Below are 70,179 nucleotides of genomic sequence, written 5' to 3' on the forward strand. Positions count from 1 at the left end.
GGAAGGGGGGAGGATTCTCCCAGACCAGGGACATCCCAGGAATCATTTCTGTCATATCCTAATAGGATAATGACACGCGACACACCCATTCCGTCCTAATCAGTATTTTCGACCCCAATCAGGCCTAACACCCATAGTGAGAGGCCTGGTATCTGGGAGTTGAGGAGGAAATACCTGGGAGTCATTTCCCTCACCCTTCCTCCTCCAGACCCCAGGAGTCCCAGGCCCCAAACCCCCACCCCCACCCCCTGGGAGTCCCACTCTCAGTCCCTCTTCTTTCTTCACTGTGTACTTTTCCCTCTTTCTCTGGGCCTGTCTGTCATTACCTGTCTCCATCTGTGTTTTGTGTCTCTTTACATCTGGATCTTGATTCTCTCTCACTGGGCCTCAATTTTTCACCTGTCAAGTGGGAATAATAATAATCTGATCACTTAGAGCTGTTAAGAGGAAGACATGAGATAATTATGTAAAATGCTTAGCACAGAACCTAGGCCACAGTAAATTCCGTACAAGTGAGCTCTATTGCGGTTATTGTTTTCAGTATTTTACTCTCTCAGTTGGTATCTGTGTTTTTCTCTTGGTTTCCACATGAGTCTCAAGTCTTCTCCTGTTCTGGATTCTTTCTGCACACAGCACCTGCCCCTGGCTTCCCTTTCAGGGATGAAGTAAAGGGCAGTATCAAGGTCAAAGCTTCCCCTAAGCCTTTTTCCTATTCATCTTTAGTCTAAGCCCCACCTCAGGAACTCAGAACTCTGGCTCCAATACAATACGTAGCCACAAAAACCCCTGACCCCCAAATCTGTGATCCTTGGGCAGGCCAGGGACCTTTGGGATTCAGGAGTCCCCGAATCTGGAGCACGATTCTTCAGGGTCCCAGCTCCCCTCTTCCTCAAGATCAGGAATCTGGACGCTCAGCCTCTTCCTCCCTCAGACTCAGAAGTCTAGGCCCCTCAGTTTGTCCTCCTCAGGACCAAGGAGTTCGGACTCTCATCCTCTCTCAAGACAGGATCAGGCGGTCGAACGGTCCAGCTCTACCTGCAGCCGGAAACCTCACTCAAGATCCTTCTGCAGTCGCCCACGCGCTCAGCGAGCTCCCAAGTCTGTCTTTTTTAGAGGCGTGTCTGACACCGGAGCACGCCTCCGAAATCGAGCTGTGATAAGCTACCCGTGACGTCAGTCACCAGCTTCCAGCCAATAGACACTCCGACACTCCGTCTCCTAACTCCTTGGGCCACGCAGGGCAAGGAGCATTCCCTAGTAGGCGGGGTCCACAGCCCAAGGAGGACCGCGATAGAGCGGTCTCCGCAGGTCCAGCCAGGCAGCCAAAATGCTAGGTGTTTGCCGGTTGGTGTGTGTGTGGGGGGAGGTCTGCTTCGTAGACGCTGGAGCGGCTCTTGAGCGGACAGGTTCTGCGAGTCTGGCCTGGTAAGCCCTTCACAGCACACCCAGTATTGGGATTCTGGACACAGCTCTGACGGAAACGGTGAGATTTTGTTGAGGCTGGAGGCGCAGAGGGGAGCTGGATGCACAATCTCAGAAATTCCTCCATCCCTTCCCTTCTCCAGCTACTAAACTCACCCGTGCGTTCAGTCCTTCCTGCCCTCATTAAGTACCTCACTCACTGATTTCCTCATATGGCGACTCACTCGCACTCGCTCATTCACACACTCATCCACCCAGCCTCCTGCTGGGCAATGGTGATGATCAAGATGAGTCAGGCCTGGGCCGTGCCCTTAAGGAGCCCAGGTCAGATGGGAGGACAGACCCATATATTGACGTGCAGGGGTTTGCAGAGGCTGGGGAGTCCAAGAGTCGTTTTTGAGTTTAGTGGGACAGGAAAGGATTTCCAGAGGAGGGAACCTCCCTCTTCTGACTCCTCCCACCTCTTGGATTGTCTCATGAAGGCTTTTTTAACTGACGAATAGTTGATTTACAATGTTGTGATAATTTCTGCTGTACAGCAAAGTGATTCGGTTATATATATATATATATATATATATATATATATATATAAATTTTCCATTTTGGCTTAGCATACTGAATATAGCTGTGTTATACAACAGCAGTCCCCAACATTTTTGGCACCAGAGATTGGTTTCATGGGAGACACTTTCTGCACGGAACGGGGGACGGGGGATGATTTCAGGGTGAGTCAAGCCCATTACATTTCTTGTGCACTTTATTTCACTTACTGTTACATCAGCTTCACCTCAGATCATCAGGCATTAGCTCCCAGAGGTTGGGGACCCCTGCTGTACAGAGGACCTTGTTGTTTATCCATTCCATATATAATAGCTTACATCTGCTGACCCCAACCACCCACTCCATTCCTCCCCCAAACTCCTCTCGATTGGCAACCCCAAGTCTATTCTGTATGTCCGTGAGTCTGTCTCTGTTGAAGACGACCTTTTGATCTGTGTGCAAAACCACCCTCAGTACCTCACCTACTTCACACACCCCTGAGCCTCCTCCCAGTAGAGTCTCCCTGTCCACCTGCTCCCCTGTGCAGACCTGAGTGTCCTCTTCATCCCCTTGCTCACCTGTAACCTCTGCTCCACCCTCAATAAGTCCTCTTTATCCAAGCTCAGTAATGGCTCTGGGAGCTGCTCCACCCCGACTTCTGCTCCCCACCTTCATTGTTTCTGCCCCAGCTCAGGGCTTGTCATCCCTGTCCCCAGCCTCCTCTCTTGCCCCCAGGGCTCTAGTCTTGCCCTTTTCAGTCCACCCCTGATTCCCACTAGACTCTTTCAGTGCCTGAGCTGATCCTGTCCCTCCCTTGCTCAAAGCCCTTCTATGGCTCCTGCTGCCATTTATAGTCCAAATTGCATTCCAGCTCCTTCAGGATCTCTTGCTGACCAGTCTAGGCCCCTCAGACCACTCCCCACTTTGCATCTGAACTTCTGGTCAGGCAGAAGCCTTGACCACTGACCGCTGGCTCTCACAACCTTGTCTATTTCTTCTTAGTAAACTTTTGCTCTTTCCTGGATCACCTCCTCTGTGAAAGACTTGCTGGCTACCACAGATAGAACCTGTGGGGACTGACAGTCTGTGCCTGGGTCTCTCCTCACCTGAGTGTGGAAATTTGAAGGCTAGCCCTGGAAGGAAATCTCTGCTTCAAACCCAGGGCTTACAGAGGGTGAGGGCTTGAGTGGCTGTCACAGCTGGGCAGAGCTTGGGTCCCAGTTTTTGAGTGATCAGTTTGTTTCTGATTTCCTGTTAGCTTTGCTCCGGTTCTCAAGGGACTTCCTGTTTTCTTTTCCCGGTGGGTGCGGGGTCTAGGTTTGTAAAGAGGAGTAGCTGAGAAGCCAGCTTCTGGCACTGTACCTGGATTAGGTCTGAGGAGGAGGTGGGTCTGTGTTAGCAGGGGGGCTCCTGCCCTTCCACTCTCAAGAATGCAGGCCTGCACACCCCTTCTTTCTCAGGACCCAGGTGTTGGGCCCCCAGCCTTCCGTCAGCTCGCCAGTGCCAAGTTCTCGGGCTTCTGATGCTGCCCCCTGGTGGGCAACCCCCGTCCCCACTCTATTTGCCCGTTGTTTAACTGCTAGGTCCTGACTCCTTTGCCACCCTATGGACTGCAGCCCGCCAAGCTCCTCTGTCCGGGGGATTCTCCAGGCAAGAATACTGGAGTGGGTTGCCATTTCCTTCTTCAGGGGATCTTCCCAACCCAGGGATCGAACCCGAGCCCCTTGTGTCTCTTGCATTGGCAGTAGGATTCTTTACCACTGAGCCACCAGGGAAGCCTGTCTATTTGCCAGAGGCCAAACTAATTAAATACTTTTATTTACAAAAAACAAACAAAGCAAATCGATCTGCAAGGTCGGGCCAGGCCCGCCCCTGCAGTGGTCACAGCAGCAATAGAAGGCAGTGATCCCGTGCAAGTCCGGCTGTCTCTGAGACTGGTCTGTGTGCGCCCTCCTCCCGGAGGCCAGGGTCTTAGCTCTGGGGAGGGGGCCCCCGCCCGACTCTCCCCATGCCGTTCCCCCAACTTAAGGCACAGCCCACCCCCTTCCACCCAGCCCTAGAGAGGTCCTGGATGGGCCGGGGAGCCCCGGGCCCGGGGTTTCCCCCGCCCTTCCCGAGGCGCATTCACCAGGGAGCCCTGCGCAGATGGGTACAAGCGGCCTTTAGTGTCGCCCCCCGCGACCCCCCTCTCCCCGCGGGGCCTGGCACGCCCCGGCTCAGACCGGCGGCCCGGGAAGATTGAGGATGAGACGGATGCGCTCCACGCACAGCGCGGCTGCCTGCCGCGTCTCCCGGCACAAAGCCGCCAGGCTCAGGAAGCCGTGCGGCAGGTCCTCCACCACGCGCAGCGTCACGGGCTGGCCCAGGCCGCGGAGCCGCCGCGCGAACATGACCGAGTCGTCCAGCATGGGATCCAGCGCGCAGGCCTGCGGGGGCGGGGCAGGGAAATGCGCAGACGGCGGGGGAGGACAGAGGCAGGAGACACGAGGATGGGGGCGGGGAGAATCGGAGAATGAGTCTGACTGGGTTCTGCCTGGCTTCTCCCTCCCCCGAGAGACCCACTCTGTCTTTGCCCCTTCCCCGACTCTCCAAGCCCAGCGCCTGACCAGTGATCTCAGCAGGATTGCAAAAGCAAACTGGCAACTTTGACCCCCTCAGTCCACCCGTTGCCAGGCCTTCCCTCCTGCTGGCACCCCTCTCCCTGCGGCCGCGCTTTCTCCCTTTCCCCCCACTTGGCTCCCCGGGAGCTCCTTTCTCCAGGAGCTCCAGGCCCCTGCCAGCCCCACTCCTCGCCTGCTCCACCTTCCTGGCCTGGCGCTCACCACGATGTGCACAGGTGGCAGAGTCTGCAGCATGCTGTCGGGTGCCAGCAGCGGTGACATGAAGGGATTCTTGACGATGGGGGCCGAGTAGAGGGGCATCCACATGGCACCCTGGCTGCAGCGCCGTGGGTGGAAACCCTCGGGGAAGGCGGCGCCCACACCTCGAACTCGGTCCTTGTTGTTCAGCTCCTCTGGGGCCTCAGACATTTCAGATCCATCCTCAGATCCAAGTAAGAAGTTGATGGTTGAGGGTGCGGAGGGGCCGAGTGTCTCCGCGGACAGTGACAGCTCTGGCGTGTCTGTTGTGTCACTGCTGTTCCTGAGGCCCAGGTCATGCAGCTTCAGGCTTTTGAGGGAGTCGGTTCCCAGTGGGCCCTCCGGCTGGGTCAGGGCTGCTTCAGACACACTGCGCCGCATTGGCTCTGTGAGAGGTGCAAGGTCAGGGGACCGGTCAGGCCTGCAGCTAAGCCTGGCTCTGTGGGTTGAGTGTGTGGGTGGCTGGCAGGGAAGGCCGCCTTGGGAGCAGAGGCCGGTGGGGGATTGTACCCTAGGGCTGTAGAGGCCCAGACTCCAGGGTGCCCCAGGCTGCAGTTCCAAGGGGGCGGTGGAAGGAGTCCCTTGTCTTGGAGGTGGGGCTCTGTCCTAATGGAGGGTGTGTGTGACTGGGAACATGAAATGCCAGTCAGTGTACCTCTGGGAGCCTGTTTCCTCTTCTGAACAAAGGGGATAAAAATAGTCCTTACCTCATAGGAAGTGGTGGGAACTCAGTGGGATTAATAAAATTCGGGATTAGATACTGCTACCCCTGGGGAGGCTTCCCAGGTGGTGCTAGTAAAGAATCTGCTTGTCAATGCAGGAATCGTGGTGTCCATCACTGGGTTGGAAATATCTCCTGTAGTAGGAAATGGCAGCCCACTCCAGTATTCTTGCATGGAAAATTCCATGGACAGAGAAGCCTGGAGGGCTGTGGTCCATGGGGCCACAGAGAGTCAGACATGACTGAGCAATTGAGCACAGAAAACATCCCTGGGAGGTCATAATATATCTATATCTATCTATATATTTTTTTAATTTTAAACATTTTTAATTGAAGGATAATTGCTTTACAGAATTGTGTTGGTTTCTGCCAAACACCTGGTAATGTTTTATTACCAGGTGCCTTGTTTTAGCTGCCTCCTTAGCCCCCAACATGGGGCTGTAGGCTTTTCCTGGTCACTTGAGAGAGTATGAATGGATCAAAGTGGAATGGTGAGCAGGCCCACATGGCTTGAAAGGAGGCTGTGTTCACAGGGCACTAAAAAGAATCTTGAGGACATATCAAGACTTTCAGAGACCCCCACAGCTTTAACTATGTAGATCTGCTCCCTGAAATTCCTCCCTGTTCTTCACCTCATCCCTTCCCTTTTTGTTTTTTGGCTGATCTGTGACGCACGTGGGATCTTAGTTCCCTGACCAAGGATCAAACTCAGGTCCCCTGCACTGGGAGCATGGAGTCTTAGCCACTGGACCACCAGGGAAGTCCCCATCCCTTCCCTTTGAATGACAGACAAGCCAGTGCCCAGCTGATGCTAAAGGTGCACTTCAGGCCTGCCTGGTGTGCTCACTGCAGCCTCAGCTCCACTGATTTGATCAGGACCATTCTGCTTACCACTACTGTCAGGACCTTACATTTTTCAATTTTTCTTTTTTTTCTTTCACTTGCCTTTATAAATCCATGAAGCCAAAATGCAGGATGATACGAGAATAACTGCTTAGGTGCCCTGTAGCCCAGAGGGTCAATGGAACCAAGCTGTTGACTAGAGTCACAGACACGGCCAATCAGGGTGCTGGCATCTTCTAAGAGCACCTACTGTGTTCTAGGTACAAGGCACAAAACAGCACCTACTGTGTGCCAGGTGCCTGACACAGATAGGTAGGCAGTCCTTACAGCAACGTAATGAGGCAGGTATTCTTACTGTATTTCCCCCAGAGGGGCAAAGCTAGGCGCACAGATACTGCAACTTGCCTGTTATAGTACCTGGTACTGTAGGGAGCTCGACTGGCGTGTGTGCCTCTAGGGTCTGCTCTTGTCACCTTTCTGCTACAAGGAAAGCCCCAGTGCCAAATGGTCCATGTGTCTAAAATTCAAATCCTTTTTCATTGCTTTTGCATGTATGTGCTTAGTTGAGTCGGAGAAGGCAATGGCACCCCACTCCAGTACTTTTGCCTGGAGAATCCCATGGACGGAGGAGCCTGGTAGGCTGCAGTCCATGAGGTCGCTAGAGTCGGACACGACTGAGTGACTTCACTTTCACTTTTCACTTTCATGCATTGGAAAAGGAAATGGCAACCCACTCCAGTGTTCTTGCCTGGAGAATCCCAGGGACGGGAAAGCCTGGTGGGCTGCCATCTGTGGGGTTGCACAGAGTCGGACACGACTGAAGTGACTTAGCAGCAGCAGCTTAGTTGAGTCCAGCTTTTGCTACCCCATGGACTGTAGCCCATCAGGCTCCTCTGTCCATGGCATTTCTCAGACAAGAATACTGGGATGTGTTGCCATTTCCTTCTGCAGGGGATTTTCCCCACCCAGGGATCAAAACTGAGTCTCTTGAGTCTCCTGCATATGCAGGCAGAATCTTTAGCTACTGTGCCACCTGTTTTTGGGTGTATTTATTTGTGTTGGTTGGAATATCCTGATATTAAAAACTGAATTTAAAATAAAGCATATTCAATTGGAATAATTTTCTGAATAACAGGAACTGTATCTACTTTTTTTCTTGGCCCATGGCTTGTGGGATCCTAGTTCCCTGACCAGGGTTTGAACCTGTGTTCTCGGCTGTGAAAGCGCTGAGTCCTAACCACTGGACTTCCAGCGAAGTCCCTGGGAATGGTATCTACTTTTGAACATGCAATTTCTATTACCCAGAAAATACTGTTGATTTATTAGAGATAGAAAGTAATTTGAGGTGGGTGTGCTTTAAAATCCTTAAAATGTTAGGAAATGGGAAAAAATGGATCCCTGGATGGAAGTGATTTTTGGCAGCCTGAGGGTCTTCCCACCTACCTGGGGTGGGGATTTCCTCCACTTACTGATGTCTCTCCCACTTTCTGATCTCCCTGCGTGCCTCTGTTAAAAGTCAGTAAAGAATCTAGGAGAGCTGGACTTCCACCTGAGGGCCCAGGGAATTTCGGTGGACTGGATTCTTGGGACTGAAAATCAGGACACACAGCTGGCCTTCTGAGTCATTCCCTAGGTTGCCTTTCTGGGAGGGGGTATTTGGAAAGCTAAATCTTACAGTTCTTGGGATCCTGAGCTGACCCATGTGATCAGAAGTTCTGGAATTTCTAGAATGTGGACTAAGGCTTTATGGCAGGAGCCAGGAAGGTGATCTCTGCTTCTCTGAGTGCCCAGGGCCCAGCCCCTTGCCTCACCCAGGACCTTCTGGTGCTAGGCTGTCCCTCCTGGCCAGGCTGGATGGGTGTGTGAGGGAAGGGTGCCACTCACCTGTCTTGGACACTGATTTCAGGTGGGACTTTTGCCCACCCAACTCCAAGAAGGAGTTGAGCCACGAGGAGGCGCCCAGCCGGAGGTCTCGCAAGAGCAGGGCCGTGTCCCGCTGTACGAGCCCCATCACACCCAGCGCCTTCTGGTCTGAGTCGGGGTGGTCCTCAGTCTCCGCACCTGTGAGTGGATGCGTGTGTTGGGTGGGTGAGTTGGTCTCCTCTCTTTCTGGGTCCAGTCTCAACACACACAACCTCAGGCACCTCTGCCCTCAGGGACCTAGACTATCTGATGGCCTCAGCAGGAACAGGGAGTCTCAGATTCCTCCCCTTTGTACCCAATGAGACAGGGCTCTAGTCTCTGTCCCTGAAGGAGCCAGGGCCCCAGTTGTATGCAGATGGGACTAACCGGCATAGGCGCTGACGCACTTGGAGAGCACGCTGAGAGGCAGCAGGGGGTCCATGAGGCTCAGCAGGCGGGAAGGAGAGGCGGTGGACTGCAGCATGGTGGCCGGGTAGGCTGCCATGATGCCATCTGGCACCCGCACCCCGTAGGCCGCTGCCCGAAGGGACACGGTGAAGCAGAGGTTCCCGCCGGCGCTGTCTCCAGCGAGGCATATCCGCTCACCTGTTGAGCCTGGCGTGGAGGGGGCTTGGTCAAGCCTGGCAGGGAGGAGCTGGAGCTCTGGGCTCTCGGAGGTCGGGCTTGGGGTTCTGGCCCACTGCCATTTTAGAGACTGGGAAACTAAGGCAGGGATCTGGACCTATTTGGGGGATAGTGGGCAGAGGATCAGGCAGGCTGAGGATGTGGAGAGGTCTGGAAATCAGGATGCTGTGGGGAAGCTTGCGGGGCTGGGGGTCAGGAGCAAGGAGGAAGGGTGCTGAGAAAGGGGAGACCCAGCGCCCATGTCAGGAGGGAGGGGTGGCAAGGCCAGAAGGTGGCAGCTAGGGTTCGGGCTGGCTATCCTGTGCCCTGAGCCCTGCGGCATGGCCTCACCCTGGTCTGTGCCTCCCGGGCTGTGTGGGGAGCAGGAGGGCGGAGGAGCTGTTGGGCTGGAGCCCAGCTGGGTAGCCGCCAGCAAGGGGCAGCCGTGGGTAAAGAAACAGGAGGAGAGAAGAAAGGGCCAGAGTTGGGGACAGAGTGTCAGGGCTAGAGTCGGGGGAAGCAGGAAGAGGAAGTGGGTGAGTGGAAGGTGGGAGCCCGGGGCAACAGAGGCAGAGCTGCAGGAGGGGGCAGGGGACACAGTGGGGTGAGCAGGTGGCAGAGGTGGGTGGTGGGAGGTGGACGGGCAGGCAGGGTGTCAAGACTGAGGCTCCAGTGCCTTGTGGCTCTTTGCCCCTGCTGTGCTGGGGGCTGAGGCAGGCTGGGAGGGGGCTCACCGAGCAGGGCGCAGTGCTTGACGGCCCAGCAGTAGGCATAGAAGCACTCTTCGAGCGCCCGGGGGAAGGGGGCCTCTGGGGCCAGGGAGTAGTCGATGGAGAGGATGGGGGCGCCCAGCTCCTGGGCCCAGCTCTTGAGGTAAGGCTCGTGCGACTTGGAGGTCTGGGCCACGAAGCCGCCGCCGTGGATGTGCACCACCAGGGCCCTGGAGCGGGGTGCCTGCTGGGGGCGCAGCCGCAGCTCCAGGCTCCTGGGGCCCTCGGACCTCACGAAGCTGCTGAGCTCCTTGCTGTCCTGGGGGAGAGGAAGGAAGGGGTGGTGGGTCACGGGGCGGGGGCGGCCTGCCTGGGCCTCACTCCTCCCAGACGGAGAGGGGGCAGGTGTGAGCTGTGAGGCGGGAGGTGGGGAAGGCGCTCCCACCGTGCTCCTCAGCTCTGCGTCTGTTCTGGCAGAGCCAGGGCCCTACCTGTCCTTCCCGCAGGTCATAGGAGATGAGCCTGACGAGGACAGGCCCAGGGCCTGTGTGGGCCAGCGGGGGCGAGATGGTGACTGTGAGCTCGGGGTCCGAGGTCAGAGGCATTTCAAAGGCGACGGGTGGCAGGCTGAGCAGGCGGCTCACCCTCACGGTGGTTGAGGCCATGTTTGCTAGAGACTGGGCCGGAGGTAAGAGGAGGAACTGCTGGCAGGGGTCCCCCTCACGTCTCCCCTCCAACCTCCCCGCCCGTCTCTTCCCTCCTGTGCCCGCCCTGGGCCCCGTCACGTCCCCATCGCTGGACCCCAGGCTCACCGATAGCACCTGGATCTCGGTGATATTCCAGAAAGCTTTCCAGAAGTGCACGTCTAGGTTCTGAATGATCCGCTCAAACTCGGCCCCACGCAGCTCGGGGTCGATGGCAAAGCGGCCGCCAGTGAAGAGGGAGCTGGCGGTCACACCTGGAGGTCGGGAGGGGTGTAAGGAGCCCCTGGTGGCCTTGCTGGGGCCCTGGTGTGGGGGAGGGACAGGAAGGGTGGGGGTGGCTGTGGGCAGGGCCCTGCGGGGACTTACTGATGCCAGTCTCGTTTCGTTTGTAGTGCTCCCCGAAGGACACCAGTCCGATGGAGATGGTCTGCAGGAACGGCCGGATGGCAGGTGTGAACTGTGGGGAGAGGCCTCCAAGTCAGGGAGCAGGGGCGGGCAGGGGAGTGGGGGGCAGAGAAAAGGCGGGTAGAGGCGGTCACTCAGCAAATGTCTAGCGAGCTCAACTGTGTGCTAGGCACTGCGCTAGGCACCTCATGGAGCTGATGTTGAGAAGACAGACAGTACTCAAATGAAGACATGCCATACAATTTCAAGAAATGACCAGTGTCTGAAAGGACGGTCGGTGGAGGGACAGAATGTGGACGAAGGGTCTGACTCTGTTTATGGGTCTCCCCGAGGGACCCAAGGAGGGATCGGAATGAAGCGAGGGATGACTGTACCCCGAGGAGAATAGGACACAAGCAGAGGCCTTGAGGGGCATCCTTGCTTGGCGTGGATGGTGAGTGTGGGGGGAACAGAGAGGCCAGGAGACGGGGGTGGGCGTGGGGTGAGAGCCAAGGGGCAGCGAGGGGCTTATGTGGAGCCTGAGGACTTGGGTTTGTTCTAGACATGATGGAGCCGCAGAGGGTTGTAAGCTGGGAGAAGGATGGTGCAGGGGTCCCTGAAACTCAGCGAGGACCAAGATGAGGGGATATAGGCCGTGGGGACCAGTTAAGGGGCAGTGGGGAGAGAGAAACAGGAGAGCTCAGAGATCCTGAGGCAGAGAGAGTCAAACAGGGAGACAGAGACCCAGCATCTCAGAGAGGAGCCAGGCAACTGAGAAGACAATAGAGAACCAGATCAGGGGGAAAAAATCCAAGCCACAGGAGGCTGGGCAAGGGGCCAGCAGGGTTCTTCTGTTCATTCAGCAAGTCCTGGCCCGGGTCCTCCGGCGTGCCAGGCACTGGGCTGGAGCAGAGGCTGAGCGAGACCTGGAGATCAGGGACGTCTGCCCCCAGGGGCTGACATTTTATACGGGGAGGCTGTCCTGCAATGTGGCCCAGCTGGGCCCGCAGAGAGTAACCGTCAGGCGTGGCCCTGCCCCTGGCCGGGGGCCCAGTGGGCCAGAGAGCACAGTGGTGCCTGACCTTCAGGACTGGAATGCAGCTTGGGTGTCCCCAGGCTCTTACTCCCGAGCTTTGGGGGCATGGCTGGGACCCAGGGAGAGCTGGCTGGCCCAGCTGGGCTGATCAATATTTGTGGGTTCAGTTTAGATGAGGGCAAGTTCCCAGGAACACCTGGGCTGGGCTGGTGAGGACAGGCTGCCCCTCATGGAAGCAGAGATGGGATGGAGGCCGAGACAGTTTCCACGCTCCACTACCCGGGGAATACCCAGAAAGGGTCTGAAGGGGTGCAGGCTCACATGGCTCCAGATACTCCTGCTGGGGTTCCCAGATGTGGCTGGGGACGGGTGGGCCCAGCACGGACCCTGGACGGGGACAGACTGTGCCTCAGCTCTGAGCTCGGTGCCCTACAGACTTCCTAATTCTCCAAATCCCCAGACCAGTCTTCCTGTGAGTCTGAAGGCCTCAGGGCTGCCTCCCTTCCAGCGCTGAGATGAGCTGTGTTCCTGTGATCGTGATTTTGGGGTGGGGGCACAGGATAGGAAAAGGCCTGCAGCTGGGGTTCAGAGGGCCCTGGTTCAGGGAGGAGAGGCGCCACGACCAGGTCTTCCTTGTGGTCACCAACGTGGATGTGCTTGCTGGTTCTCTCTGCAGCCTGAAAATCTGGATTCTACTGCACCTTAGGGGAGTCTATATGTCCCAGCTGATCTGGGTCCAGCTGAGCAGCTGGGGGCCCCTTTGAACCCCTGTAAAATGGGGCCGGCACCTGTCCTCCCTACCTGCCAAGCCTCTGGTGGGGATGACTAAGTGAGGCGTGCTCTTACAAACAGGCCTTGATGCTCTTACAAACCACACTGGCTACCGTCCTAGGGGCTGTCGAATGAATTCAGGGGCCAGACAGGTCACATAAGAGAGTAAATGAAGCTCCTGAGTGCAGGGTGATGGGGAGCAGTGGGGATCCTGATGTAGGAAGCTATGCCCAGTTGAAGATTCCTTCCTCCATGGTGGAGTTGGCCAAGGGACCACAAGTATGAGACCCTCGCTCTGTGCAGTATGAGCCCCGACCAGCTTCCCCTTCCTGCATCTGCTGTTTGCTCAGTCAAGCACCACACCACACCACCGTGCTTTCTCTGTATGCTACTAGGGCTTCCCTGGTGGCCTAGTGGTAAAGAATCCTCCTGCCAATGCAGGCGACACGGGTTCAATCCCTGAATCTGGAAGATCCCCTGGAGAAGGGAGTAGCAACCCACTCCAGTATTCTTGCCTGGGGAAATCCTATGGACAGAGGAGCCTGGCAGGCTACAGCCCATGCGGTCACAAAAGAATCGGACACGACTGAGTGACTGAGCACGCATATGTGACTGAGCCTGGTTGGGCCCACCGTGTGCCTTTGCCATGGGCCCAGGGGACAGGCAGGGGGCAGGGGGCTCACCTGGAAACCCAGGCAGCGGCCGTAGAAGCAGCCTTTGTGCAGCGTGACGTACTCTCGTAGGAAGTCGGCAATTACCCTCTCATCACCCTCAAAGAAGAGCCTCCCGGGCTGGTTGGTGGTCAGCAGGCGCTGGGCGTAGTAAGCCAGAGCGCGGAGCTGGGTGAGGGCGGCCAGGTAGGCCTCGAGTTCGGCCAGGTTGTGGCTGGTGCGAAAGAAGATGCTGCGGCGGTTGGAGGCCACGTAGCGCGATTTGTGCAGCAGGTGTGCCAGGCAGCAGCGGGCCGTGTGCACCAGGCTGCGGTACCCATTGGCCGGCGTCTCTGTGTCCAGGTCAAAGAGGTGCGCCACGCTCAGCAGGCGGCCCAGGGCCGGCTCCAGCCCCAGGGCCTGCTCCCGAATGCCCGCAAAGACGCCCGTCAGCCGCCGGGCCGTCTCCCCGGGGCCCTGGCTGGAGAAGAAGGCCATGTTGTCCTCTGCCAGGGTCACCAGCGACTGTGTCATGGTGCGCAGGTCCATCCTCTGCAAGAGCCGTGAGGCTGCGGGCAGGTCGGGAGGCATGTTAAGGTAGGGCTGGGTCACCCCTGGCTCCACTGGGCCCCGGGGTCCCAGAGTCCAGGCTGTACCCTCTCCTCCCCCTGACTCACAGCAGACCATAGTCTACTCCTTCAGACGGGAGGATAGAGTCCAGGCCTCCAGTTCCTTGCTTCCTTGGGACCCATGAGTCCAGTACCCAGACCCTTTCTCCCTCCTCAGGAGCTGAGTTTGATCCCTCAGCCCCCACCTTCCCAAGACCCAGGAGTCCAGGCCCCCGCACCCTCTTCTTCAGGCTGCAGGTCCCTATTCCCTCTTCCTTGGGATGCTGACACTCCTTAGCTCCAGCATCTGTCCTACAGCCCAGGAGTCTACGTAACCCTCTTTCTCCTTTCTTGGGGCCCACGTTCAGGCATCTGTCTCCATTCTCTCTCCCGAAGCCTGGGACTCCTTCCAGGTTCTGAGCAGCCTGGCCCCCTAGTTGGTCCCCTCTCCCAAGACCAGGAGTTTCGGCCCCCATCTTACCTCCTTCTCAGGCCCCAAGTGTCACCTACAGGCCCTTGCCCTCTGCAGTATTTGGGAGGCTTCTGCCCTCAATCTACCAATTCCCATCCACCTGGTGGTGTCCCAGGATCCTGGTCCCAAGTCCAATTCTTTTCCTGAACCCAGGAGTTCATAATTCTAGCCTTCCCTGCAACTGAGGGGTCACTCCTGCCCCCTCCAGGTTGCTCCAGTCTGGCTGTGGAATCCCCTCCAGTCCCCTCTCTCTTCTCAACCTTGGTCCCACTCCTCCCCCAGCTGGGTCCCTGGCCTTCAGGCCTGTCCACTTAGCTTGGCTTTGCACCGGTCGGCCTTGCTGCCTGCCTGCAGTGGTATTCATCCCTGTTGTTAACCTTGAACTCACTTCGCCAAACCCAGTGCTAAGAGCTTTCTCAATTTGCTCCTTTAGGTTCTCTGACTAACCCTCTGAGGTCCAGACTGCCCGGTTCCTGTCTCAGCTGTTATTCGGAGCATTCCCATTTTACAGGAGAGGAAACACAGGCTCAGAGGTGTTAAGACAGTTGCATTGAAAAGTGGCAGAGCAGAAATCAGATCCAGATCTCTGGGTCCAGAGCTGTTACTTTTGCTGGTCTCCGTCCCAGGGCCCTGGAGACTGGGCCTCTAGCCCTGGCCCCACAAAAACTTGCCCTGGACTTGGCCTGACTCCCTACACTTCAGGGTCCCCGGTTAATCTTCCCTTCCAGACCGCTGTCCTGTCACCCAGGTCCTGGACAAACTGTTCTTGTCCCCCCTTGGTGGGGACGCTGCCCTCTGCTTCAGAGACGTTTCCCTCCTGAAGCCCACCCAGCACCTTGCCTGCCTCCCAAGTCGATGGTTCCCTGATCCTCCAGAAAAAGGTGTCTCTTTTCCCTTCCGGGCCCGGGGATTTGGCAGCGGCCATTCCTGTCTGTCAGCTGGCTGTGAACTCACCCCTCCCAGGCCTCTTCAGAGATCCCCAGGGCTGCTGACTGACTGCTGACTGTGGCTGCTGCCAGTTGCAGCCGGGGGTGACAATCCTGGGGAGGGGCCCAGCCTGCCCAGGGTGTGGTCACCGGCTCCACCTCCTACCCTGATAGGACGGTGAGAATCCAGCGCGGTAAACAGAGCCTGGGGCTCAACTCACTGCTCCCAGTCCCTGTGCCAGCCTCCTGTGCTTTGAACCCTGGAGTTTGGGTCCCCAAGGCCCTCCTCATTCAGTTCCAGGAGTCCGGACTCCTAGTGCCCTCAACAATTAGAAACGGAGGCATCCAGGTCTCCTCTCCCCTCCTCCCTTAGGCCCAGGAGGCTCACCCTGGTCCTGAACAAAGTGTTCCCTCCGACTCAGCCTGGCTGCCCTCCTCCTTCCCTGGGGGGATTCAGGGAGTGGAAAAACACCGGGGTTGATGGCAACTCCTGCCCCACCGCAGGCTGGCCATGGCACAGCTGGCCCCAGCTGGTGGGGAAGAGAGAGGAGAACCAGCCTTGCTTGTCCCTCGCAGAAGGATAAAAGCTGATCAAGGGCAGTGCCAAGCCCAGCCAGGGGCCCACGCCACAGGTCCTACTCTGTGGTGTTCCCATAGTGGGCACCCTGCAACCTGCCACTCGGCCTTCCAGGCCATCGTCCTGCGGTGACTGTCACTTGCATCTCACAGACGGAGCAATGGAAGCTCAGGGACCCTTCACCTGTTATTCCACGTGCTCCTGGCCTGGCCAGCTCACCCTCGCCCTAAGCTTCCCCCCTCCTCCAGGAGGTGGTCCCTAAGGGTGCCTCCCCATCTAAGATGCACCCCCTCCCACTGCTTTCTGTCATCATATTTAAGTTCTTCTTCCTAGGATTTTCCACCTTGGCACTTTTCCATTTATCTGTTTACATGTTTTTTGTTTGTCTCCCCCAGGGGCAGAACCAGGCTTCATGGAGCTTCGAAGCTTTTCCAAGTGGAGATGGGGTTCTTTAGGAAAAAGGAGAGACAATCCCAAGTGCTGAATTAGGTATAGGGCTTGGGAAGGGGCCTGTGCAAATGAGGGTGTTCTTTGCTTGGCTGTAGGTGAGTCCGCCTCTGGCCCTCTGCCTGGAATGACATCCCCTGGGGGCATGGGGTGGCACCTAGCAGGGGCTCAGCAAAGATTTGAAGAAGGAAGGAAAGGGAAGAGTCAGAGTGGAGGCCGGCAGGATTGGGTGGGAGTCTGGGAGAGGACCACCCCTCCCCAGGGCAAACAAACAGATGGACAGACAGAGGCCTCTGGAGACAGCTCTCAGCTTTGTGGCTGGCCTAAGCCACTGGCCAGGTTGATTTCTTCGTCTTGGAAAGTGCACTTGGCCATCCTGCCCAGGGGGCTGGAAATGATCTTTGTATGGGTCCCCATGGCAGCATTTCTTCTCGTGGTTTGCTGTGTGGTTCTCACTTGGCCTCACTGAGGTTGGGTCCTTCTCCACCTAACATGCTGTCCAGTTTACTGCTTGTGCGTTTGCTTTCTGTGTCTGACACTAGAGTAGAGTCTCCCTTTGGGCAGGGGCTTTGTTTAGTTCACTGCTGTAGCCCTAGCCCTTGCACAGAGCTAGCAGGGTACTTATTGCACGGCTGTGCTTTCCTGTTCCCTAAAACAGCTGTCATTTACTTCCTGTCTCTGGGGCAGGGCTCCTGATTGAAGATGAGGGCACAGGAGCCCTGGACAGAAGAAGCAACTTGCACACAGCAGTGAGGAAGACGCTGATCCCAGGGGCTGCTTTTCTGCCCTTTGCCCTGTTCCAGGAGGCTCCCTAGGGACTGGCGTGGGCGAAGCAGGGAGGGAAGGATGCTGAGCTGAGGTTGCCAGAGTCATGCCAAGAATCTGATGCAGAGGGCACTGGGGCAGGGGCAGGCAGGCCCCCAGGGCCTTGGGTGAGGACTGGGCCAGAGGGAGGGGTAAGGGTCCTGTTGCCTGGGCACTAGCCCTTTGCCCTAGAGTCACAGGACAAGTGGACCCGGCCTGGATTTTGGTCCCTGGGGACTGAGCAGGCCAGAGAAGGGCAGTGGGGAAGTAAGTAGGGGGAAGATGGAGGAAGGGCCAGGTCGGGGGCCTGGGAGGGGCAAGGCCTTCTGCAGGGGAGAGGCCTGGGGCCAAATGCAGGCCAGGGGGCCGTGATTACGGCTTGATCCTTGAGTGTGTCTGCATGGCAGAGCACAGCCTGCTCGACGACAGCTGTGTGCTGGACACTGCTCTCTTCCTGGGTTTTATGTAAGGTAACTCAGGTAAATGGTTTCAGCCTCTCCATAGCCCACGAGGCAGGGACCATCAAGACCCCTTGTGGCAGATGAGAGAACTGAGAGACAGAGGTGGCATACTGCCCAGGGCCACGGAGCCAGCAGAGACGGCGCGGCTCCTCCGCTGTGTCTCTGTATCTGCGTTGCTGCTTCTGTCATGTCTCAGCTCTGTGCTTTCTGGGCGGGCAGCTATGAGTATGTCTTCGAGGTTCACCTGGATGTACATGCATGTGCAGGTTCCTGCTGTGCTTAGCGTTGGTCTGTGTGTGTGTGGGTGAGTGCATTCACTCCACATGTTTTCTCAGTGTCTGTGTTTCTGTTTCTCAGTGTGTCTGCAGGTGTGTTTGTATGCGTGTGTCACAGCCTATCTGATAGGGACAGAATAAAGGGACAAAGTAGAACTAATGATTAAATAGTTAACTAGGGGATTGTAAATAGAAAAATATGAGCGATCCCTATAAGTTAATTACTCAAGAAAGCAGATTTGCTTAACCATAAAACCAGGCTTGCTTAAAGGCAAAACCATGCAACAGAAGCATGAGACATGCCCCCAGATAGTAAAGCGACGGTGGCATGAGACTCACAGCCTGTCCAGCGAGCTCAGTAAGTTAATGATTCCTAGGACACGCTGTCTGCACACGTACAAAACAGTAATTAGTGGACCCAACTTGACCCGAAGGGACAAGAAAACTCCCCTGCCCAACCTGGAGGGGAGCTGATGACAGAAGCATGACGTTGACTCAAGAATGACAAAGAAGTCTCCCCCTCCCCACTTTTTCTTTGCTTATAAAAAGGTAGCCCAGTAAGTTCTCAGGGTGCAGCATTTCTCACCTTGTAAACCTCACAAGCATTCTATTCCAGTACATCACTTCTTATCTATTACTTTGCCTCTGGCTGAATTCTTTTCTATGCTAAGACCTAAAAGATTGTGGTACTGGAGCTCTTCAGTGTCTGAAATGACACCAGATGGTTTCATATCTGTATCGCTCAGCCCCTGAAGGCTCTGTGTCTCTGTTGTTCTTGGCCTGTGAGATTGTGCGGGCATGTTGTGTGTATGTGTATGGATGTGTATCTTGGGGGTGTGTGTGTGTATGGTACCCCTCTCATCCCATTTGCTCCAGTTGGAACCCAGGGCATCATCATGGGCACCTCCCAGTCTCGTCTAACCCATCAGGAAGTCCTGTTGCCCCGGTCCTGCCTAGAAATCCCTGGAACGTGGCCTTTCTCCCACCTCCACTGCCCACTTCTCTAGATGACTATAACAACTCTTTCTGTATCTCTGCTTTTGCCCCCTCCATGCCTTTCCCACATAGGGGCCAGAAGGTTTTTCTAAAATTTAAATCTGGTCACACACTCCCAACCTTTGAACACCCCACTCTTGCTCTCAGAATAAAGCCCCAAATCCTGGACATGGCATCCCAAACCATGTACCACCTGGGCCCTCTGGGTGCTTAGCCCTTTCCTCGCTGAGCTCCCTCCGTGCTGTGAGCTGCCACTTTCTTGGGCCTCAGGATTCTGCCTGTGCTGTCCTTGCCACTCTCTGTGTCGCTCCTGCCCAGCAGTCCATACTTGCTCATCTTTGAGTCCAATGTCACGTGCTTGGGGAGCACCTCCCTCTTATATGTTACCTCTTCATCAGTTTGGCGGATGGGGAAACTGAGATAATTGGATAATCAGATAATTATATCTGATTTGTAGGGTTATTTATTAATGTCTGTATCCCTGGCTCAGATGGTGTCTTATCCTCTGCACTGAGGCCCCAGGCCTGGCTCAAGGAAGGGTTTGTTGAATGTCTTTGCTGAACAAAAATGTGCACCTGGAACCTTTTGGGTCCAGAATCAAGGTTGAGGCACAGTTTTGAGTGTACACACTCACTGTCCTTAGGAGCCTGGGGGTGGCTCTCTCCTCGCCTTTACTGGCCAGGTGAGGAAGACCAGGTCCCTCACTCCCTCATTTGTCACCTGAAAAGTGGGGTGATCATGACATTAGTGTCATCTGTTACTGGCAAGATCCAAAGGATGAGGAGGAGTGCTCCAGCCCACCTGGATGCCCTTGGGGGTCTGATTCACTCAGTGGAGGCCAGCACCAGGGCAGGGCCTCAGGAAATGATAGGGAAATCTAGGGGCCTGGGGGAATGAGCCTTTGTGAGTAGGTGGGCCTGTGGGTTTGTGGGGAGGTCTGGCTCAGCCCTGTGCAGGAGGCCCTATGCAAGAGGATTCTAACTCCTCATGACTCCCTAAGGGCAGCATGATAATTATCCCATGTTACAGTTAATGCATGCCTTCACTTATTAAGTGAACATTTGAGTGCCCATGTGTCTGGCACACCAGGTTCTGCAATTGTGGGGTAAACAGGGCTGACTGTTTACCCCAGGGGTAAACAGTAGCCCGCTCTTAGCGAACTCACTGTCTAGCTGGGGTGACTCCTGTTTTTATGCCCATTTTATAGCTCGGAAAGTTGAGGCAGGGAGGGAGGGAGCCTCTGTCCAGTGTACCACCCCCTCACAGCCTGAGGCACCAGGTCTCCAAGGCCCATTTCCTGATCATTGTCTTGCCTCTGGGCACTTGGTCCTGTCTGTGAAGCTGTGTCCTGCAGTGTGACAAGGAATGCCCTCGGATCCCAGTTTGAGCTCTGAGCCTTCCTGTGTGCGTCTGGAGCCAGCTGCACTTCTACCCTTGGCTACCGATGACGTCTATGGCAGGGAGGGTGATGAGTTTGGGGTCTCTGGACTAAGTCAGGGCTGTCAGCTTCTTTCCTGCAGAGGAAATTCCCATAGGTCTTCAGGTGGGTCGACACTCCTAATCCAGCAAGGACTTCACGTGGGCCTGAGGCTGGCAGGATGTCTCGTCTGTCAGTGTTTCTCCAGCCTGCCAGGACTTGTGAATAACGTGACAACCTAGGGAACCCAGGTGGCAGCTCTCCTTTCTCCCAAGTGAAGGTCAAGCTGTCCCAAGCCAACCCAGGGCCTCTTAGTCCTTGGAGTAGGAGTCAAGAACCTAGATACTAGGGCAGCCAGCCTGAGGATGGTGGACTGACAGCAAATGAATGAGCAGACTGAATGAAGGATGGTGGGGCAGGGCTGTTGGGAGCGGTACTGCACCCCCTCCTCCAAGTATGCCCCATTGTGGGGCACCACTTCCTCCTACCTTACACTCCAAAACTTCCTCTTTGGGCAACAACTTCTAAATCTCTCCCCTATAACCGTCTTAAGAGTCTCAGAGACTTGAAAATCGGGGCTTGAACCATTTCCCACGTTGGAATCACAAGGCAAGAGCTGCCACAGCCACAGAGCAAGAACGAAGTCAGAGCGAGAACGAAGTCAGAGCGGGAACGCTAGTTCGGGACACTAACATTCTGGACTCTTTCCCCTAACACGGTACTGGGGCATCCGAGAGCCTCTCTGCTGGAGATGATACTTCCCTCTCACGTCACCCGCTTCTCATAGTGGATTATCTCCACACCCCCGCACCGCAGGGCGGCAATGAGCCAGTCCACGAGCGTCCCCCACTTCTCGTGGCAGTAGGTCAGTCCACTCGGTCACCAGTTTCCCCGCAGGATGTCTAAGGTTCCTTCCGTGCTGCTGCCGGCCCCCGCCCACTCACCTTTGGCTCTGGCTTTTCGCCACCGCCGGCGCCTTTGACTTTTGGACCCCTCTTGAACCCTCTTCGAGGCCGGAGCCTCAAAGGCCACCCGGGGCCTCGTTTCCCAGGCCGATTCCATCAATTTTCCGCGGTCCCGTTCCCGCGGCAAATTACACACCCGCCTGAGCCAATTCCACCCGCCAGTCTCCGCCCCGAGGGCCGATCCTCACACGCACCACCGCCGAGCCCCCACATCACCCAATCCTGGACTTGCTCCTCTCTGGGTCCCGCCCCCTGAGCGAGGTGGGCCGGCCTCGACACTCGGGTCCCGCCCCTCTCCACTAAGGCCTAAAGTCTGGCCCCGCCCCTTCGCGTGCTTTAAAGGGCCCGCGACCAACAAAAATGCAGCCCTGGAGGCGGCTAAAAGCGTATTCCGGCAGAACTAGCGGGGAGTCCCTAATGGTCACCCCAGCAAGGAAGCCCCGATTTAGTCACGTGTTGGCTGTCATCCTCGTCTTCCCACTCACCTGCCCACGTAGGGGTCGTCTAGAACGTACTGTGCCTGTCCGCTTAGAAGTAAGCAGGATGCAACTTCGCCTCCTCCTGAGGGTAGGGAGCCGGCCAGGTCCTCAGGCAATTCAAGGCCGAGGCGGGGCTGCAGCGCAGGAGGCGTGACTCTGCCTGGGAGCCGTTGGAGGAGGAAGCCCCGCCTTTCCGCCCCCCTCCCCCCGCCCTCTGTCTTCTAGTTGTCCTATTGCTCCTATTGGGGTTCTTCTTCTCCGTGTCCTGTTCCTCCCCGCTAGAATGGAAGGCCGGGGGCGGCGGGGGGTGGGGGTAGGGATGTGTGTGTGTGTGTGTGTGTGTGTCTGTGTGTGTGTGTGTGTATATATATATATATATATATAAAAAAGGTGCTCGGCGCCTGCGCACTAGCTCCAAGCCGCGCACCAGCCCGCAGGGTGGAGAGGAGGCCGGGGGTACCGCGCTGTCCTGGGAAAAGGCGGGAAACAGAGGCGACTCGAGGCTCGCGCATGCGCACACACTCTGGCACGGGGAGGCGGGGGCGTGGGTGGAGAGGCTTTGGTTGTGGCAGAGCTGTGATAAGGGCATCCCTTGTGACTGGATTCGGGAGGCCCAGAGAAACACCAGAAATACCATCCTGTCTCTCCTCCACACCCTTCCGAAACACACGACGAGCCCTGGCACTGAGAGACACCATGACCCTCTCCTCCTGAGTCCTGAGACGACCCAGCGCTTCCAGGAGGTACAGGCCCCTGGGCTGAGACCCCTATTTACCAGCCTTCGGACTAACGGCTTCGCAGCGCCTTCAGCTCCAGGATTGGGGCTGCATTGTTTTCTCCATCTCTGGCTGTGTCACCCATGTTCCCTGGAGAGAACTTGCGGCCGTTCTCATGCAGAGCAGGGCTTCTGAGCCCAGAGGAGTTCAGGGCCGAGCCTGCTCCCCGGGGGCACACACCATCGTTGGCTTCGGAGGAGGAAAAGGGGCAGGGGTGCTGTCTCCAGCGGAGTCTCATGCCCACGACCTGCCCACACCGCCCCCCAAGTCTCCCTCCCTGCGCGCAGCCCAGACGGCCTGGGATTTGGCGGAGCCCCAGCGCCTCTCCTGAGCCTTCCGCTTCCTGAGATCACACCCTACGAGGCCATGGGCCTGGCAGGACTGGGACTCCCCGGGGACGAGTGTCTTCCAACCTACTAGACACCCCGGAGAGTTGAAGGGCCTTCCCTGCCCGATGTCCAGCCTTGTCTGCGTGGCAACCCACCTAGCGTAAGGGTCCCTGGTCAGCGAGGTGCTTGCCCCAGCGGTGCTCAGAGTTCTGGGCCCGGGGGATGAGCACCCACCCTCGCCCACAGCCTTAGTTTCTGTTTGATTCCCCCCTGTCCCCGCGGGGAGGTAGCCTGGAACAGGGCAAGGAATCGGAGGCTGGCTGCGGATCCTGACACCGCCGGCCACCCCTACTGCTCAGTCCCCTACAGGCTCCCTCTCTTCTCCAGGCCTCAGCTCCCTCCTCCATCAAAGGGGGCTCTGGCTCTGTGTCTGGACTGCTGGACGGTGACCTGAGCTCACCTGACGTTCTGGCAGGTCTTAGTTCTTGACTGAATGAGTGACCATCCATGGGAGCCCCTCCCCCTCTCCCTTCCTCCAAGCTCAACTCACCTGTGTACCGGTATTGTCTGGGATTCTGGCTGCTGATTTTCTTCCTGGGTGTTAGCATCCCACCGAATCCTGACATCATTTCATAACCAGGTTGCTCTTTGAAGGCCAGCTTCTTTCCAGGGTCCGCCATCCTACCCAGGGTGGCTGGTGAATCGATGTCTAATGTGAACCCCACATCTGGTTTTGTGCCTGAATCTGTGACCCACTCAAGAAATGTCTTCGATTCTGAGGTCGATGGCTGTTCAGATGGTTCATTTCGTTTTGATAGAAATCGCCACTCAGCCAAAGATTCCTCTCCGGATTTGACTCCCTGAGCTGCAAGTTCTGACTGTTGCTGTCTCTCTTGGGACATCGGTTCAGTCTGGGCAGGTGGTTCATTTTGGGGTTCAGGTTGCCGCTGGGCTCTGGATCCCTCTCTCAGTTCTGGGTCCTGTTGAGTTCTAGATTCTTTTCCTGGCTCAGGTCTGTGCTGTGAGGCAGCTTCCTGTTTGCTAAAGGGCACCCTTTGGATGGGAGGTGACAGCTGCGGGGCAGACTCCTGTGGGACATGAAATTCCTGGTGCAGAGTGGATTTTTGCTGTGCTGGAGGTTCCTGCTGGGCTTCAGTTTCCTGTTGGGCAAGGGGTCTTTGCTGTGCAGTGAGGTTCTGTGGTAGATCGGGTGCCTGCTGAGCCTTAGATGCTGGCTGAGCTGTGGGTGTCTTTTCTGGCTCAGACGCTGGCTGGGTGATAGGTATCTGGGGTGGCTCAGGTTCCCAGTCAGGCCTAGAAACTAACTTAGAGCCTGGCTCCACTGTTGTGAGTTCCCTGAAGGGAACTGTTGATCTCCCAGGCTTCATCCTTCTGGGCTTTACTTTTTCACAGATCTGGGCCTCCTTCACTGATTGCTCATGATGGCACCTGCCTTTGGGTTCCACTCCTTCATCCTGGCATCTCTGCTTTTCCTTTTTAAGGCAGTTGGCAAGTGGCCCCTCTACTCCTGAGCCCAGTAATGTGCTTCTGTGCCTCCTGCTTTTGAGAGGCGGGCCTGGGAACAGGAGGAGGCTGTGTGCCCAGCACACTGTCCTATCAGACGGCAGGGGCTTGCCCTGTTGTGTCATAAATAGGACCCCACCCAACTCACCAATCCATTAAAATGCTGCTTCTCATAAGACCAGCACCCTAATTTAGTCTTCGTTCATCTGAATGACAGAAGGCAGCCTCTGGCTGAGCGTTTCTTTTCTCCCCTTCTGATATTTGGAGAAATGGTCGAGGGGGAAGCAGGATCCACACTTGTTTTTTCTTTTGGCCACAGTGCTCTGCAGGATCTTTGTTCCCCGACCAGGGATTGGACCTGGACCCCAGCAGTGAGTGCCAAGTCCTAACCACTGGATATCCAGGGAATCCCTAGGATCTACACTGTTTTAATGTTTTCCTCTTTACTCATTCTTCCAAATCCATTTTTATTTCCTTATGTTTTCATTCTGATAATTTTATCCCCATGTTACAAAAAAATATGCCCTCTCATTTTTTCACTTGAAGCCCTTTTCAGAGTGGCATTTGAGATTTTCCACACCATCTCTCTAGCCTTCAACTCTGCTTTTGTACATACATCTTCTGTAGTAGATTGGAAACTTACAGGGTCACTTGACCATTAATGATGATGATGATAATCATAAATACTGGAGGCATTTTATGTGCTAGGAAACTGACAGGTGTTTTTTTTTAATCTACATTATCTTTGCTAAGACAATGTCTTACTTATTACTTTAACTTCTTTCTTTGCTCTATCTAGCTTTTACCGTAGAAAGACTTCTCAAATGAGTAAAGAAATAAAAGTTTGGGTAGGGGAGAGAGATTGAGGATGATATTGGGGAGAGGTGTGTGTAGAATCTGGATTAAGTTTGGAATTTACGGAGTAAAATGGGTTCACTGGATTGAATGTGAATTTCCAGGTCTCTTTGAAAGAAATAATTCTGATATCATGTGTGTGTTCTCAGGCGTGTCTGACTCTTTGCGACCCCAAAGACTGTAACCTTCCAGACTCCTCTGTCCATGGAATTTTCTAGGCAAAAATACTGGAGCAGGGTTGCCATTTCCTCCTCCAGGGACTCAGGGATCAAACCCACATCTCTTGTGTCTCCTGCAGTGGTAGGCAGATTCTTTACCACTGTGCCTAATTATATTTAAATATATTAATTGGTTACTTGTCTGGTTCAATTTAAGGTCAGGCGATGCCAGCTAGGAAACTTGGCTTCCCCGGTTTCTTTCAGGTAAGTAAACTTAAGCCTGGGTCTGTAGAGGCCATAGGAAAAGACTGTTAGGAGAAGGCATTAGAGGTCACGGTAATTCTGGCGATAATGTTTTGTTTTTTTGAGAATACTAGAATGGTTTAGGGACTAGGGACTGTGGTGGGGAACCTGAGGTGGAAGAAGAGCATCTTCTAGGTGCGCTCACGGCCTTGTTGACAGAATGTTTCATTGGGAGGGTGGGGTCTCAGAGCGCCTCTAAAGACAGAGCAAAGCTTGCCAGCTGACATTGAGAAATTGCTGTCAAGGCTCTGGAGGGCTTGGTTGGCTTCCTGTGGTGTCTTTGGTGTCCTAGGGTGAAAAGAAAAGGGAGAGACTGCTGTTAACATTTTTAGAATTTAATTTTAATGAGAGCTTTTAAAATGTTAAAAGTAAGACTCATCTAGTGGATAAATTAAAGTAAAAGCTTATTTATTTTATATAGAATAGTTTTGTTCTCCATACCTTTTTGTATGTAAACATAATAGTTTACTTAAATGAGCTTGTGCTATACATATTGTTCTTTGCAATCCTGCCAGGCTTCCCTGTCCATGGGATTCTCCAGGCAAGAATACTGGAGTGGGTTGCCATGCCCTCCTCCAGGGGATCTTCCCAACCCAGGGATCGAACCCACATCTCATGTCTCCTTCATTGGCAGGCAGGCTCTACTTCTGGAGCCACCTGGGAAGCCCGTTTTGCTCTGTGCCTTTAACCAATCTTATTACACTGTGTTATATATCAATGGAAATCCATAAAACTTATGTGAATAGTTTTGGACTTCCCTTGTGGTCCGGTGGATGAGAATCCTCCTTGCAAGGCAGAGGACTCAGTCTGACCCCTGCTTGGGGAACTAAGACCCCACATGTTGCAGAGCAACTAAACCCATGCTGCAACTACTGAAGCCCACCTGCCCTGGAGCCCGTGTGCCACAACTAGAGAGTCCATTTGCCAAATGAAAGTTCCCACATGATGCGATGAAGATCCTGTGTGCTGCAACTAAGACCTGAGGCAGCCAAATAAATAAACATTAAAAAAAGACCTAGGTGTCTGCCTTTTAGTGGCTGCTTTACTTCAAACTAAGCCATTTTCCCTCTCTGTTTCAGTCTTGCCTGTGAGTAAAATTAGGCTGAAGATGGGGTCCAGGAACCTCTTGGAAGGCAGCCCTGGGTTGTTGGGGAAAAGGGTAAGGGAGAGGGCCAGACCTTCAGCCAGCTCCCCTGAACCCTGGAGAAGTCTGGCTCTTACATGAGACTCAGGAAGAAATGAATGATGGGCTGGGGGAGAGGGCAGGGGGTGAGGACAGCTCAGGTAATATCTGCTCTGCTCTCAGAGGGATTCAGGAGAGCAAGTGGGGATATTGATGGTGCACTCTCATTGTCAATATTTTGTTACTGACTTTTGCACTCACATTCTTGGCCTCCTTCTTGGAGCCACCTCCCAGAAGCCTGGCGTTGGTCCCTCTGGCCTCTGGCAACCCCTGTAGGAAGGAAACTGGTAACTTCCAGGCACTGGAAAGGGAAGGCGCCAAGAGACTTGGTTCCTGATCACCGTGCTTCTGGGTTAGCGCAGCTCTATTGCTCTTCCTTTGTACTCAAGGATCTAGGGTACTTCAAGAGAGAAGTATTTTATATGTATCTTATTTATTTAAGCCATACCGTGTGGCTTGTAGGATCTTAGTTCCCCTATCTGCGATTGAACCCAGGCCCTTGGCAGTGAAGGTGCAGAGTCCTAGCCCCTGGACTGCCAGGAAATTCTCTATTTTAGTTTTTAAATTGTATAGTTCGTTTACAATGTTGTGTTAATTTCCAGCCTACAGCTAAGTGATACAGCTTTATACATACACACACACAAATATATTCTTTTTCGTATTCTTTTCCATTAGGATGTATTACAGGATATTGAATCTAACAGGTTCCTGTGCTATACTGTAGGACATTTTTGTGTGTCTATTTTATATATAATGGTTTATATCTTCTAATCCCCAACTCCTAGTTTATCCCTCCCCCACCCCCTTTTCCCTTTGGTAACCATAGGTTTGCTTTCTATGTCTGTGAGCCTGTTTCTGTTTTGTCAATAAGTCCACTCGGGTCATTGGCTTCCACATATAAGTGATATCATATGGCATTTGTCTTTCTCTTTATGGCTTACTTCACTTAGTAAATGACAATCTGCAGGTCCACCCATGTTGCTGCCAATGGCATTGTTTCATCTTTTTAATGGCCGAGTAATATTCCTTTGTATATACATACCACATCTTCTTTATCCATTCATCTGTGGAAGGGCATTTAGGTTGCTTCCCATGTCCTGGCTATTGTAAATAGCACATGTATCTTTTTAAATTCTAGTTTTGTCCAGATATATGCCCAGGAGTGGGATTGCTAGATCATATGGCAACTCTATTTTTAGTTTTTTGAGGAACCTCCATACTGTTTTCCACTGTGGCTGTACCAATTAACATTCCCACCAACAGTGTAGGAGGGTTCCATTTTCTTCACATCCAAGAGAGGAGTATTTTAAATGGATAAGGGATTGAAGTTTAAAATCTGACTTAGAGAAAAGCTTACCTAGAAGTAGGTGGAGAAAGAATGATTTCTGGATGGAAAAGTAGGGGTTAATCAAGACCTTACATTCTCCCCCTATTAAGATTCCCTCCTACATACATTAAAATCCTGAAGACTTAAGGAATGAGAGCAAGGAGTAGATTATTCTGTTAACCAGTCAGGAACTTCACCTGACCTCCATGTTTTGTTGTATTTGAATCCATAGTCCCAGTTCAACTGTTAGGAGTTGGTATTTACCTTTGTTCCTCTGGAACAAATCCATTCCTCTTTTTGTCTCTATTCAAGTCTGTCTTATCACCTGATGCTCTCTTATGCCCGTCTTGTAAGACCTAAAATATTTTTTTATGACAACTAAGGTGATGTTTTTTAGGTATTCTGGAGCTGCAATTGGGTCCAGATGATGCTTCCTCTGTACAGGAGTTGTTCATATTTCCTGCCAGACTGAATTATACCTTCGCATGGTTCCCTACTGTATTTGAATACGGTAGCTGAAGCTCCAGTACTTTGGCCACCTGATGCAAAGAGCCAACTCATTGGAAAAGACCCTGATACTAGGAAAGATTGACGGCAAAAGAAGATGATTGGGAGAAGATGAAGACAGAGGATGAGATGGTTAGATAGCATCACCAACTCAACGGCCATAAATTTGAGCAAACCCTGGGAAATAGTGAAGGACAGGGAAGCCTGGCGTGCCACAGTCCATGGGGTTGTAAAGAGTTGGACTCCACTTCGCAACTAAACAACTATCATTGTACAATCACACTTAAAGCTTGTTGTTTGAAATGTGTTATGTATTGAATTCTGTCCCCCTAAAATTCTTTGAAGCCGTAACCCTTAATAACTCAGAAAGTCTGTATTTGAGGATAGGGCCTTTTAAAGAGATGATTAAGTTAAAATGAGACCCTTATGGTGGGCTCTATTCCAATCTGACTGGAGTTCTTATAAGGAGAAGAGATATGGGCACACAAAGAGACACCAGGCATGCCCATGCACAGAGGAATGACCAGTGAGGAAACAGCAAGGAGATGGCCATCTGTAAGCCAAGGAGAGCGTCCTTGGAAGAAACCAAAGTTGCTGACACTTTGATCTTGAGCTTTCCAGTCGTCAGAGTTGTGAGGAAATAAGTTGTTGTTTTAAGCCTGACAGTCTGTGGTATTTTGTTATGGGCAAGTGTAGCAAACTAAAAATCTTTCTCCCTCACTAGATGCTGAACCGATAACTCAATAGTCACTCAGCTACGTGGCTGCTGACACACGGTAGACGCGTGGTAAATGTCTGATAAGCAGATGGACACGTTGTCTGGAGAGGGCCCTTAGAGTAGCCTCTGGTTCAATCCAGCCCTCCTGATCCCAGACTCGTGCCCTTTCTGCCAAACAGATGGAGAGTGTTACATCATTTCTCCAAGTGCTTGTTTCCAAGTGTTTTCACATGCTGTTTTGAGTGGTGTTAATTTCAACAGCCATGGCCCCTGCCATCTAAACTTTTCTAATATTTTACTCTCGTCTGACCTCTACTTCTGGTTACAGAGACAACCCACAGAATATTAGAGTCAGAGGTAATCTTGGAGATCATGAGTGGAACCCTTTCACTGAGGAGTTTTCTTTTTCATTTTTAACGTTTTCATTTTAACTATATTAGAGAAAATTTGTAAAGTCCAAATAAAAATCTTTACTCTTGCCAACTGTTGGAATTTTAGTGTGTGTATGACTTTTTAAATATAGTGATAGCCACACTATGTGAACATTTTCCTTTTTATTCACTTTGTAAGCTTGTTCCTGTGTTGTCTTACAACATTGATAACAGACTTTTTAAAATAAAATTTTTTTTTCGTTTGGCTTCACTGGTTGGTCTTCGTTTCAGCACGGTGGGATCTTTTTTCAGTTACAAACTCTTAGTTGCAGCATGTGGGATCTAGTTCTTTGACCAGGGATGGAATCCCGGCCCTCTGCATTGGGATTGTGGAGTGTTAGCCACTGGACCACCGGGGAAGTCCCCAAAACAGACATTTTAAATGACTTCATAACACTCGCAAGTATACGCACTTCAGATTACCTAAGTGCTCTCTCACTGCTGAATATTTAGATTGTTTTATTTTTAGATATTGATAAATTTCTTTGTAACTGTTTTCCACATGTTGGATTTCTGTGTTAGGGAACACAAGTGGAATTACTGTGTCCAAAGTTAAGAACAGTTTTATTTTTCTAGATATCTTTACCAAGTTGCTTTAAAAAAAGTTATATTAACTAAACTACTGTCTCTTTTATTTTCAGGTGAGGAAACTGAGACCCTGAGAAAGCAAATGAAATGCCCGAGGTCATAAAGGTAATGGTGACTCATCTGGTGCTAAAACCTAGATCCAAGGCTCTTAGTCTGTTGTTCTTTCTGCAGCCTGTATGACCCTAATTTCATGGTGTAACTGAAAATGACGCTGTTACTACAGTATCGTGTTCCCCAAAGTTCAGACATTTTTGGACCACCTTAATTTTTGCTATAGCTTAGACCACCTCTACTATTATTTATTTCATATTAATACATTTTTCTTTAAATAAATTTAATTTACATAACATCTTCATTCTATGCAATATTTTCTGTGAGATTCTGGGTTTGATACATGCTTAGAGATACATTAAAAATAAACGTATGACTATTAAAGTAGAAGCTTACTTATGTTTTACCTAAAATAAATTTTGGAAAATATTGATATGGTGGAATAAGCATGGACCACAAGGAATCCAGACGTTCCTGAGGTCAACTGCGTGCTCTGTCAGTTAGCTGTATGGTCTTGGAGAAGTCACTTAGCTTTTTTGATCATCGATTCTATGGTTTATAGAGTGTCTATCAGTATCCACCTTGCAGTGATGTTAGGAATAAAGAAGCTACTGTGGGCCCAGTGCTCAAGTAGATGTTCAGTACACTGTGGTTATTATAGTGGGTATTATTGCAGACTTCCAGTTATTTCCCAAAAGGAGTGTCTATAGTGGCTTATTGTTCTGCTAACTTGTATGTGTAAAGCAGTTGCTTCCCCATGTTAGGTTTTGCAGTAGATCTGTTATTATTTTTACCTCTCATATCCTCTACTTATGAGCATTGTGATTTTGGACAAGTTTGCTTAACTTTTCTGTGATCTGTTTACATAATTTATAAAACCAAGCTAAAAAAGTACATTGGTGTGTGTACGAACACATCTGTCCACCAGAGGGCCTAGACCTAAGAGCCCTAGTGCGTGCATGCTCAGTCATGTCTTGACTCTTTGCAATCTCATGGACTGTAGCCTGCCAGGCTCCTCTGTCCAGGAGATTTCCCAGGCAAGAATACTGGAGTGGGTTGCCATTTCCTTCTTCAGAAGATCTTTGTGACCAAGTGATCGAACACATGTCTCCTGCACTGGCAGATTCTTTACTATCTGAACCACCAGGGAAGTCAATAGCCCTGGTCAGTTCAATCAGTTCAGTCGCTCAGTCGTGTCTGACTCTTTGTGACCCCATGAATTGCAGCAGGCCAGGCCTCCCTGTCCATTACCAACTCCCGGAGTTCACCCAAACTCACTTGCATCGAGTTGGTGATGCCATCCAGCCATCTCATCCTCTGTCGTCCCCTTTTCCTCCTGCCCCCAATCCCTCCCACCATCAGAGTCTTTTCCAATGAGTCAACTCTTCGCATGAGGTGGCCAAAGTACTGGAGTTTCAGCTTTAGCATCAGTCCTTCCAAAGAGCACCCAGTACTGATCTCCTTCAGAATGGACTGGTTGGATCTCCTTGCAGTCCAAGGGACTCTCAAGAGTCTTCTCCAACACCACAGTTCAAAAGCATCAATTCTTCGGCGCTTAGCTTTCTTCACAGTCCAACTCTCACATCCATACGTGACCACTGGAAAAACCATAGCCTTGACTAGGCGGGCCTTTGTTGGCAAAGTAATGTCTCTGCTTTTGAATATGCTATCTAGGTTGGTCATAACTTTCCTTCCAAAGAGTAAGCGTCTTTTAATTTCATGGCTGCAATCACCATCTGCAGTGATTTTGGAGCCAAAATAAATAAATAAATAAATAAAGTCTGACACTGTGTCCACGTGGTTAGCCCTGGTAGCCATGGGCAATACCTAGTACCCAAGATTTGTGATTATCATTCTCCCATGAAAGGAGCCAGAGCTCTGTGGAGAAACGGGTGACTCCAGGGCTGCAGAAGGGAAGTACAAGATGACCTTGGAACATCTTGAGGTGTTATCAAAAGGTGTGGGGTCCAGCTGCTTGCTGCTCAAAAGGCCAATAAACAGGCCAGGTTGGTGGAAACGAAAAATTGCTTTATTTCAGATGCTGGCAACTGAGGGGAAGGGTGGCAGACATCTGTCCAAAGGCTGACTCCCCACTGCCTGTCCTGGGAACCAGTGGGACAAGAGGTTTTATAGACAGAAGGTGGGGGGTACTACATGTAGAAAGAGCACAGTCGTCTCTGACAGTCATCTTCAAATTGGTCATCAGTAGTCTAGCCAGCATCATCTTGGTTGTTTTATGTACAGTTAATCTTCAGTTCCAGGGTTGGTTTGTTCCCATTTCTTTGAGGCCAGTTCTTAGAATCATGGCAGCTCATGTCACAGTCTGGTCATCATGTAATTAACTTCTCCACCTGCTGTTTTGCTGTCTATAAGACAGCTCACAGGATATGGCTCAGAATATTATCTATAGCCGTTAAGAAAGAACTAAAGGTCCTTGACTCTGCTTAATGACTACATTATTATTATTTAGTCTCCTTTGACTGTTTTCCTTTGTTTCCACATTTCTCACTTCTCTAATTAAGCCTATTCTTTGACTAAAGTTTTCCACAGACAAAAGACAGGCAGAGGACACGGTGCGGGGTGGGGGGCAAGGACCATAGAGTCCTCCTCCATTTCAGTGTGAGAAAGTCAGGACTGCTAAAGAAATGATATGTCCCGAAAGACCCTGAAGCCATCTGGATGGGGCTCAGTGGCCAGCTCTGGGACAATAGGAGCAACGTTGTATATAAGGATGGTAATGGGTTATAATCCACAAATACCCCTGAGTCTTTACTTATATAAGTACATAATTTAATAACTAAATAAATGGGAGAGAAGCAATAGCTCTCTCTCTCTCTCTTTTGTATTCAATTCATGGTTTTAAAGCAACGATTTTTGAAAAGCCCATAACATAAGGGGCTGCCTACTACATCCCTGACTACACATCACTTCCTCCAGGATGTAGAGACACTGGATAAATAGATGCTGTGAAGGGATATTTGGTGCAGGAACAGCTCTTCCTCATAGGGGAATGTTAATTGATAAACATAGAAGGAATATTGGAAACAGAAAATCACTGATTTGCTAAAACCAGAGTAATACCTGTTGTAGGCAAGAATCACCCACTCCAGTGTTCTTGCCTGGAGGGTCCCAGGGACGGAGGAGCCTGGTAGGCTGCCGTCTATGGGGTCACACAGAGTCGAACCCGACTGAAGCGACTGAGCAGCAGTAGCAGCAGCAGCAGGCAAGAATCACCCATGGATTTTAAAAATTAATGGGCATAAGTATGACGAGAAGAAACATGTTATTTGGACAGTCTCAAACTATCTCTCCACAGGATACTTATTAACCATAATGAGAAATAGTGCCTTTATGGACACCACCTCAACCAGGCTCAGACTCAGTGTCCCCACCAGGAGAGGCATTGTTACCCTGGGCCTTCTGATGTGCTGCACCGAGAAGGCAAGCATCCTTTCTGTGGTGTCAGTGCCCATATCTGAACGTAGTCACGACGAAACGTCACATAAGCCCATATGGAGGCACATTCTACAAAACAGTACTCTTCCAAAGTGTCAAGGTCTTGAAAGATAAGGGAGCCTGAGAAAGTGCCTTAGACAGGAGGAGACCAGGAAGGATGATAACTTTCTTCACTGTGGGATCCTGGATTGGATTCTGAGCAGGAAAGGGACATCAGTGGTTGATTAGCAAATTCTGAAAATGTGTCCGTTAGCTGATAGTATCGTGTAACTGCTAATTTTCCAGTTTCCATAACTGTATTACGGTTATGTGTGGCGTTATTTGAAAACAACTGCGTGGAGTTTGAATCTATTGGAACTCTGATCGTTTTTACAACATTTTTTTTTAAGTTTGAAAAGTGAAAAGATAATAAAAAAGTACACTAGATTTCTGTGAGGACACAATGAGTTAATATATGTAAAGTGCTTAGGAGAAGCCCGCCACAAAGATTAACATATGGAAGCTACTATTATATGTAACATTATAATTAATAAGTAATCTTACAAAGAATTATTATTGTAAGTAATAATAACTGTCATCACGTCTCAGCTATTTCTTTTTTCCCCTCTTCCCTGGGAAAAGCATATTAAGCATGTATGTGGTTATTTTGGGGCTTCCCTGGCGGCGCAGCAGTAAAGAATCTGCCAGCAGTGCAGGAGCTGCAGGTGACAAGGGTTTGATCCTGGGTCGGGATGATCTCCTGGAGGAATGCATGGCTACCCACTCTAGTATTCTTGCCTGGAGAACTCCATGGATAGAGGAGCCTGGTGGGCTACAGTCCATAGCGTCACAAAGAGTCGGTCATGACTGAAAGGACTTAACACACACGCATGCACGTGGTTACTTTAAGAGATAAAGCAAGATAAGATTTTATTTGGAGTATTTCTGAGCAGGAATATTGTGTACTGTTATTTCTTCTTGCCAGACTTGGTCCAGCATTGCAAACTACCCTTGTCTGAGAAACCGTTGAGCCCTGCCGCCAACCCCGGTTTCCTGTGGTTTATAATTGCGCCACCTGGCGGCTCAGTGTTGTTGTTCAGTCGATCAGTCATATCCGACTCCTTGAGACCCCATGGACTGCAGCTCGCCAGGTTTCCCTATCCTTCGCCATCTGGAGTTTGCTCAAACTCATGTTCATTGAGTCGGTGATGCCATCCAACCATCTCATCCTCTGTCGTCCCCTTCTCCTGCCTTCAATCTTTTCTAGCATCAGTGTCTTTTCCAATGAACTGGCTCTTCTCCTCAGATTGCCGAAGTGTTGGAGCTTCAGCTTCAGCATCAGCCCTTCCAGTGAATACTCAGGGTTGATTTCCTTTAGGATTGACTGGTTTGGACTGCAAGGACTCGGGGTGGCTCAGTGAACTTTCCCAAACTCGTTGTTCTTGTGCCTTAGTGGCTACTTTACTCAAGTCGCAAAGTCATAGAGGACGGAGTGACTAACACTTTTCTCAGTTTTACTGAACCCTTAGTAAGTTCACATTATTGAGTGTTTACTTCTCACAACAGTTGTATAAGCCAAGTGGTATTTTATTCATTTTAAGATGCTAAAACCGAGGCTTAAAAATGTTAAGCATCCAGACTTCCCTGGTGGTCCACTGGTTAAGAATCTGCCTGCCAATGCAGGGGATACTGGTTTGATCGCTGGTCAGGGAAGACCATGCCACAGAGCAGCTAAGCCCGTGAGCCACAATTGCTGAGCCCACACGCCCTAGAGCCCTGCTCTGCAACAAGAGAAGCCACCATGAAGAGAAGCCCATGCACTGCAACTCGAGAGTAGCCCCCACTCCTGGCAATAAGAGAAAGCCCACAAACAGCAACAAAGACCCAGTGCAGTCAAAAATAAATAATAAATAATTTAAAAACGTTAAGCATTTTGTCTAGGGTTGCAAGGTAAGTGATGGAGCAGGGTAAGTGATGGAGCCAGGAATTGGATCGCGGTGCCCCTGAATTCAAGCCTGAGTCTGAAGGTCCAGGTGAGTCTAAACATGTCGCCATGTTTGAGAATTATTGGTAGAGAGCAGTGGCTCCAGTGGGGACTGGATCCCCCTCCAGGGAACATTTGGCTGTGTCTGGAGATATTTTTGGCTGTATTAACTGGGGGGTGGGCAGGGAGAGGCTGCTAACTGGCTTCTAGAAGGGTAGAGGCCACTCGGATGTTGCTAAACATGTTACTGAACAGTGCACCCCGCCACCTGACAACTGAGAATTATTAAGCTCTAATGTCAGCAGAGCTGCTATGAAACCAGGGTGTCCAGTCTCCTGAAAGTGAAGGTGTTAGTCGCTCAATAGTGTTTGACTCTTGCGACCCCACGGACTGTAGCCCACCAGGATTCTCTGTCCATGGGATTTCCCGGGCAAGATTACAGGAGTGGGTTACTATTGTGTTCTCCAGGGGATCTTCCTGACCGAGGGATTGAACCCAGGTGTCCCGCACTGGAAGCAGATTCTTTACTGTCTGAGCCACCAAAGTCTTGTAAAGAGAGGCCAGTCTCCTAAGAGCAAAATTTTGAACTTAGAAACCTGAGGATTTCTTCTTCCACTTAGATATGTTTACCTAGCACCTTGCCGGGTCACAGGAGGAACATGCAAACAAGACACCAGAGTGTGCCAGTGGCGAGGTTACAGCGCAGAAGGGCAGTGGTTGGGGTAGGAGACGCACCAACACTCAAGGTGGAATGTGGATCGTGCAGAGAGTGCAGTCGGGGCCGAGCTTGTGCAGGGGAGGGAGGAGGCTCATGTCTGCCTCTGGGTCACATCATGGCAGCGGTGGGAGCAGAACCGAGCTGGTGGGAAGACACAAGAGCAGCTGGAGAGCAGCCGAGGTTCCGAGATTCCGGCTGAGAGGAACACGGGCCCTTGTTAGTGCGGGGTGCGGGGGGATGGCCGGGAAAGGCGGCTGTGACTGGAGCTTGGAATCCAGGCTGAGGTCTCCAGCCTGGGGGCCCGTCACAGCGGTGGAAAAGACTTCCCTCCCAGAATGCTAGTATAGGGCTCCTCTGCCGGGCCATGGGGCCCAGCGGCTTCCAGGGAACTCTATAAGGGAGAAGATGCTGGAAATGGGTGCAGGAGGGTAGACTCCTGATTTTAGGACCCACTCGATGCTGAGTGTGTAACAAAGCTACTTCATCTCAAAGTAGCGCCTGGGGAGATGGTCACTTAGAGTGGGAACATAGGTGGGGAGAGGGCCCCGTCTGCACAGTTGTTCTGCTAAGGGCTGGGCCACTCCGGCTGTAGGGAACAGTGGGGTGGATTCGGAGCTCCTAACCCAGGATCTGCTTCCTAAAGGTGAGCTGTTCAAACAGGGCTTGGTGTGGTCACAGCTTCAAACACGGGCACTACCTGGTGATGTGATTTTCCGGTTTATCACCTTACCATGAAATAGCATTAAGAATTGTTGGGGCACGTCTAGTGTATTAGGAAAAATATAATCGAGGATGACTGACTAGACGCACACTTGCCTTCAACACCCTCTCTGCATGGCCTCCAGGCCCGGTCCCCTGGACACTCAATACCCCCAAACAGGGATTCGGGGAGAGGTAAGGTCCTCTCCTGCCAGCTACCCTTGCAGACACTCCATACACCCGGGCTCCTTTAACTTCACGACACTCTTAGGATTTACGTTCAGTTCATTCATTTTGTAAATAAAGAAACAGGTGCCCAGACAGGCTAAATCACCGCTAACCCCTGTAGCCTGCAGGGGCTACATTTTACCACGTGTGCGGTCATGCTCTTTCCTGCTTCGCCACGTTTCTCCCCTCTTTCTATCTTACATAGAAAGTGGACTTTTTTTTTACCTGTGTGTGAGCTGCTGGAGACCACGGACATCAGCATTAGTGGCAGCAACAGGAGGAGGGAAGAGATTAGAACCTTCATTTCACCTGTCAGTGCTGCTGCGTGTCGACTCTTCAGCAGCTCCCAGTGAGAGGGTGCCCACTTCTGGCAGCTCAGGCCATGCGTGCTACGTGGCTTGGGTGGTGGGGTGGATCTGCACTTTACTCCCAGGCCAGCATTCTCATTAGAGGGCGGGAAGGGCCGAGTGGCGCTGGCCTTGTTAGGTAACAGGCGGACCATGTTTTATGGGAATATGGGAGGCAAAACCAGCCAAACAAAAGAAAGAAGCCTTCCTAGGAACATGAGAGGGTGTCTGGTATCCTGGCTGCTGTACTCGTCCCCTCCCTCCCTCCCGCCTCCCCACCCCATAATGTGCTATGATTTCTTCTTTTGGCTTGTTTGAATTTCCTTATACGTTTGCGTGATGTTTTCTAGCTCAGTGTCTGGCAGGAAAAGTGAGGGCTAAGGGTTGGCAAAGAGGGTGACATGGCCTGTCTCCCTCCGTCCTCCCTGCTCCCAGCCTCGGCACAGTTTCAGACATCATGGTGTCCCTACTGTGGACAGCGTCCTCCAAATCTGTGGCCGCATAAGGAGGGAGGCAGAGAGGATGGAGGAGAGGCTCTTCTCTCCTGCCCAGAACCCTGGCCTGGGGCACTGGGTCTAAACAGTCCTCCTTGTTGTTGGTCAGGCAGGTGGCTGTGGCCTCTTGGTTCCCGCCTAAAGCAGAGGGACCTGGGTTGGTGGGAGACCCTCAAGGCTAGTCCAAGGGGGTTTGAGAAGCAAGAGCCACAGCAGGGACTGTGTTTGCCCAGGCTTCTGCGGCTCTTGATGTGACATCTTGTTTGGAATCAGTCCAAGATGAAAGAAGGAAGTGATACTGGGGCTGGGACCTGGGACCCTTTGCTGCAGTGCTTGCACCTGGACACACCGCTTTCTGAGCAACAAAATACAAAGAAACTGAAGTGAAAAGTGAAAATGTTAGTCGCTCAGTCATGTTTGACTCTTTGAGACCCCATGGACTGTAGCCCACCAGGCTCCTCTGTCTATGGAATTCTCCAGGCAAGAATACTGGAGTGGGCTGCCATGCCCTCCTCCAGGGGATCTTCCTGACCCAGGGAGGGGACCCAGGTCTCCTGCGTTGCAGGCGGCTTCTTTACCGTCTGAGCTGCCAGGGAAGCTCACAAAGAAACTATATGGGATGAAAAACTGCGTGCATGTGCAGTTGGGGCAAATTCTGGACAAAAGATATGAAGAGACCAAAAAACCCAACTGCTGTTTTTGAAGACCCTGGAGCTTAAACTGGGCCCCCTGCACACAATACTGCCTAAAAGGTGGGCAAACCACTTCAGCCATCCCTCAGGCTGGACCCCTGGACACACCTCTAACCTCACCTCATATAAGGAACCAGCTCACCCACCTCAGGCAGTGAGCAAGCAAGGGAACCTGTCATTTGTTCTTGCTCCCTGCTGCTATAGCAGGGGTCCCGATAAAACCTCGCCTGAGTTTCTTGTCTGGCCTCTGCTCAATTTCCTTTGATTAAGGAGGCCAAGAACCCTGCTCGGTAACAATACTACTTGGAACAACACCAAGGGTGCAGACATGAGCACTTGCTAACCCTGACTACCGAGGCCTCGATGGGAAGCTAAATAAAGCACCCCCTCAGGCTCCACGTGTGTGCGTGACCTTCCATCAGAAAAGTGTTTTACTGGTAATGGACTGCACCCTCAGATGCTTTCTAACATAGCAGGCCTAGATAAAGGCTTACAAAAATATCATTCAACTCAAGAAACATTTGCAGAGTAGCCGCAAAGTGCCAGGCCCTACATAAGTTCAGGAACATAAAAATGAACAATTAATGGCCCTGCCACAGAAATCCCTACCCAGTTAGCTCCATGCTCCTCTGCCCTGCCCTCCATCAACACAAATCCTACCCCACCCTCCAGACCCAGCCCAAGTTCCACTGAATCCAGAGTCCCTTAAGCTACTCAGTTCACAGTGAATTGGTACCACTGCTGAAGTCTGATTGCATGCTCTTTTATGGTGCGTGTCGTCTTCCTGATTAGACTTGAGCTTCCTGAGGACAGAGACCATTGTTAGAATTTCCCAGGGGGGAGACACATCAGTGGTTTACATCAGACCAAACTCAGACCAAGTCTTCGACTCAAGCCTTCAACTTGAGGACGATCTCCGCTGTGTGGCACAGTGCCTGCCACCTACAGATGCTTTATAAACTTTGTAGCGAAGTCTACAGTCAACTCTCCAACATGTTCATAGGCGGAAATAATCTGAAATTGAGAGGGTAAGGATGATTAAACAAAAACCATGCCTGGCCTCTTCCCTCGTCTTGCCCGGAACAGTCACACCACCTTTACTTACTCCTGCCTGGAGGAACAGGGAGGACTTCCTTGTTAACCTTCCCCTCAGCTCCACAAATGTCACCCAGCCGTTAAAGCCTGGCCTCTCCTCTGTCCTCGAGCCCATTTCCTAAAGTCTCTGGAATGAGTCATGTTTATTAAGTGCAGATGTTTGGGGCAAGAAGAGCCAGCCTTGGCAGCTGCTTTCTTGGTGAGAGGTGATATGAAGTGCATTTACAGGTTTTGGCCACAAGGTGGCAGTACTGCCAAAGTGCTGCTTTTTCCCCTGATTTCTAGCCAGAATCATCAAGTCCAAGTCTGAGATGAAGTTAGGGTTAGGAAAAGGGCACAAGTGAAGTGAACTAGGTAAGCTTTTTTTTTTTTTTCCTGTGAGAAATGATAGAGTTGAAGTGGATCTCAAACCCACTGCATTTGAGAAGTGGCAGACACTTTAGAGAAGTGATTCAAATTTTAATGTGCTAACAAATCTCCTAAGTAGCTTTTTCAAATACAAATCTGATTTCTTCTGGTGGGCCCTGAGATTCTGCATTTTTAATATGCTTTTGAATAATGCTGTTGCTGCTGATTAGTGGACCACACTCTGAATGCCAAAGCACTGATGCTTTCAGATTGTGGTGCTGGAGAAGACTCTTTAGAGCCCCTTAGCAAGGAGATCAAACCAATCAATCCTAAGGGAAATCAACCCTGAATACTCATTGGAAGGACTGATGCTGAAGCTGAAGCTCCAATAGTTTGGCCTCTGATGCAAACAGCTGACTCACTGGAAAAGACCCTGATGCTGGGAAAGATCGAAGGCAAAAGCAGAAGAGGGTGGCAGAGAATAAGATGATTGGAAAACATCACCGATTCAGTGAACTTGGGCGAGCTCTGGGAGATGGTGAGGGACAGGGAGGCCAAGCGTGCTGCAGTCCTTGGGGTTGCAGAGATGGACACAACTTAGTGACTGAACAACAACGGAATGGCAAAGCCCTAGAGGTCATTTAGGTTAGTTCTCCCTTCCCTGATTTATGGATGAAGAGAGATTGATGTCTGAAGAGAGAAGACTTCTCGCCTGACGCAGCGGTGACTTCAGCACTTGGCTTTCTACATCTCAACCCAAGCTTCTCACTCTTAGTCCACTTCTTGCTCCACAATATTGTCTGGCCCCATTTACTATAGTTGCATCTCTGTAGCCTAGAACTCCCATTTTTATCACCATCTGATTTAGTGTTAGATGGAGGCATCACTTTCGTTACTCCCTTATTCAAACCCTTCAGTGGTTCTCCAGTAACTACCAGATCAAGCTCAAATGTCTGTCTCATTTTCATGGCTGTATAACATGTGGTCCTGTTACCAAAAGATGGGGTCTGGCTGCTTGCTGCTTGAAAGCCAATAAATAGGCCAGGTTGGTGGAAAGGAAAGTTCCAAATGTGTGCAACTAGGGTAGGGGGCAGACATCTGTCTAAAGGCCGACTCCCTCCCTGACAAATGGGGGGCAAGAGATTTTATAAACGGAGGGGGCTGCATGCAGAAACAGCACAGTCAGCTCTGGCAGTCATCTTGAAATTGGTCATCAGTGGTCTGACCAGCATCATCTTGGTTGTTCTAGGGACAGTTCATCTATAGTTCCAGGATCAGTTTGTTTCCATTTCTTTGAGGCCACTTCTCGCAATTGTGGCAGCTTATGTTGTGGGTACAGTCTGGTCATCACGCAATTAACTTCTCCACCTGCCTATCAGACAGGTGTCTATAAGACAGCTCACAGGATATGGCTCAGAATATTGTCTATAGCTCTTGAAAAGGAATAAAGGTCCTTGACTCTGCTTAATGAGTACATTGTTATTATTTGGTCTCCTTTGACTGTTTTCCTTTTTGTCTGCACTTTCTCATTTCTCTGATTAAACTTATTCATTGGCTAAAGTTTTTCCACAGACAAAAGGCAGGCAGAGGACATTGTGGTGGCAAGAATTGTAGAGTTTTGCTCTGTTTCAGTCCCACTCTTGCAAACTTACTTAAATTCCTTGTTTCTTAACCCTATCTTTGCTCTGTAGTTACCCCTGTTCCTTCCTGTTTCCTAAATATACTGTGTTCCGTCCTCTCTCAGTGGTAGTGGTATCGCTATGGGCTTGGAGTTAGATCTGCACCCGTGCATGCTAAGCTGCTTCAGTCGTGTTCGACTCTGTGCGACGGCCTGGACTGCAGCCCGCCAGGCTCCTCTGTCCATGGGATTTCCCAGGCAAGAATACTGGAGTGGGTTGCTGTGCCCTCTCAGAGGGGATCTTCCCGACCTAGGGGTCAAACCCACGTCTCTTATGTCTCCTGCGTTGGCAGGCAGGCTCTTTATTGCTAGTGTCGCCTGAGAAGCCGTGGAGTTAGGTGTCCCTGCTTTCCAATTCCAGATCTACCAATGACCTTGGCAAGTTACTTCACCTTTCTGAGGGTCAGCATCCTCCTCTGAAATAACCCCATACGGTGATTGAGTAAAGAAGAGTAACACATGCAAACCCACTCATTTTTGAAATCCTTTTTAAAACTTGTGTCCACAGTGGTCCTGATGCTTGGTTCTCTGTGTTTGTATTTCTCTTTGTCTCTGTTTCCCTAAGACCTAACCAGTCAAAGGTGTGCTTTTTTGTGAGACCTTCCCCAGCCATTTTTCACCTAGTTGATCCCATGCTTCTGGAAGTTATTTCTATTAGCATTTGATTATTTGTCAGTCCTTTCAGTGAGACACCAGAGAGGCTTCAGGGGTAACTGGCTGTGTAACTGAGGGATAAGGAAATTAAGTCTTGTTTTGGTATTCTCTGAGCTTTAAAGTACTTCCTGCCTTTGCTATTGTCACTTATTCCCTAGCACAGGTTCCTCCTACACCAGCAGCACCAGACCTAGTAGGTTTTTTTTTACTACATATAATTTTACTTATATATTTTTGGGTGTGAGGAGTCTTCGTTGCTGTGCAGGCTTTTCTCTTGTTGGGGAGAATAGGGGCTGCTCTCTAATTGTGGTACATGGGCTTCTCATTGCTGTGACTTCTCTTGTGGAGCACAGGATCTAGGCACGTGGGCTACAGTAGTTGTCATTCCTGGGCTCTAGAGTGCAGGCTCAGTAGTTGTGGCACATGGGCCTGGTTGCCCTGGGGCATGTGGGATCTTCTCAGATCAAGGATCTAACCCGTATCTCCTGCACTGGCAGGCAGATTCTTTACCACCGAGCCACCAGGAAAGCCCAGACCTGGTAATTTTTGAACAATTTAGGGGCAGTTCTTGTCAGGCACCTTCTAGCCTCTGCATTTTGGGTAAACTGGTGTTCCCTTTTGTGTTCCCCATTATGAAATAGCCCCTCCAAGGAAGTGGTTGATGAAATCTCTTTCTAGAAACACCAGTAACAATAAAGAAGTTGAGCACAGAGTCATTGCTTCAACAACCCAGTGGCAAGAGATGTGTACACTTTCCTATTTCATGAAATTTATAGCAAGGTCCTTACTCTCTTATTTCAGAAGAAACTAAGGACAAAAACCAGGTGGGGAGGTCCAAGGCCATTTAAGGGAGATCATGTACCTCTGACCTAGATTCTCTGAATTGTTCATTTGACTGTACCCAAAAGTGGTCGTCTTTGCATGTGTGGTCATATATTCATATCCCATGATCCGTAATTCCCTCCCTCAGTGGCACTTAGGAGCTTGCATCAGGCTCACGATCGTATAATTATATGGTGTTCTTTCACTGTAGCAAAGGTTTCTTTGAAGTCTGGAGAGATAATAGACCGGGAAGACCAGACACTTTCCCTAGTGTCCTGCCTTCTCTTTTCTTGGACAGCAGTCTACTCACCCATCGCTTTCTCAATCAGGGGATTTTTTCTTGGCCTTGCCTTTCCCCTACCATGGGTTCGTGCCAAAGTCCAGATATGTTTATCTGTGCCTGGAACTGGCTGTTCTTTTAAAAAAAGAAGCCCAGGAAATCACTTCCTTGCTGATTTCCAGAATTCTAATTTTCTCATCTCAGCTGGTGATTTCCGACCCTGGCTGCTAGTTCGAAGCACCCACAGGCCACCTAAAGCTAGCAGTGCCTGTATCTTATTCCCAGAGAGGCTTTTTTGACTGGTCTGTGGTGTGGCCCCCGGCCTTGGTAGTTTAAAAAAGCTTCCAAGCAAAATAGTGGTCATTTCAGAGTGGAGGAATGTTGAAAGTCAACATCACCAGTGATGAGACATTGATATTGTGGACCCAGCATGACAAGCTGAGAAGGCATAGCATTGCTTCTGTGGTATTCTTGCCAAAATTGCGTAACCTAAGCCTAATCATGAAGAAATGTTAGATAATCTCAAACTGAGGGTCATTCTGCAAAATAACTGGCTAATACTCTTAAAAATGTACAAGGCAAACCTATTTGCAGGGAAGTAATAAAGATGCATACCTGAATGGTCTAGTGGTTTTCCCTACTTTCTTCAATTTAAGTCTGAATTTGGCAATAAGGAGTTCATGGTCTGAGCCACAGTCAGCTCCTGGTCTTGTTTTTGTTGACTGTATAGAGCTTCTCCATCTTTGGCTGCAAAGAATATAATCACTCTGATTTCGGTGTTGACCCTCTGGTGATGTCCATGTGTAGCGTCTTCTCTTGTGTTGTTGGAAGAGGGTGTTTGCTATGACCAGTGCGTTCTCTTGGCAAAACTCTATTAGCCTTTGCCCTGCTTCATTCTATACTCCAAGGCCAAATTTACCTGTTACTCCAGGTGTTTCTTGACTTCCTACTTTTGCATTCCAGTCCCCTATAATGAAAAGGACATCTTTTGGGGGTATTAGTTCTAAAAGGTCTTGTAGGTCTTCATAGAACCATTCAGCTTCAGCTTCTTCAGCATTACTGGTTGGGGCATAGACTTGGATTACTGTGATATTGAATGGTTTGCCTTGGAAATGAACAGAGATCGTTCTGTCGTTTTTGAGATTGCATCCAAGTACTGCAATTCGGACTCTTTTGTTGACCATGATGGCTACTCCATTTCTTCTAAGGGACTCCTGCCCACAGTAGTAGATATAATGGTCATCTGAGTTAAATTCACCCATTCTAGTCCATTTTAGTTCGCTGATTCCTAGAATGTCGACGTTCACTCTTGCCATCTCCTGTTTGACCACTTCCAATTTGCCTTGATTCATGGACCTGACATTCCAGGTTCCTATGCAATATTGCTCTTTACAGCATCGGACCTTGCTTCTATCACCAGTCACATTCACAACTGGGTATTGTTTTTGCTTTGGCTTCATCCCTTCATTCTTTCTGGAGTTATTTCTCCACTGATCTCCAGTAGCATATTGGGCACCTACCGACCTGGGGAGTTCCTCTTTCAGTGTCCTATCTTTTTGCCTTTTCATACTGTTCATGGGGTTTTCAAGGCAAGAATACTGAAGTGGTTTGCCATTTCCTTCTCCAGTGGACCACATTCTGTCAGACCTCTCCACCATGACCTGTCCGTCTTGGGTGGCCCCACACGGTATGGCTTAGTTTCACTGAGTTAGACAAGGCTGTGGTCCATGTGATCAGATTGGCTAGTTTTCTGTAATTATGGTTTCAGTGTATCTGCCTCTGATGCCCTCTTGCAACACCTGCTGTCTCACTTGGGTTTCTCTTACCTTGGACATGGGGTATCTCCTCACAGCTGCTCCAGCAAAGTGCAGCCACTGCTCCTTACCTTGGACGAGGTTACCCCTCCTGACCTTGAACGTGGTGTAGCCCCTCTCAGCCTTCCTGCACGCATGCAGCTGCCGCTCCTTGGACGTGGGGTAGCTCCTCTCGGCCGCTGCCCCTGACCTCGGGTGTGGGATAGCTCATCTCTAGATCTGATAGTGGAGAAGGCAATGGCAACCCACTCCAGTACTCTTGCCTGGAAAATCCCATGGACGGAGGAGCCTGGTAGGCTGCAGTCCATGGGGTCGCTGGGAGTCAGGCACGACTGAGCGACTTCACTTTCACTTTTCACTTTCATGCATTGGAGAAGGAAATGGCAACCCACTCCAGTGTTCTTGCCTGGAGAATCCCAGGGACGGGGGAGCCAGGTGGGCTGCCATCTCTGGGGTCGCAGAGAGTCGGACACGACTGAAGTGACATAGCAGCGGCAGCAGCAGCAGATCTGATAGACAGAGTACCTGATGAACTATGGACAGAGGTTCGTGACATTGTACAGGAGAAAGGGATCAAGACCATCCCCATGGAAAAGAAATGCAAAAAAGCAAAATGGCTGTCTGAGGAGGCCTTACAAATAGCTGTGAAAAGAAGAGAAGCAAAAACCAAAGGAGAAAAGGAAAGATATTCCCATTTGAATGCAGAGTTTCAAAGAATAGCAAGAAGAGATAAGAAAGCCTCCCTCAGCGATCAGTGCAAAGAAATAGAGGAAAACAACAGAATGAGAAAGACTAGAGATCTTTTCAAGAAAATTAGAGATACCAAGGGAACATTTCATGCAAAGATGGGCTCAATAAAGGACAGAAATGGTATAGACCTAACAGAAGCAGAAGATATTAAGAAGAGGTGCCAAGAATACACAGAAGAACTGTACAAAAAAAGATCTTCACAACCAAGATAATCACAATGGTGTGATCACTCACCTAGAGCCAGACATTCTGGAATGTGAAGTCAAGTGGGCCTTAGAAAGCAGCACTATGAACAAAGCTAGTGGAGGTGATGGAATTCCAGCTAAGCTATTTCAAATCCTGAAAGATGATGCTGTGAAAGTGCTGCACTCAATATGCCAGCAAATCTGGAAAACTCAGCAGTGGCCACAGGACTGAAAAAGGTCAATTTTCATTCCAGTCCCAAAGAAAGGCAATGCCAAAGAATGCTCAAACTACCGCACAATTGCACTCATCTCACACGCTAGTAAAGTAATGCTCAAAATTCTCCAAGCCAGGCTTCAGCAATATGTGAACCATGAACTTCCAGATGTTCAAGCTGGTTTTAGGAAAGGCAGAGGAATCAGAGATCAAATTGCCAACATCCTCTGGATCATGGAAAAAGCAAGAGAGTTCCAGAAAAACATCTATTTCTGCTTTATTGACTATGCCAAAGCCTTTGACTGTGTGGATCACAGTAAACTGTGGAAAATTCTGAAAGAGATGGGAATACCAGAACACCTGACCTGCCTCTTGAGAAACCTATATGCAGGTCAGGAAGCAACAGTTAGAACTGGACATGGAACAACAGACTGGTTCCAAATAGGAAAAGGAGTACGTCAAGGCTGTATATTGTCACCCTGCTTATTTAACTTCTATGCAGAGTACATCATGAGAAACGCTGCGCTGGAAGAAGCACAAGCTGGAATCAAGATTGCTGGGAGAAATATCAATAACCTCAGATATGCAGATGACACCACCCTTATGGCAGAAAGTGAAGGGGAACTCAAAAGCCTCTTGATGAAAGTGAAAGAGGAGAGTGAAAAAGTTTGCTTAAAGCTCAACATTCAGAAAACGAAGATCATGGCATCCGGTCCCATCACTTCATGGGAAATAGATGGGGAAGCAGTGGAAACAGTGTCAGACTTTATTTTTTGGGGCTCCCAAATCACTGCAGATGGTGACTGCAGCCATGAAATTAAAAGATGCTTATTCCTTGGAAGGAAAGTTATGACCAACCTAGATAGCATATTCAAAACCAGAGACATTACTTTGCCAACAAAGGTCCGTCTAGTCAAGGCTATGGTTTTTCCAGTGGTCATGTATGGATGTGAGAGTTGGACTGTGAAGAAAGCTGAGCGAAGAATTGGTGCTTTTGAATTGTGGTGTTGGAGAAGACTCTTGAGAGTCCCTTGGACTGCAAGGAGATCCAACCAGTCCATCCTAAAGGAGATCAGTCCTGGGTGTTCATTGGAAGGACTGATGTTGAAGCTGAAACTCCAGTACTTTGGCCACCTCATGCGAAGAGTTGACTCATTGGAAAAGACTGATGGTGGGAGAGATCGGGGGCAGGAGGAGAAGGGGACGACAGAGGATGAGATGGCTGGATGGCATCACTGACTTGATGGACATGAGTCTGGGTGAACTCCGGAAGTTGGTGATGGACAGGGAGGCCTGTCGTGCTGGGATTCATGGGGTTGCAAAGAGTCGGACACGACTGAACAACTGAACTAAACTGAACTGAATAGAGATGCAGACAAAGAAAACGGACTTGTGGACACACGGGGGGAAGGAGAGGGAGGGATGAATTGAGAGAGTAGCATGGAGACACGTACATCACCACATGTTAAACAGCTAATGGGAAGTTGCTGTATAACACAGGGAGGTCAACCTGGTGCTCTGTGACAACCTTGAGCGGGGGATGGAGTGGGATGTGGGAGAGAGGTTTAAGAGGGAGGGGACACGTGTATACTGATGGCTGATTCACCTTGTTGTGTGACAGAAATCAATACAACATATTAAAACAATTATCCTGCAATAAAGAAAAAAATGGTGATGGTCAGGAAGGAATTCTGAGGAATTGGTCCAGATTAAAGGGGCAGAGGAGATAAGGGGATCCTAGATTGTATCCTAATTCAGAAAAAGGGCATTAGTGGCAAAGTCGATGAAATTTGGATAAACTCTGTAGATTTGTTAATGGATTGTATCAGCAATAATTTATTGATTTTGATCATCTCTGTTGTTTTACCTATCACATTGATATTTGGGGAAGTTGAGTGAAGGGTCTATGGGCACTCTGACTATTTTGAAACGTTTTTGAATGTCTAAAATTATGTTAAAATGGAAAGTTAAGAAAATAGAAGCACAATAAGAATGCTTCCAGATAATTAATGAGTTGCCAGAGTCGAGAATCACTTTCCTAAGTCATCTTGCCTAATACTGTCAGAGTAATCTTGCTGAAAATTCTTTTTGTCCTGTTTATGACTTTCAAAAGTTTTCAGTGACTCCTATCGTCTGTAACAGGAAGTTCAAAAAATTTTTAAACTTTTTACTTTATGTTGGAGTGTAGCCATGGCACCCCACTCCAGTACTCTTGCCTGGAAAATCCCATGGACGGAGGAGCCTGGTAGGCGGCAGTCCATGGGGTCGCACAGAGTTGGACACGACTGAGCGACTTCACTTTCACTTTTCCCTTCCATGCATTGGAGAAGGAAATGGCAACCCACTCCAGTGTTCTTGCCTGGAGAATCCCAGGGACGGGGGAGCCTGGTGGGCTTCCGTCTATGGGGTCGCACAGAGTCGGACACGACTGAAGTGACTTAGCAGCAGCAGCAGCCAATTAACAATGTGATAGTTTCAGGTGAACATCAAAGGGGCTCAGCCATCCATCTACATGTATCCATTCTCCTCCAAACCCCCCTCCCATCCAGGCTGCCATATAACATTGAGCAGAGTTTCCCTGCCCTATTACGGTAGGTAAGCTGTCATTCAAAAATCCCCAAAGCATGACCCTAGTCTGTTCCCTTGGTCTATGTAGTAAGAGCTGAACCTACATTTTACATTCTTATGTCTGCATTTATTCAAATTCTTTTCCTTCTTCCTGTAATACCCTTCCCTTCCTGCTCAGCCTCCTGAATTTTTTTTTTTTTTTTTATCTTAAGACCCATTACAGATCCTGTCCTTTCACTGAAGTCTTTTATGAGTATTTCTGTTAGAAGCAGTCATCTTTCCTGTCCTTGAATTCTGGTAGGTGGGATGGCATGGAGTGAAAATATGATCTTTAGATTCAGAAACATGTGATTCTGAATCCTGGTTTTACCTTTCACCAGTGCTTGAATAAGGGACAAGTTAATTGATCTTGTTGGAGTGTTGGTTTCTCATCTGCCAAATAGGGATGGTAGTACCTATGTCAAAGGGTCGATGTAGGCATTAGATGAGATGCAAACCTAAAGACCCCAGCACATAGGAGGTACCTTCCTCCTCTTGTCTGTAGCTCAGTTGTCCCCACAGGGATGGTGGGTGGTGCAAAGGCTCTTGTCAAAATTTCCTTCAGAGTCTGTAAAAGATGTCTGTGTCTAGTCATTAAGATGACAGGCACACTTGAACTGAAGTGAGTGCATGGATCTTCAAAGATTTCAACTGAGATTTTCCCCCCACCCCACCCTGGAAGCTGACTCAGTAAATAAGTGACCTGTAGATAGAGGAATGTAACCCAGTGGGGTAGGGGTGGGGAGAGAATGGGTTAGAAACATTGGGAGGAATCTGTGATGCCTCCCACACTCCTCTTTGCTCTCATCAAGACAGCACTGAGGAAGCTGACTGTTTGGTAAGACTCCTTGAATCATGAGTCAAGCATGGCAAACTTCACTAATCCACGCCTTGCCCGAGTGATGGGCACACAGGTGTCAGCTTCCCTGTGAGTTGAGTGCTTTCTCCATTTCTGCTCCCTCCACCCACACAGCTGTGTTGGGTGCTGTGGTTTGGCCCCAGGTGCCAAGCCCCTTGAGTTTGAGCAAACTCCGAGAGATGGTGAAGGACAGGGAAGCCTGATGCGCTGCAGTCTATGGAGTTGCAAAGAGTTGGACACAACTTAGTGACTAAACAACAGCAACAACCCAAGCCCCTAGTACTGGTCTAAGATGTCAAAGCCAGGAGTAGGGGAGACTGAGGAGGAAGTCAGAGGCCAGTAGTCATGGAAAGAGTTGGGTGGGGCTGCCATTGTGCAAAGGCCACAAGCTGGGTGTGTTTTATGACCATTTCTGCATTTGGAATCTCCTCCAGCTCCCCTGGAGAAGGAAATGGCAACCCACTCTGGTATTCTTACCTGGAGAATCCCCATGGACAGAGGAGCCTGGCGGGCTACAGTCCATTGGGTCACAGAGAGTTTCATAGCAATGGATTTGGTTTCCAGGTTGTCTCTGGCTAATCATCTTGCTTGACCCATTGTCTGACTCGGGCCTTCCTGGAAGGTTCACTGTGGGCTCATCACAGACCAGACTCTGTGGGTAACGCCTCAGATATCTCACCTGCTCTTTTCTGTCATTTCCTAATGCAGGGAGAGTGACCCTTGTGTTACACGTGTGGAGGATGAGGCTGAGGGAGATGAAGGGATGGGTCCACGGTCATCCAGCCCTAATGGCACGGCTGGTGTGTTTGACCCGGAAGCTCGTGCTCCTGCCTCTGCACCAGAAGCAAAGTGAAGGAGGGGGAAGCCCAAACAAGGGGTGGGTGTGGGTAACGTTCAGGCAGATCCTGGTCCTCCCCCACACCTGCCTTCTAACCCCTGGAGCCTGTGGATGTCACGTTACTTGGGATGATGGGCTTTGCAGGTGTGATGATGAAGTTCAGGGTCTTGAGATGATAAGAGTCTTCAGGATCATCCAGGTGGGCCCGATGTCATCACCGGTGTCCTCATAAGTGACAGAGGGAGGCAGGAGAGTCAAGGTCAGCGTGAGATACTCCACCATCCATTGCTGGGTTGGTGGATGCAGGGGGCTGAGCACCAAGGAGTGTTGGCGTCTCTGGAGCCTGAATCAGGAGAGGCAGTGGATTCACTCCTTGGATCTCCAGAAAGAACACCGTCTGCCAACACCTTGATGTGAGCCCAGTGACATCGTGTTGGACTTCTAACCTCCAGAACTGTACAAACGGGGGCAAGGTATATTGTCATTGGGAATTCCCTGGCGATCCAGTGGTTAAGGCTCTGCCCTCCCACTGCAGGGGGCATGGGGTCAATCCCTGGCCTAGAAAGTAACATCCCACGTGTCATGTGGTGTTGCTCACCCCAGCCCCCCCCAAAAAAGCACATCATCTTTGCATTCCAGGAGGTTACAGTTTGCCACCCAGAAAGGAGTAAAAATATGCCAAAAGAAATATGCTGAAAGAAATATGCCAAATTGTTAAACAACAATTAAGTCTCGATTCCCAGGTGGCAGTGTTGTAGCCATGCGTTCCGGGAAACAAACTCACTCAGAAGGACAATGCAGATAGTGGAGTGCAGTTTGTTACACCGGCAGGCCCAAGGCAGAGTCCCCTCTTAGCTAAGGACCAGGACCCTGACCAGTTTTTGTGAAAACCTTATATACCCTAAGTGTACGTGCTCAAACCCACCTCCCCAAATTCCTTGAAACTAGTCTGGACAAGGTAAAAGGGAGATACAGTCAAAGTTAACCCATGATTCATGTGTCACAAGACTAGATAAACAGTGGGTATTTATCAATAGGCCTGTGGTCATATCCAGATAAACATAATGGAATTTACCACTTTGTTCTATTATAGAGATAATTAGCATGTTCTTCTAGGCAATGGAAAGTCCAGGGTACAAGTCCTAAGGCTCTTTTATCTGGGGGCTCTGGTTTCAATTTGTATGCCATTTCTATAGATACCAGGCACAAAGTTTAGAGTCCATGGGGAGGGTGACCATGCGTTAGCCTGATGTTCGGAGCCCGGCCTAAGATGGAGTCCGGCTCTGTTTCCTCCTTCAGCAGTAGTGGTAAAGAACCTGTCTGCCAGTGCAGGAGACCTAAAAGACGTGGGTTTGATCCCTGGGTCAGGAAGATCCCCTGGAAAAAAAAAAAAAAGAAGATCCCCTGAGAAGGAAATGAGAACCCAATCCAATATTCTTGTCTGAAGAATCCCCTGGACAGAGGAGCCTGGGGGCTATAGTTCATAGCGTCGCACAGAATCAGACATCACTGAAGCAACGTAGCACGCACGCATGCATGGGTGGAAAATGGAATATGGGTGATACTTTATCTTTTCATACTGTGTCTTAGCTTTCAAAAATAAGAATTTAAATATCACGACTTCGTGATGTTATAAATAGGGGTATAATCAACAAACCGTGGGAGCATGTTTGGGGACCACTACTCATCTGCCTGTGGGCCCCTGAGAGAGTTCGCCACTCGAGTGTGCTGAGGGCAAGGGCAGGAGAAGGAAGGACTTTACAGTGGAGGAGAGGCTTGTGCCAGGGCAGGAAGCGGGGACGGTAGCCTTGTTTGGGGCTAAGCATGAGACTCTGTTCTTCAGTCTAAATGTTTAATCAGGGACTTCCTGATTAAAGGAAGTCTCTGATTAAAGGATTAAAGGTGGTCCAGTGGTTTGGACTCTGCATTTCCACTTCAGGGGATACAGATTCAATCCCTGGTCTGGGAACTAAGATCTTGTATGATGTACAATGCGGTAAAAAAAAAAAAAAGTCTAGTCACTTGAAGGATCAAACCCAGAGGAATGGGTCTCTAGGCATCAAGGAATAGGATCAGAGACGTTTTATGGGGACTAGACAAGGCATTCAGCAAGTTGAAATCATATCAAGTAGCTTCAGACTTGGTGACTGGGAGGATGTGCTTATGAAGTAGTTGTTTAAAGCTTGAGCTTTTCTGCCTTTCCCTCCTGTTTCTTACAGAACTGAGTGGGCAGAGCCCTGGTCCCCAAATAGGGTCCTTGTATTTTGCAGGAGGATTTGTTTCCCTTGCTAGGGGTGGAGTGTTTTTGTTTTTTCTCTCACCAGCACTCGGGGAAATTACTGATAGAGTGACTTCTTTTTTCTACTAACAGTACAGTCATAAAACAGAGCCATCGAATTTCATCCTGTGTCCTCCACCCTCCAGGGAGCCACTCCTTTTCCTGGTTCTCCTAGATCCTGGGGGACTCAGAGGCCTATGTGAGGAATAAAAAACAAAACAAAAAATCCCAATAAAAAACAAAAGCCAGGGATGAGTAAGAACTGTTGTCATGCCCTTATTTCCTTCAAGCACGTGTTTCTTTCTCTTTTTCTCCCTTCTCTGCTCTGGTACTTTCAGGTCAAGTCCTGATCTCTGGCGTAGAACTGTTTTCCCTAATTCTGCTGTGGTTGGGTTCCACCCATGAGAACAATGGGTCTGTTTTTCTTTTGTTTTTTTTTTTTCTTCTATAGTCAAAGGCCCTCGTGTTTGTCTTCAGGAGTTGCCACCTGGAAACTGGTGCCGCGGTTTGAGCTTCCCTGTTCTGCTTCTTCCAGATCACATTAGAATCTGTAGGCTTGTGGGATGGTGTAGGGGGGTCCTGAGTTGTGAGCAGGAGAAGGGGAAGGTTGTGGAAATCCCAGTCAGTTGCACTTGGGAGAGTTTTCTAGGCCCTGTTGGCAGAAGAAGCAGAACTGTGGGCCAGGAAACCTGGGCCCTGGGGCTGGTGACGAAGCTCTGATCCTGAATTAGTAGCTTAACTTTCCTAGGCTTTACCTTTGCCTGGGGCTTCCCAGGTCGATCAGTGGTAAAGAATCTCCCTGCCATTGCAGGGAGACACATGAGGCTCAGATTCGGTCCCTGGGTCGGGAAGATCCCCTGGAGGAGGAAATGGCAACCCACTCCAGTATTCTTGCCTGGAGAATCCCACCAGTCTATAGTCCATGGGGTCTCAAAAGAATTGAATAGGACTGGAGTGACTGAGCATGCATGCATGCTGCAAAATGAGATTTCACTAGATGAACTCAAAGCCTATGGCCTGAACGCCCTGCCAGGCCTTTTCTTTCCTGCTTCTTACTGAAATCTTTCAAGGATCTACTCTGAGATCGAATAAATCTGGCTAATAATATCTGTATGGGAGGGCCCCACTCCCAGCTATTAAGTTGGATGCTAGATTTTTAGAGTAGAGTAAAGGGGGTGGATATCTTGGGCCTGGTCTTATCTGGCACCCTCTTTGATGGTAGGAGGGGTGGGGTCCTTTGAAACTGTGGAAGTCTTGGCTGGCAGCCTAAGGAGTTTAGACTCTTGTGAGAGGGGAGCTACACGTGGCCTGGTCAGATCTGCGTTTCAGGACGTGCTCTCTGGCAGCTGTTACGTTGGAAGAACTGTGGCCATGGAGAGTCCCCATGAGAATCTGAACTGGGACAGCAGAGGACACAGAGAGCAGGGGCCAGGAGGGTGTTTGTTCTGAAGCACTGGCAGGCCTGGGGAGTGACCAGAGAGGAGAGGGTAGTGAAGGGGCAGGCCTGAAGGCAAGCGGGAGCCGCATCCTGTTTGGGCTCTTGGGTGATCAGCTGTCATGAGCCCCGAGAGAAGGATTAGGGCTGGTTGCCTAGGGACCGAGTCGCTAACTCAGAGTTGGGTGTGTTTATTTTTTATGGTTAAACTCACAATAAAATAAACCTTATTTATTTATTTTTAGTTGTGCTGGGTTTTCATTGCTGCTTAGGCTTTTCTCTAGTGAGCAGGGGCTCCTCTCTAGTTGTGGTGTGTGGGCTTCGCATTGCGGTGGCTTCTCTTGTTGCAGAGTACGGCTGCAGAGCACACGGGCTTCAGTAGTTGGGGCATGCAGGCTCTAGAGCACAGGCTCAGTAGTTGTGGCTCGTGGGTTCCTCTTAGGCATGTGGGATCTTCCCAGACCAGGGATAAAACCCATGCCCCTGCACTGGCAGGCAAATTCTTTACTGAGCCACCAGGGGACCCCAATTCGGATGTTTAGATGAGATGCCTGTGGCTCGTGCAGATGGAGATCCCCTATGGGCAGTGGGAAGAAGCTCCCCAGGGAGGCCAGGGTGGAGAAGAGGGAGCCAGCCCAGAGGCTGGCCTGTGTAGTACAGCTCTCCTCGTCTCCTCATCACAAGTTCCAGGGCTGCGTTCTACTCTTCATCACCCTTTTTTCTCTGGTCAGCGTGACTTTTCAGTTTTGCTTAGACTGGTATTCTTGATGCGTGGCAATTAGATAGGTATTCTTAACCTGGGGGTCACATACTAACCGCCTGAAAATCTTTCGGAGAATGCAAGCTGTTAATTGATGAGGGGGGAGGCGGAGAGGATGGGGGAAAGGAAGGCCTTCTGGAGAGGATGCGGGAGAGGGCAGCACTCAGAACACACCATGAAGCACTTTAACGTTGGTGATGAAGCGCAGGGCACAGGGTGAATGTCAGGTTTTGTGAGAGCGCCATGTCCAGGGACAGAAGAGAGGGGTGAGACTAAGGCGGGGGTTGGGGGGGAGTGCCTCAGAAGGATGAAGCTGGTAACTGGCTACAGGGTCTAGAAACCTTGGAAAGCTCCTTTTTGCTTAAAGATTCCTTGACCTGTCAATTCCTTGGGAGTAGTGAGTTTTATGTGCAAGCATTGTGTCATGAACTCCTATCAGTCAGTAAATTCTGCGATTTATTATTGCTTGCTAATAATTACAGTACAGTTGATAGCTAGTACTGCTAGTCGTGTATGAAGAGAACAGCTAATCATCAACAAACATTGTGTGCTTAATGCAGGCCAGGCACGTGCTAAATGCTTTAATAATCAGACGAGCTCCCTTGATCCTCACGAGGGCGCATGCAGTGGGCACTTTATTAGCCCTTTTTAACAATGAAGGGATTAAGGTGTGGTCTGTTGCGCAGGGTACTGCAGGTACAGGACTTGAGCCAGAACTTGAAGGAAGACACGTCACCGGGGGTTGGGGGGGCAGGTGTGGGGAACTTTCTATTGTAGTTCACTCACTAAGTTGTGTCTGACTCTTTGCAACCCCATGAACTGCAGCACACCAGGCTTCCCTGTCCTTCACTATCTCCCAGTTTGCTCAAACACGTGTCCATTGAGTCACGTGATGCCATCCAACCATCTCATCCTCTGTTGCCCCCTTCTCCTGCCCTCAGTCTTTCCCAGCATCAGGATCTTTTCCAATGAGTCGGTTCTTCGCATCAGGTGGGATTTTCTACTTGTGCTCTTCACCTCTCAGCCATCCTGTGGGGAAGTGACGAGGTGGGACTTCTCCTAGGGTGGTCCTCAGACTGTCTGCGTCAGAGTTACCTGGGACGTTTGTCAAAAACTGAGATGTTCAAAGTCTCATCTTGGAGCAAACGGAAACAGAATCTCAAACATGGATATTTGAGACTGAGCTGGGGTTGGATGTCTGACTCTGAAAAGTATGGACTCCTGCCTTCTCCAGCTGCCTGCACCCTGGGCTGTCGCCCCTCTTTGAGGTGGACAGGGCAGGCTCTGCTTTCTTTCCTTCTCTGGGCTGCAGGAGGGTGTGTTTCATTTTGAGAGTGGAGGAAATCGTGCTAACATCTATGCTAGAGGAGGCGCTTCGAGACTGTGGCTTTTATTCTTGTTTTCCCTGCACCGTTCATTCGCTTCTCTCCTCTCTGACAGCCCCTCCCCACCCACTCCCTCTCCGGGGTGGGTTTCGCTTCTCTGCCTGTCCCTGGGTGGCTCAGCACCTGACTGGGACAGGACAGGGGGCGGGCACGGCAGTGTCCATGTGGTTCCGTGCTCAGGGGGATGAGCACGGGGACGGGAGCAGTGGCCCCGCGGGTCCTTTCAGGCCCAGCCCCACTGGAGGCGGAGGCAGAGGTGGCACTTTCCATGAGGTGCAGCTGTTTCACTCCACGAAGGGCGGGGACATCTGAGAGCAGTGGCAGGCATGGTGGAGCTGCAGCCTGGCATGTGAAGTGGAAATCCTGTCACCCACACACAAGGCTGCGTGCTCCCCATCTCTTCTGAAATGGAGGGTTAATCTCCCTTCAGGCTCCCAGCCAGTCAGTGCAGATGAACAGAAGGACGTATGAACCTTCCGCTACACGTTTAGAGAGCTGATCCAGTTCCACTCCCTGTCTTGAGTGAGGACTCTAGAGTTCAGTTGAGGGGATGCTCACACACTGGGTCTCTGGGGACATCCAGATGCGGGGTAGGGCCCTGGGCTGGGAGAGAGGAGAGAGGAGTTCTTTTTTTTTGTAATTTAAAATTTTTAACTGGAGGATAATTGCTTTACAGGACTTTCCTGGTGGCTCAGCAGTAAAGAATCTGCCTGCAATGCAGGAGATGTGGGTTGAATCCCTGGGTCGGGAAGATCCCCTGGAAAAGGAAATGGCAACCCCCTCCAGCATTCTTGCCTGGGAAATCCCATGGTCAGAGGAGTCTGGCGGGCTACAGTCCATGGGGTTGCAGAGTCGGCCACAACTCAGCAACTAAACAACAATTGCTCTACAGTGTTGTGCTGGTTTCTCCCATACAACAATGCAAATCAGTCGTCATTATATATATCCCCTCCCCTCCCCCTCCCATCTCACAGAGTGCCTAGCTGGGCTTCCTGTGCTACGCATCAGCTTCCCACTCGTTATTTTATATATGGTAGTGTGCGCTGAAGCGCATGCGGTTGCAAAGACTTGGATGTCACTTAGTGACTGAATGACAAGTGTACATTTGTCAGTGCTGCTTTCTCAATTCATCCTACGGGAGAGCTGGTTCTGAGTCAGCTAAGGGACCAGCTCCATTTAGTCACATGCTCACTCTGGACACGAGTTTGTTGTGTGGAAATTGCTGGGTTTGGGTGAGATGATCTGATCTCAGGTCAGCCGCAGGGGAGTCAGGGCAGGGGTGGAAGGGACCTGCATTCTCCTTTCTTGGGGTCTCACATGCCTGCCTCCCCCCCTCGCCCCCCAAATGAGCAGGTGGTGAGTTCTGCTTGTGCTTCTCCCTCCCCAGCTCTGTGTCTCGGTGCCCTGAAGGCGTCATCCACTGACGGTGTGGTGAGGAGGGTCTGTGGAGCCCGGAGCCCCTGAGGCTCCTGGGGAAACAGGGTAGGCTCCCTGCCCTCTCGGAGAGTTGTCCTGTTTGGGGGGGGTGATACGACTTCCTTTTCTGTTCTCCCACCTCCTCCCCAACCTACCCCCCTGCACTTCCCCTCTCCAGAGTCTCACATTCAGTTTCCAGAGTGGGCTATGATTGTCGATAACCTTCCCGGCTGTTTCCTGCCTGCGGTTTCCTGTAACAAATAGCAGGAAGTTCATTTCATGGTCTCCAGTCCTCTGCTTCGTGTTTTCCTCTTCCCTCATAGGGCCTGACGGAACACACAGGGGGCGCACAGGCATAGGGCCTGCTCCAGCTCTCTGTATTCCTGTATGCTGAAGGGTGGGCTTATGTTCTTAATGTTGTCCGGGGGCCTGCATAACACATATGTGCAGCCGTGTGGAGTCCTAATGTCTTCTGTGTTGCTGCCACTTAGGAATGGAGTGTGGGTGCTGTATTTGAGCAGGAGTGTGTTACATTACCTATGCCTGGGGCTGTGCATGTGGGTCAGAGTCAGGGGATGGGGGGCAATGGCAGTTGATGGAGAGAAGAAGTGATTCAGGAGCTGGATTTGCTCTGTTTATGTTTCTGCTTTTTATGTAAAGTACTGGTAACTCGTATTATCAGAGGACCGATTAAAAAAGTGTATGAAATTTCCTTAATATGGTCTGAAATTCACTTTGTTTTATTTATTTATTTTTGGCCATGCCACATGGCATGTGAAATCTTAGTTCCCCAACCAGGGATCAAACCTATACCCCTCTGCATTGGTAGGTGAAATCTTAACTGCTGGACCACCCCACTTTGTTTTATTCTTGGATGTGTAAGATGTGAGGGCGTGGAGAGCGGAGGATGAAATGCCAGGCCATCTTGAACAGCCTGAGGTCAGCTCTCAGAAATTAGATGTTGAGTATTTAGCCATTACCACCCATGTCATGACTGAGCGACTGAACTGAACTGAACTGAACCCATGTATTTGTGGGCTTCCCAGGTTACCTGGTGGTAAAGAACACCTGCCAGTCCTGCAGACATAAGAGACTTGAGTTCAATCCCTGGGTCGGGAAGATCCCCTGGAGAAGGGCACAGCAGCCCACTCCAGTATTCTTGCCTGGAGAATCCCCATGGACAGAGGAGCCTGGTGGGCCACAGTCCATGGGGCCTCAAAAGAGTCGAACAGGACTGAAGTGACTTAGTATACATGCATGCTGCATGGTGTGGCCAAAATTTTTTTTTAAAAAGAAAAGACCACCATAATATTGTAAAGTAATTAGCCTCCGATTAAAATAAATTAATTAATTTAAAAAAAGAAATTGTAGTTCCCTAGAGACAATTCCAGATGTATTAATACAAATTGGGTTTCAAAGAGGCAGAGGAACCGGAAATCAAATTGCCAACATTCCTTGGATCATGGAGAAAGCAAGGGAGTGCCAGAAAAACATCTACTTCTGCTTCATTGACTACGCTAAAGCCTTTGACTGTGTGGATTGCAACAAGCTGTGAAAAATACTTAAAGAGATGGGAATACCAGAGCACCTTACCTGTCTTCTGAGAAACCTGTATGCAGGCCAAGAAGCAACAGTTAGAACCAAACATGGAACAACTGACTGGTTCAAAATTGGGAAAGGAGCATGCCAAGGCTCTATATTTCCACCCTGCTTATGTAACTTATATGCATAGTTGTTGTTGTTGAGTGGCTCAGTCATGTCTGATTCTTTGTAACTCCGTGGACTGCAGCACTCCAGGCTCCCCTGTCTTCCACTGTCTCTCAGAGTTTGCTTAAATTCATGTCCATTGAGTCGGGGATGCTATCTAACCATCTCATCCTCTGGACCACCATGAAAGTCCCATGAACTACAATTTCTTTACCTGTTCTGAACAGGAGTTTGGGCAGGAGTTAAGGATGGAGTAGAGAGAAAGATGCACAAAAATGCTCAGAGCAGCTGTGCCAGTTTTTTCCCCTGAGGCTCCCATACTAAACTGGGATCCCCTTGACCATACCAAAACACCAGGCCAACTCAGTGGGACTCCATTCTGCTAAGGCTTCGTGGTGTGCCACGTGACTTCTCTTCCCCTTCAACATTGCCTTTGATGTTAGCCTGAAGCACTTGTGTAAGATCACAGGGGTTAGGGTGTGTGAAAAATTTTCCAGACCCCACATTCCTAGGGTTGGCTCTGGGCCTTGTACATTTCTGCTTCTCCAGGATGACTCCAGAAACTTAACCAAAACCTGGGTTCTACTGTATCTCTTTCACCACCCAGCTGCTCCCTAAGGACAGTTTACCAAGAGACAGAGACAGGCAGAGGCTTCAGCACTGAGATGTGTCAGGTGTCCATGTGCTTCTGGAATCAGGTAGATCAGATCTGGATTTAAATCCATGCTTTGTCTTCCCAGGCGGCTCAGATGGTAAAGAATCAAACCTTCAGGAGACCCAGGTTTGATCCCTGGCTCAGGAAGATCCCCTGGAGAAGGGAATGGCTACCCACTCCAGTATCCTTGGCTGGAGAAGTCCATGGACAGAGAAGCCTGGTGGGCTATAGTCCATGGGGTTGCAAAGAGTCAGACACAACTGAGCAGCTGACACACATTGTCCTTCATTAACTGTGTGACCTTGGCAAGTGACTTAAACACTCTCCAAGACTCAGCTGCTACATCCGTCAAATGCAGATGATGCCCACATAATAGTTATTATTGTAGGCAACATGTATTGAGCACTTCATACTTATTGAGTTAATCCTCATATGTTTCTAGGATCTAATTTGTAGGGTAGCCGTCATTTGTCAGATGAGAAACTGAGGTACAGAAAATTTAAGTAGCAGGTCCAAGGTAGTGTAACGCATAAGTAACGGAGCTGGGGTTCTGAGTTTGGACTGTCTGACCCCAGGGCCTGGGTTTAACTACTGCAGTGGACTGTGTAGTTCACAAAATGTTAATAAGAATTAATTGAGAAGAACATTTAAAGCCCCAGGTAGGGACTTCCCTAGTTGGTCAAGTGGTTAAGAATCTGCCTTCCAATGCAGGGGACTCTTTGATTCCTGGTCAGGGAACAAAGTCCCACATGCCACATGGCAACTAAACCCACGGGCTGCAACTAGAAAGAAGCCGGCATGCTGCAACTAAGACCTGACACAGCCAAAAATAATAAATAAATATTTTTTTAAAGTTTAATTACGTCTAATTAAAAAAAAATAAAGCCCTGGGTATAGTGCTTGGCAGGGCTCCCCTGGTGGCTCAAAGAATCCACCTGCCAATGCAGGAGACACAAGGGACTCTGGTTCAATCCCTGGGTCAGGAAGATCCCCTGGAAGAGGAAATGGCAACGCCATTTTTCTTGTCTGGAACATCCCATGGACAGAGGAGCCTGGCGGGCCACAGTCCATGGGGCCCACAAAAGAGTCAGACAAGGACAGCAGCACAGTGGTTGGCACAAGTAGACACTCAGTAAACGATAGTTGTTGCCAGCAGAGCAGGGAAGTCCGCCTGCACCTGGGCACGTGGAAGACACGGCCCTGGGTCAGGCAGAGAGACACAGGTCCTCCTGCCAACTCGAGGTTTGCACAGTGTCAGGGCCTCTTCCAACCTGCTCTCTTGCGGCTTTTGGGCACAGTTTGTCCCTGTGCAAAGAAATCCCAAAGTTGTCTGACGGGCCCCAAAAGGAAAACACAGGAGCTGAAACTGGGTGGCCATAGGGAGGGGCTCCTGGTGGGGCTCCCCCCAGGGAACCAGCTGCTGGAGAATCACCTTTCTGACTCTGCTTCAGAGGAACGTGGCTTTTCATTTCCGGCCATCTCACCCATTTGGTCAGAGCTCCTAGGTGAGCCACCTGTGACACAGAGCAGCACGGCTGCCCGGCTTGGCCCCAGGTGAGGAGTTAATGCCAGGAAGGTCAGGGGACCCTGCAAGGACCCTGGGAAACCTGGCTGTGGGCTCAGCAGAGGGGTGTGTCAAACTCGCTCTGTTTCTTTTCATGTGTGTGTATCTTGGCTTCCTGCCTGACCCAGGACTGGCTCTGTTGGCAGCAAGCAGTTCCGGCCCACCCATCCTCTCAAGGCGCCAGCTGGGTTGGGGGCAGTGTGGTTTATGACTGTGCATGCACGTGTTTGGGGCTTCCTGGATGGCTCAGTGGTAAATAATCCACCTGCAATGCAGGAGACACAGGAGATGCAGATTCAGTCCCTGGGTTGGGATGATCCCCTGGAGGAGGAAATGGTAACCCACTCCAGTATTCTTGTCTGAAGAATCCCATGGACAGAGGAGCCTGTCAGGCTGCAATCCATGGGGTTGCAAAGAGTCAGACAAGACTGAGCACAGCACACACACACACACACACACACACACACCCCATGTTTATTACAGAAACTTTGTAAAGTTTAAGATTTTCCTGTGTGGGAATGAATGTAAATTGATAAAGCTGCTATGGAGAACAGTATGACAGTTCCTTAAAAAACTAGGAATAAAACTACCATGCTTGCATGCTCAGTCGCTCGGTTGTATCTGACTCTTTGCGACCCCATGGACTATAGCCCACCAGAGTCCTCTGTTCATGAAACTTTCCAGGCAAGACTACTAGAGTGGGTTGCCATTGCCTACTCTAGGCGATCTTCCCCACCCGTGGATCAAACCCACGTCTCCTGCATTGGCAGGTGGATTCTTTACCATTTCGACACCTGGGAAGCCCAAAACTATCATATGACCCAGCAATCCCACTATCGGGCATATACCTTGAGAAAACCACCGTTCAAAAAGACACATGTACCCTAATGTCCATTGTAGCACTATTTACAGTAGCCAAGACATGAAACCAACCTAGATGTCCATCAACAGATGAATGGATGAAGAAGTTGCAGTACATGTATACAATGGAATATTACTCAGCCATAAAAAAGAATGAATGTGAGTCAGTTGAACTGAGGTGGGTACACCTAGAGCCTGTTATACAGAGTGAAGTGAGTCAGAAAGAGAAAAACAAATATCATATATTAATGCATATATGTGGAATCTAGAAAAATGGTACTGGTGAAGCTATCTGCAGGGTGGGAATAGAGATGCAGACATAGAGAACGGACTTACGGACACAGTGGGGGAAGGAGAGGGTGGGAGGAATTGAGAGAGCAGAACTGACATATATACACTACCGTGTGTAAAGTAGCTAGCTAGTAGGAAGCTGCTGTTTAGCATAGGAAGCCCGGCTGGGCACACTGTGGACCCAGAGGAGTGTGCCGGGTGGGTGGGAGGGAGGTTCAAAAGGGAGGGATATATGTATACTACTTATGGCTGATTCACCTTGTTGTATGGCAGAAATCAACATGACATTGTAAAGGAATTATCCTCCAATAAAAAAATAAAAAGATTTTCCTCATCATACGCCCTGGAGAGACATGGCTGTGTTTAGACTCTCCTTTGCCCATTTTTCTACTTACTGAGATCACACTATGTATACAACTTGGAAAACTGACTTTTTTCAGTCAATATGAATGTTTTCATGTTATTTAAATTTTAACAAACAGTTAAAAGAGTGTATATTATATTAATGAATAATTCACAACATACTTAACAGTCTCCCTATGGGCATTTGGGTTATTTCCAATTTTTTTCTGTTTTAAATATTTCTACCATAAATGTGATTTCATTGTTTGTTTTACATTCTAGTTATTTCCCTGGGCTTTATTTTTGAATGTGAACAGATACTTTGGTCAAAAGAGGTACTTGGGTTCTTGACAGATATTGCCACATCATTTCCCAAAACTTGATAGACTTATCTGTCATCGCATGGGCGTTGTATGAGTTCAGCTTGCTGCTGCTGCTGCTGCTAAGTCACTTCAGTCGTGTCCGACTCTGTGCGACCCCATAGACGGCAGCCCACCAGGTTCCGCCGTCCCTGGGATTTTCCAGGCAAGAACACTGGAGTGGGTTGCCATTTCCTTCTCCAATGTATGAAAGTGAAAAGTGAAAGTGAAGTTGCTCAGTCATGTTCGACTCTTAGCGACCCCATGGACTGCAGCCTACCAGGTTCCTCCATCCATGTGATTTTCCAGGCAAGAGTACTGGAGTGGGGTGCCATTGCCTTCTCCAATGAGTGCAGCTTAGGGGTTCTGAAATAGGAAAAGAAGCTGTTTTCTATTGTTTTGGCAAGGGTGGCCATGATGGAGACCTCTGAAAGCTGAGCCTGTCGTTGGAGCCTGGCCCTGATCTTGGTGAAAATAGTAAAACACCCTAAAGGGGTGTCCTTGACAAAGATCAGGCTAAGGCATATATTCCACAGAGGTTTTAAAATGTATTTATTTAATTGGAGGATAATTACTTTACAGTACTATGATGGCCTCTGCCATACATCAACATGAATCAGCCATAGGTACACCTGTGTCCCCTCCCTCCTGAACCCCTCTCCCATCTCCCTCCCTACCCTGTCCCTCCAGGTTGTCACAGAGCACCAGCCTTGGGTTCCTTGCGTCACACATCAAACTCCCACTGGCTATCTATTTCACATACGGTAATGCGTATGTTTCAATCCTACTCTCTCAAATCATCCCACCCTCCCCTTCTCCCACTGTGTGCAAAAAGTCCCACCGAGTTTTTTTTTTTTTAATTAAAAAAGAAAAGGTGTGTTTCAGGCAGCAGAAGACATTCCAGGCCCTCAAAATTAGAGTGATTTAGAGGTAGAGCCAAGGAAGCTGCTGCCAAGTAGGTTCTGTTGTTGTTGTTCAGTCAGTAAGTCGCATCCCACTCTTTGTGACCCCGTGGACTGCAGCATGCCAGGCTCCTCTGTCCTCCACTATCTCCAGGAGTTTGCTCAAATTCATGTCGATTGCCAGGTGGGTTCAGATGAGGCTAAAGTTTAGGAGAGGAGTGCAGAAAACAGAGAGGGTGGCTCTCCTCCCAGGGCTACCAGGACCTGCAAGTTCAGCATCTCCCGGGGTTAATGAAAGGGAGGGCAAAGTAAGTTGGGCTAATCCCTCGGAACTAGTCGGGAGCCAGATCTGTTTTCCAAGGAAGTTCAGACAAGGCCAGAGGCATCCAGTGAGAAATCTCTGGCTAGGCTTCAGTTATACTTGGCTGACTGTTTTTATCTTAAAAAAAAAAAAAAAATCTCTTGTACTTTTCTTGTTCCTGTTGTTAGCTCCTACTGAAAGGTTAGCCAGACTTGGCTGAACTAAGTAGAAATTATTCATTCTTGCCCAGACACATTGCCTCAGTTGTGTCTGAATCTTTATGACCCCAAGGACTGTAGCCCATTAGGCTCTTCTGTCCATGGAATTCTCCAGGCAAGAATACTGGAGTGGGTCGCCACGCCCTCCTCCAGGGGATCTTTCCAACCCAGGGATCGAACCTGCGTCTTCCTCACTGGCAGGCGGATTCTTCACCACAGAGTCACCAGGGAAGCCCGGCACCATAACTAGAGTGGTTGAAACAGCAACTCTAGAAAACAGGTGGTAGTCCTGTGGTCATCCCACAGCCTTGTTTTTTTAAACTTTAACGGCACCTGTTGCATTGTCATTATGCCTTGTTCTTTATATGAGTACATATTTACCCACTCTCTTCTAAAAGCAGCTTAAGGATAAAGACTACGTCTTTGTTTCTATTTTTTTTTTTTTTTTGAGATCTATTTACTTTTGTGCTCGGTCTTTGTTGCTGCATGGGCTTTTTCTAGTTGCGGCGAGCAGGAGCTACTCTCTAGTTGCAATGAGTGGGCTTCTCACTGTGGTGGCTTTCCTTGTTGGGCAGTACTGGCTCTAGAGCACAGGCTCAGGAGTTGTGGCACACAGGCTTGCTTGCTCCTCAGCACGTGGAGTCTTCCCGGACCAGGGATCGAACCCATGTCCCCTGCATTGGCAGGCAGATTCCCAACCACGGGACCAACAGGGAATTCTTTAGCAACCGAAGAACTGATGTAAGCAAATTTCTTTACTAATGTAAACTATCCCCCCAAATGCACAAAGTCTAACATCTCAGTGTAGGGTAATAAAGCCCTTCTTGGGTTTAAATGGAAGTGGAAGCCTTTAGTGTCTGTTTCTGCCCATTTCCACTCCCATTTCACTTCACTGTGGACCACGGTGACAGAGCTGGGGGACAATATTACCCAGAAAAGCTCCAGCTGGGAAAGGGGGCGATTCTCTGATTTTAGTCGCAATTAGCACAGTGCTTTCATCTCTGAAATTTACTGTTCCCTTTGTATTCCTCTTTCCTTTGGGGCTTCTTTTTTCTTATCCACACATCTCTGCCACCATCTATACTTCTTCCCTCCCCCCTCCACCCCAGTTTGTCTTTTCTCCTCAAACTCCTGGTTGCATCAAACTGGTTTTTTCAGTCCTGTGCATAATAAGTTAAAGACAAAGTTATGAGACTCAAATGAGTTTTAGGATTCCTTTTACAAGTATGTCAAATCCAAATAAGTATGGGCACCTTAAAAGTACTTGTCCTAATATCATATATTAAGGCATATGTATGTAATCTAGAAAAAGGTACTGATAAACCTGTTTGCAGGGCAGGAATAGAGACACAGATGTTGAGAAGGGACTTGTGGGCACAGTGGGGGAAGGAGGGTGGGACGAACTGAGAGAGTAGTATTGATATATATGCACCAGCATGTGTAAAATAGATAGCTGGTGGGAAGCTGCTGTAGAGCATCGGGAGCTTAGCTCTGTGATGACCTAGAGAAGTGGGAGGATGTGGAGCCGCTGGGAGGGAGGCTCAAAAAGGGAGGGAATTTATGTATACTTGTGACCGATTCGTGGTGTTGGCAGAAACCAACACAACATTGTTAAGCAATTATCCTCCAATTAAAAACAAAGAAAACAAAAGCAGGAAAAAAAAGTAGCTTTCCTAGCTGACTACCTATTTATTCCAGAAGTTCTGTCATTACTCAAATATTTCAGTCACTTATTATGTTGAGCTGCTGAAAGGCCAGTTTCACTTCCTTATAACCACACTGAGTATTTCAGGAGTCTTGCCACTCTGCTTTTCTCATTTGTCTTCCGGTTTCCAGTTCTCTTTTTAATGTGTTGCTTTAGTCCCTAAGCAAGAAGAGTTCTGGGTTCAGTGGGGCTCAAAGTACAGGGCAAGGCTTATGGTCATAGAGAGCCCAGCAGGGAAGGGAAGTTGGCCTGGCTCAAAAAGCCTTGACCTTTAAACAAAGCATGCTTAAACAGCTTTTTTTAGTCTGTCCTTTCCTATGTCCCATTTCTGCTCTGTGATTCCTCACCCACCTTTATAACAGAAAAGAACCATCAAATCCTAGGGCTGGGTCACAGCCTTGAATTGCCTAACTTTCAGGCGTAACGGGGAGAACCGTAGAGAGAGGCCCTCTGAGGCTCCCTTTCCTTCTGCCCCTGGGTGGTTAGTTAATGTCCTACCAGCACTTCCTACTTGTTGGGGACCAGGACTGTGCTCTAGCCCCACATCACTGCTCAGGGCAGAGGGCACTTTGTCCAGACAGCTTAGACTCCAGAGAGACCTGCCTGTGAGCGTCACACTTCACCTTAGAGTCTGTGTCCGTTGTGGTCTTGTATCTTCTCAGATCTCAGGCTCTGGCTGTTCACAGTCTCTTCTTCTCTTCCTCACTGTTTTTGGGGGGTGAAAATGAAGATGTCTGCTAATGGAGGAAAAAGAAATCAGTTTGCACAGCAAATAACAACCTAAAGCTGGGCTCCCTGCCCATTGTGACTCCCTCTCCTCCCCAGAAGTTTCTGAGCACCAAACCCCAGTGAGATGTGAGCTGATTGTACAAATCCGTCTACAGGGTCTCCTCGGTGATGAGACTGTGTTTGAAGAGTTCATGTTCTGGGTATCCTCAGAACTGGACTAGCACTTTTTGTATATTTTGTTAAATTACTTAGCAATATATTTGTTGGAATATCTGCTCTTGTGTTATAAGCTTCTGGAGAGCAAGGGCTTTTTGTCTTAAAAATGTCAAATAGATGCAAAAGTAAAGCTAATAATACAGTGAATCTACATGTACTCATCACGTAATTTCAGCAGTTATTTCGTGGCCAATCTTGTTGCTTCTATACTCCCCTCTCCAACCTGGAATGCTTTATTTTTAAAATTTTTTTTAATTGGAGGGTAATTGCTTTACACGGTTATGTTGGCTTCTGCCACACAACAGCGTGAATCAGCTGTGCGTGCGTGTGTATGTGCTCTTAGCCACTCGGTCGTTTTGGGACCCCATCCACTGTAGCTTACCAGGCTCCTCTGTCCATGGGATTATCCCAGCAAGAATCCTGAAGCAGTTTGCTATTTCCTCCTCCAGGGCATCTTCCCAACCCAGGGACTGAACTTGAACCTGCATCTCTTGTGGCTCCTGAATTGACAGTCGGATTCTTTACCACTGAGCCACCTAAGTATACATATATCCCCTCCCTATTGAGCCTCTCTCCCAGCTTGCCCCCATCCCACCCACCCCTCTTGGTCATCAAAGAGCACCAGACTAAGCTCCCTGTGTTATACAGCAACTTCCCACTAGCTTCCAAGTCTGGATTGTTTTGAAGCAGATCCTAGATATCAAATCATTGCTTCTGTAAATATTTCAGTTGTATTACTAAAATGTAAGGGCTCTTTGAAAAATACAATCACAATACCATTGTCACAGTAGGAAGTCATGCTTCCTCAGTGCCGTAAAGTTTTCAGTATTCAAATTTCTGCAATTACCTCATTTCCCCCTTTCATTCCTTGCCCATTTTTGTTACTCCTACATTTGTTTTTGTGTCTCCCCTGCTTTTTCTTTTTCTTTTTTAGTAGAATTTTTTGAATAACAATCCAAATAAGGGCTTTATTTTGTAATCATCACGTTGTTCTCAGCAAGTGACTTCAGTTCAGTTCAGTTCAGTCACTCAGTCGTGTCCGACTCTTTGCGACCCCATGAATGGCAGCACGCCAGGCCTCCCTGTCCATCACCAACTCCCGGAGTTCACTCAGCCTCACGTCCATCGAGTCAGTGATGCCATCCAGCCATCTCTGGATCCCCTTCTGTCATCCCCTCTGTCATCCCCTTCTCCTCCTGCCCCTGATCCCTCCCACCATCAGAGTCTTTTCCAATGAGTCAGCTCTTCCCATGGGGTGGCCAAAGTACTGGAGTTTCAGCTTTAGCATCATTCCTTCCAAAGAAATCCCAGGGCTGATCTCCTTCAGAATGGACTGGTTGGATCTCCTTGCAGTCCAGGGGACTCTCAAGAGTCTTCTCCAACACCACAGTTCAAAAGCATCAATTCTTTGGCGCTCAGCCTTCTTCACAGTCCAACTCTCACATCCATACATGATCACAGGAAAAACCATAGCCTTGACTAGACGAACCTTTGTTGGCAAAGTAATGTCTCTGCTTTTGAATATGCTATCTAGGTTGGTCATAACTTTCCTTCCAAGGAGTAAGCGCCTTTTAATTTCATGGCTGCAGTCACCACCTGCAGTGATTTTGGAGCCCAAAAAAATAAAGTCTGACACTGTTTCCACTGCTTCCCCATCTATTTCCCATGAAGTGATGGGACCGGATGCCATGATCTTCGTTTTCTGAATGTGGAGCTTTAAGCCAACTTTTTCACTCTCCACTTTCACTTTCATCAAGAGGCTTTTTAGTTCCTCTTCACTTTCTGCCATAAGGGTGGTGTCATCTGCATAGCTGAGGTTATTGATATTTCTCCCAGCAATCTTGATTCCAGCTTGTGCTTCTTCCAGCCCAGCGTTTCTCATGATGTACTCTGCATAGAAGTTAAATAAGCAGGGCGACAGTATACAGCCTTGACGTACTCCTTTTCCTATTTGGAACCAGTCTGTTGTTCC

At 49.9% G+C, this 70,179-nt stretch overlaps 1 protein-coding gene and 1 long non-coding RNA gene across 9 annotated transcripts; one reads left to right on the forward strand and one right to left on the reverse strand.

Annotated features, from left to right (window-relative positions):
- The first annotated feature begins 1,231 nt into the window (after positions 1-1,231).
- LOC113876455 lies at positions 1,232-31,269 on the forward strand. Of its 3 annotated transcripts, none has more exons than XR_003506492.1 (4): positions 1,232-1,425; positions 10,717-10,774; positions 25,452-25,498; positions 30,345-31,269. It is a non-coding gene; the product is annotated as an uncharacterized LOC113876455 (long non-coding RNA). The 3 variants fall into 3 exon arrangements; XR_003506490.1 differs by lacking the exon at positions 1,232-1,425 and adding an exon at positions 10,220-10,308; XR_003506491.1 differs by lacking the exons at positions 1,232-1,425; positions 30,345-31,269 and adding exons at positions 10,220-10,308; positions 28,445-29,977.
- LIPE (lipase E, hormone sensitive type) lies at positions 3,746-24,216 on the reverse strand. Of its 6 annotated transcripts, none has more exons than XM_027515706.1 (10): positions 23,248-24,216; positions 13,199-13,734; positions 10,691-10,781; positions 10,433-10,578; positions 10,112-10,297; positions 9,645-9,939; positions 8,674-8,901; positions 8,269-8,445; positions 4,785-5,206; positions 3,746-4,388 (listed from the first exon to the last, which is right to left on the reverse strand). In XM_027515706.1, the coding sequence occupies exons 1-10, from the start codon at positions 24,083-24,085 to the stop codon at positions 4,179-4,181; spliced, it is 3,129 nt and encodes a 1,042-aa protein (XP_027371507.1). In that variant the 5' UTR covers positions 24,086-24,216; the 3' UTR covers positions 3,746-4,178. The 6 variants fall into 6 exon arrangements, with proteins under 6 accessions (XP_027371507.1, XP_027371503.1, XP_027371501.1 ...); XM_027515702.1 differs by lacking the exon at positions 23,248-24,216 and adding an exon at positions 21,599-21,717; XM_027515700.1 differs by lacking the exon at positions 23,248-24,216 and adding an exon at positions 21,093-21,287.
- Positions 31,270-70,179: the final 38,910 nt, after the last annotated feature.

This window comes from Bos indicus x Bos taurus, chromosome 18, assembly GCF_003369695.1.
Source record: "Bos indicus x Bos taurus breed Angus x Brahman F1 hybrid chromosome 18, Bos_hybrid_MaternalHap_v2.0, whole genome shotgun sequence".
NCBI classification, from domain to species: domain Eukaryota; kingdom Metazoa; phylum Chordata; class Mammalia; order Artiodactyla; family Bovidae; genus Bos; species Bos indicus x Bos taurus.

Coding starts and splice junctions, on each gene's coding strand:
- LIPE (XM_027515706.1), bottom strand. CDS start 24,085: ATGAAGCCTGGGAGATCAACAGTTCCCTTCAGGGAACTCACAACAGTG. Junction 13,735..23,247: donor CAGACAATACCGGTACACAG/GTGAGTTGAGCT, acceptor ACCTGCCCGCAG/CCTCACGGCTCTTGCAGAGG. Junction 4,389..4,784: donor TGCCACCTGTGCACATCGTG/GTGAGCGCCAGG, acceptor CCGCCCCCGCAG/GCCTGCGCGCTGGATCCCAT.